The sequence below is a fragment of the Takifugu flavidus genome, chromosome 1, assembly GCF_003711565.1.
Source record: "Takifugu flavidus isolate HTHZ2018 chromosome 1, ASM371156v2, whole genome shotgun sequence".
Taxonomy (NCBI): Eukaryota; Metazoa; Chordata; class Actinopteri; order Tetraodontiformes; family Tetraodontidae; genus Takifugu; species Takifugu flavidus.
The window spans coordinates 19,280,915-19,350,468 of record NC_079520.1 but is presented as its reverse complement, the minus strand read 5'-3'; the positions used below and the strand labels follow the sequence as shown (position 1 = coordinate 19,350,468).

Here is a 69,554-nt window from a genome sequence, read left to right as displayed (position 1 = left end):
AACACCTGAAGGCAGTTGAGTAGCTTTGAACATCTAGAGGAGCGTGACTTGAGGGAGAGCTCCAACAGTACTGGTGCATTTTAATGTTTCCCCAGGGATCAGGACTCGGGAGAGAGCTTCATTCGGAACAACTGAGAACTAACACTTGGTGTAACAGAACTCTTTTGATAACATCATGTAACCTGTGCATTACCCCTTAATACAGCCTTTCCCAAGGTGGTCATGGAGCCGGGCTTTATGAGGAGCCAAGACCTTATGGATTCATGATTAAGCTCATTGTCTGTTCTTCCCTCACTTTTCTAAAACTCTATTTGCCCAAAGGCATCAGATCAGTGACAAAGATTAAATTAATAGTCACATTTCTTTTTATGCAAGCTGCTTTTCTCATTACTAGTGATGCTAATGCTAGCAATAATGCAACGCAAGAGGTTCTCATTGCTGGTTTTAAAGCCTCAAATAGGCACTTTAAGTGCAGAAAGCAATGTTCCACTGCTAGTTTGGTTGCAAACCTATCCAAATATCCAAAATATGATTAGAAAAGAGACGCTCAAGATGCCAACAGAAATGTGCCTGCAATGAAAGACAGAATATGCTAATTTGTGGGAAAGACAGGAAAAGAACAGGAGAATTATCAGAGACATAGAGTGTCGCTGTGCTGCGCTTCTATTCATCACTGTTCTTTTATAATCCAACAAATGAGAGCAGTGGCTCACAGAGAGGATCTTTCTGTCGCCTGCTCACATCTGTGTCCTGATGTTTACAGCGCTGACTAGTTGGGCCAAAAGAAAAGAACCACAGCGCGGCCTGAAAAGTCTGTAGGAAAAAAGAAATCGTTTGTTTGGATGTTTCCATTTAAAAGTGGCAGTTAAAGGAAGACATTTACAAGAATCATCATCAGTGAGAGTTAAACTGTCTTAAAGAGTGACCAAACTTTTAGCCAGTCTCGATAATGTCGATAGATATCTTTTAAAAACAATTTTATTTTCCGCAACATTGCAGTGAAAAAAGCTGTTAAAACAGTTTAAGTACAGCAAAGAAATCCAGTCGTGTCTTTTCTTGCCAACTTAATTATGTACACAAGTTTTGACATTTTTGAGACGTGTCAAGTCAACCGCAGAGCAGAGTTTGAACACACCGAAATCATTGTGGCAATGTCATCATACACTTCTGATCTGAATGCAATAAAATGGACTTTCATTCCAGGCCGCTTTTGTTTCACGGACTGGGATGAAGGTAAATGGCGAATTCTTGATTTCAGGTCTTAGAGGAGCGCAATAACGGAGTTATAGTTAATTAGCTGGTGTCAATTCAACATGAACATAGCGTGAAGGCAGCTAATTAGACGGCTGGGGAAGATCACATTGCTTAATGTGGGTGGGTGAAACGTGTGTGGTCTTCTGTTTTTTACAGGTCTGAACCCTGTTATTAGTGTCTATGTAGTGACGTGAAACATCCGATAAGTGTTGCCTAACAGAAAGAGTGATGTCAGAAAGTTTTTATTCATTAGGCAACAGTTTTTTTTAGTTTTGTTTTGTTACCGCTCGTGATGGTCAGTCATGCAGATTTCACAGGCATTGGCTGCATTTCTTGGGCTTTTCGTATTTGCAAATGCAAGTTGATAAAAAAATTCTCTGACAGAACCCTGGAGAAAGCAGAGCAGCTGAACGATTCCTGAAAACAAGCATTTTAAATAAGTTTACTCTAAGGAAGGTAAATTAGTGTTGGGTCATTAGTTTAAAGCAAAAAAGAATACAAAATTAGACTTTTGCACATGTTTGTCCATTCTGGGCTACTGTAGAGACAAGGTGGATTACATTCTATCCTCACGCCGGGGGACCCACTTAAATACTAAAAAAAAACCACTACTAAGACGCTAATTAGTATTGATGCTGCTGTAAAATAAGTGTGTGTGTATTGAATCAAGTTTCTCACAGAGGTTTATGGTCATATACTATATAAATATATTGTGGACGTATAGAGGTACAAAACAATAAAAAATCGTCACCGACTTATTTATCATTTAAAAACCACAAAATGCGTGATGAGACTTACATTTAAAGTGGTTATTTCATTATTTTGTTATGCAGTTTATCATTTTTCCTCCAGTAAAAGTCCAGGTTGACAGGATTCCCCCTTCATTTACCTCCCACACGTGGCTCTGTTTAAGCCCCAGGGAGGGATCAGCCTTCAGGGAGGCCACGAGGAAGACTCCAGAGTTCACGTTTCTCGTCTCTCCTTCTTTTCCCGTGCAGTGCATGTTGTCCCAGCCGCCGAGGCCAAAGACAGCCTGTGGAGCCTGTTTGAAGGTGAGCGCTCCTATTTTTAGTGTGCTGAGTGTGTGTGGTGGAGGCAAAATATAGCCCATTCCAAACAACGTAGTAGAGTCGGTGAAAGGGAAGGGGACAGGACGGCGGGGGTTCGTGTGGGTGTGATGAGGTTTCATATTTGTTCTGGTGTGTTTCTGTGTTTCAGATGTTTACCTGTGTGCGGTGCTCATCTGCTCAGTGGGTCTGCTCTGCATGTGCCTGTTCACAGTGACAGTAACCTGCCAATACGTACAGAGGAAGCAGAGGTTAAAAGGTCAGCTATCACACTAAAACAGCACCATTTTGACCCGTTCTTAATTTATCACACATTTATATTCCCTGTGTTCAGTCTATAATGTTCTCTAGCAGTTCTATAAGGTCCTCCGACATTAGCCGTTAGCATAACGAACATCTGATGTTTCTAAATACATGTTTCCCATTAGATAATTACCACCTGGTTAAAAGTCCACAGAACAGGTAAGATTAGAATTACAGTGAGGTTTATTTTTAAATAAAAGCCAAGCTGATGCTGCCAACTGCACTGAACCTCTGATAATCTGTTCTGGATTTAGCTCAGGCGAGACGGTCACCAGTTTGGTCAGTGTGTCTCCAGCTCTGCCCAAAAAGGAGAGGAGATACAGGAAGAAAAGGAGCAGAGAGAACCAGGAGGAGGTGCCCCCAGAGATACCAGTGAAAGGTACACGAGAGCTTCTGGTCTCACGCTCACATCAGCCGTTTTCAATCTTTTGGGCTTTGATTTCTTCACTTGTGTCCAGTCACATTGTTAGCCACATCCAAGCATCGTTCCAAACTGAGGGTTTCTCTTTCCCTGGTCCTCCTGGTGCAGGGTCGCCTGTGGAATGTTTCTTTTTCTTCTTTTTTTTCCCACAGACAGAAAAAAAACACGAGTTATTTTTGGTGCAGGTTTTAATGCTCGCTGTGTTGCGGCAGGCCACAAATCCCTGCATTTACTCCACGACTGAGACGATACTAACATTAAAATGGAAATTGTGTTTCAGATTCTCTTTGTGTTGAGTTTGATGGCGTCCATGAAGAAAGAGGCAAATAGATGACAGTGTTGGCATCGGCGTGAACTGAGCTTTAAGAAACACAAGACATATGAAATTGGGGTTTTAGTAGTATTTCAAGAGTTCCTGTATTAGAGTATGTTGTGAAGTTGCCATTGGTTTTATTAAGGTTGGCATATCGATTTATCCAGATTGTTTTTTGTCTTTGCTGTTAAGCCAGAGCATTTTTTGTTACCTTATCTTAGATCTCTGTGCATTCCTTTACGTCTGCTCTGCCTTGCAGCTCCCAAAGCTCAGAAACCCAAACTTTTAAAACCGCAGCCAAGAAAAGTTATGTTGGTGAGTATCTCAACTGTCCTTTTAATATATGTGTATTTAATTTATTATCACAGATTCAATAAATGAAGGTGAATTTTATTGGTCTAGCCAAATGATGACATCATTGCCTTTATGTATTCTGTCTTCATCTGCAGCCAAAGATAGTGGAAGAGAATTTAACCTATGCAGAGCTGGACTTGGTGAAGCCCATTCCTGACGCCGCGGCAAAGCACAGCGGCACCGTCTATGCTCAGATACTATTTGAGGAGCAGCAGCTATGAGACCAGACCTATCTTCTCTGTTATGTTAAAAAGAAAAAAGACACAAAGCAAGAAACCATATTTATGGTTTGTATTGTCATATATGCAGAGGATTGGAAAAGGGGTGGTGGGAGGTGCGATTCTAACAGCATTAGCACTAACCTTCCTCCATGGCTACAGATGAGGAGTCCTCTGTGCTCCAGGCAGTTGTTGCTGGAAGGCAAACAGCCAAAACCTTGATCCATGAGCTGGTCTTTGGTCGAGGACGCCGTCTCAAAGCTCATATAACTTGTTTTTTAATCCTAGCGTTTTAGTTTTAGCTCTTTAAATTCCTTTGGCACTTATTTGACGTGTGTTTGTGTTGACTGTGCAGACAGAAGTGAATATTTTTGTATTCCACCTTGTTTCTACCTCTCTGGCATATGCATTTCAACTTCCTGGACGGCTACATCAGTCAGTTTGTGGCTATTACTCTCCATATCCGTATTTGTGAGTGCAAGTATGTAAGTACTGAATATGAGTAACTGTGAGTCAAATTAAAGATTGTTGTTGTGTTTTGTATAGCACGCGTGTCTAATTACAACATTTTAAAAATACCAAAAAAGTCTAAATTGCCCTGATTTTGACCTTGGTTAGATGATTTAATGTGCTTATTGTTGTTCGATGGGCTAAAATTTTTATCGTATTCTAAACCTGGTCTTTACAATTAGCCCATATATTCTTTTCATTTGCCATCATGTCACTTTTTAAATTATTTATGGACAAAACACATTTGACACAGTATAGAAATTAGAATACTGTCTGTTGTGGTGTTCTTGCTGATTGATCTGAATTCAGGAAGTTAAAGGCAGAGAGAGCCCCGATCCTTTCTGCAAACACTGAGAAAGAAAATTGAACTGCCGTGTGCTCCCAGCATGCATTGCAACGCCTTCGTTCACTCACTGTGTGTTTGCCGTGACTCTCCGCAGCAGACGATGCAGAAGAGATTAGGCCTCCCCTAAACCAGCAGGCAGTTGTGGGAGAGCCCGGAGCCCCTTTCATCTGGTTCCAACATCAACTTTACAAGGGTGGAGTTAATGTCGGTCCTGCACCCGTCTACATTCACACACTCGTCCTTTAAGAGCCCAGATACTTGCAAACGACCTGTCATCTGCTCTACTGGGCCCGACCTGGACTGGATTGTTCCCATTTTTGTTTTGTTTGAGACGAGAGAAGCCGTATCAGCGTTCTCGTGCTTCCTGTGTGCTTCAGCCTGGTTTTCCATACAGTAATTCTCTGGATTCAGGCATGGAAAGGCAAACAAAGGTTTTATTTAAGCTGAAACCCAGACACAAATTCTCCCCAGCTCCCCCCACTGACCTCCAGTGTCTTTACTCATCCCTGAGGAGTGAGGAGGACTCCCAGATATCACTGGACATTCTACAAACCCAACAACAGCCAATTCGGATATTGATCAGACCTCTATTTAGACGGAGATAAAAGGGAAATGTTTATTTTCCACCATACCTAAAGCACACCTGATATCTAGACCTTTTTTTTTCTTATAATGGTTTGTTTTAGAATTTTTACTTAAAATTCCACTTAAAAAACTTTTAAACCTTTATTATTGAGGAAAAATATATTATTTATTGCCATCCTCACAGCAGAATGAGGGCTGTGGATGTTTAGAAAGCATATTATACAAATTCCAGTTGACCTCGATCTGGTAAGATGGCAGCATGTGTGTTTTGCCGGCGTGACACGACTAAATGTGGTGGACAGAGTGTGAAAAATGCCATTTAACTGTGAAAAGTAAAGTTTGTTCCAAACCCCCTTCATGGGATTCTGCTAACTAAAAGCACATGTGTGAATCAGTCTCTCTGCTCTCTCTTTACCCAACTCTGACCTCTGCATGCTTGAACATTGTGGCCGTCTTTTTGTGATTCAGAAGACGTAAAAACAGCTGAACGGATCTATCATCTGCGAGGTTTAAAAACAAAAAGATGGAATTCTCCATCGGCGACAATAACGGGAGGGAGAGATTACATTTGAGGATTTAATGGCAACCTTCAAATAATAAGGAAAACAGACATTGTAGATCTGAAGGGAAGCTGTACCAGAGCAAGCAAATCTGATCATTTGGTTAAACAAAACTAAAGAAGGTGGGATTATTGGATAGGGAAAGGGACTATAGAGCAAAAACAAGGCTGTTTATAGTAGAGGACCTAAAGGAATGTGTGTGGGAAGTGCTGAACTTGGAGGTGACAGCCAGACTGGTTTCCTGCCTGAGCGACGCACAGCAGCTTCTGCGGATGCTCTCTCAAAAAAGAACCAGATATTATCACCAGTCAAACCATTCAAAACCAACCTATTGTTAAAGATGACCTCCCCACACCCCCACCCCACCTCACGCCGCCCTCATCTGGAGCATCGGCGCTCGCCCTGCCCCGCGCACGCCATCGTGTCCCACCACAGAAGCACAATGCATAGTAAACACGGCGCGTAACCCACACGTCCACTGTGGTTATCAAAATGTGCAGCTCCACTGGCCCGGAGGCAAAAAGGTTCATAATGAAAGACTTTAGCAAGCAGACTTGGTCGGCAGCGGGGAAGAGATGAAGCCCAAAGAGCGGTTGTCCTGTAAGCAACTCAGCTTTTTTCAGCACCAGAACAGTGAGTGTGCGATCGTAGCGTGACCTCATCCGTGGTTCGCAGCTGTAGGCTTCAGCAAATAAATCACCAAAGGGTGAAACGCTGAGGTCAAGGCAGGCTGTCATCGACTCCGGCAAATATAACAAAAAGAACAACTAAAAGGACAATTTGCCACAGCTTTATTGTTAGCAGATCATCCCGACTGTTCTTGAAGGCTGGGAGGCTCCGTTTTTGTTGAGTCCAGCGGGTTTTACTTTTGTTTTTCGTGTTTGACTCCCGACTGGATTCGGTTTCTGATGAGGTATTTTGTGGCGCTGTTAATGGTTCGGCAGCGCAGGCGACTGTCAGTCTCCGTCAGCGCTGAGAGAAAGCGATGTTGCTGTTGTTGTTCAGAGCAGCCGGCCAAGCGGGACTGATGAGAAACAGCTTGTCTCAGACTCAGCGGCTGCCTGACTCCCCTCGCCCCCACCACCACCATCACCACCACCACTCTGTAAAGGATGACATCATACAAAGAGGAAAGGATGTTGGTCAGACGCCAACGCCTGACTGCATACAGCATTAAAATGTTGCAATAACACTGATGCAAATATTGTATTGCAACCCTTGTATTTTTTAATACATGAACGCACATAAAGTTGATTGGGCGTCCACACATAAGCAGCAAAGTTCTGTTTTCGGATGCCTAAAAAGGCATCATAACATCGCATAATAAATAGGTACCAGATTGATGTCGACACACCTGTTTTCTACTTTCTTAATAAATTTCAAATATTCACTGGCCGTTTGATTCTTAACATATTTAGAAATTAGCATCATAGTTAGCCCCATGCACACCGCAAAGGATGATGGGATATATTGTTTGGTGACGGTCGGTCGTCCATTACTTTTCACAATGCATCATTGGATACATTGGATGCACCGTATAGGCTATGGGGGTGATTTTGGACACTGCTTTATCTAGGTCTAAAAGTCAGGTCTGGGATCTCATGTTATTAAAATGATCTACCAGTGTGGAGCATAACGTGTTATTCCTAAAGCTGCCTAAACATGAGCTCTAACAAAATGCTAAATTAAATTTCAGTTATACCGTTGATATGATGCTAGAAATGATTATAGTCATGGTAGGTCCTTTGCTTTGATCTTGTTTGTAAGGAACTCATTTGCACTCCGGACAAAATATGCTTTGCTTTGATCTTCTTTGCGAAAGAGCTTAGAGAAACATTTTTACATTTTTGTGTCTAGTTTTAATGCCTGAGAACATCAAATCTGCCAGGCCGTTCTTTCACAAACATGTTTGTCTAAAGCTTAAAACAAAATATAGTTACAAATATAACAGAACACAGTGTTAGTTTTAATATAAATTGGTAAAACACTTAAGAAATGCAGAGAAATAGGAGAAAAACTGCATGTTGCATTAGTTCTGTACTATTTAGAGCTAGGAGATATAGATGGAAAATGCAGTTTAAATTTTTAGATAGGAGTTTGCCATTATTTATTCAGATTTAAAAGCAGGTTGATGATTAAAGCGAGACCAAAGCCAAAGATTAAGCTATTAAACAAAGGGGAACTAAACTTGTAAGTAATTAGTTTTTCTCAGTAACATCACATTTGCTTAAAGGAGAAAAAAATGACCAGCTACTGCAGTTATGAGGTAGGTTTAACACAATTCAATAGTGCTGACGCTCGACATCTGAGCAGCAAGCTAACAGTAAAGAGAGGAAAACACAGCGAACAGCATGGCAAAGCTTGGATCGTTCACTTTAGAATGCAGAATCATGAAAGCCCCCCCACCACCGCTATTACCTTGCACACATACACGTGCACGCACACGCACACACACACACGCAGCTCATGTTTCTAATCACCAGATGTAATCTGAACTGCTGTCTGCATCACCAGTCGCAGGTCAGCGCAGTTTCCGTCCATTTGACCTGCATAATATCCTGACCTATATTTCATAGTGGAGGGATTCGACGGGATAAGAGGCCACGGCATATCCTTGTTTACTGATGGTGAAGTTTTAAAAAAAGGTCTTTGTGAAAGACATAAGCAACAGGAAGGACCTAAATTTGGCCATTTTGTGGCTACTTTTTCCACATTCCACAGTCCTGTGGTGGTTTCAACATCAGACTTAGTGTGGACTCTTGAAGCACATTTTTTGTGTGCATGTAGGGTCTTTTACCCCCCCCCCTCCCAGTCGTTGCACACCATGAATAGTTTATTTTGTGCAAAAATTCAAACCATTGAGGTGCTATGATACAATTTTTTCTACTTGAAACTTGACTTATATCAGCTGCTGATGGAGTCATGGTGAAGAACAGATTAGCTTGATCGACTTATAGCAAAATGGTTCAGTTTACTTGTCCAGGGGGGTTCCTGTTTCTCACATAGTGACTGCTGATCCTGATTAGTAATTAACTGTGGATTACAGAAGATGGATGGATGAATGGATGGATGGGTGGGTGGGCGCACAGGCAGGCAGGCAGACGGATGGATGGATGGATTATTTTATGTAGAAAAAAGTTTATTTGATAAAATAAATTATCTCAAAGCAAAGAGCTTTTCTGTTTTGTTTTTTAAACCTTGGAGCAAATTGGAGTTCAGTGTTGGCGGCGGCGCATTTTCATTTGTTCAAACGCAGCGTCATCTATTGGCCAAAGCCGGTACTGCGTAGAGCTATTCAGATGGCTGAGTTCAAATACAGTGCAGGAGGTGGAGTTCATTGCTTCCAACCATCTTTTTTTTTCTTTTTTTTCCCCATTTGGGGCTTAATGGCACTGTAAGGAAATAATATCTAGTTTTCACTGCTAAAAAAAAGACAATGTTAAAGTACCTTTAAAGTTTGTTTCACCAGCACGCGCCAGAGACTTCTGTCCTAGAGCCTGCAGAGAGCAAACAACTGTTGCTGGGGAACAGAACAAAACAAATCCCATGTGCAGACAAGTGAACCCAGCGGCTGGATGAGAAACACTCATTTCATCCATCTTTCTACTTTGTTTTGTACTGTGTATTGATATTTTTGATGGAGATGCACTAATCCTGGTAATTAATGGCGAGGTAAGCCTACGACAGAAATTTGATGTGAACACAAGTAAAATTTGTCTATTTCAGCAGATTTAACGCATCGAGTTATATTCCTCTGTCTCGATTGTGCATTTGTAGATATCCTGTCACTCACCCTTTTGCATCTCTCTTCCACAGCAGTTTGACCAAACCAAAGAAAAAGAAGGCGATGACCTTGAAAGGGGTTCAAAACTGCCTGCAAGTGACTTTGGAAAAGAAACGGTTCCTTGACCTGAGTCGCAAACAACTCTCAGTGGTGCCAAAGTGCTTGCAGAAGTTGTGCGACATTGATGAATTGAACCTGAGCGTGAACGAGATCAAAGTTATCCCTAACTTTATTATTGAATTCAAATCCATCAGTGTTTTGGATCTGCACAGCAACTATGTGAGTATCACTGAACAGCTGCTTTTGTATGTTTAGAACATCATTCTGTCCCTGTTTGAGTCCACAGAGGCAAACAATTCATTGACAGAGGGATATTTAACTCCATCTGGTGACCTCCAACCCAATTAGTATTGGGCCCAAACACTCATTGTTACCTAGCAAAATGGTTGGTTGTAGATTTGTGAAAGTAGGCTGCCACTACCTGACCACCCCCTCCTCAACTTTATTTACATAGCGCCTAACAATCAAGGCTGTCCCGGGGCTTTTCACAACCCCAGAGCCTGAGCCCTGAACAATTCCCACTTCCAGACTATTGTGTGTCAGAAACAATGTTTGGGACTGTGTGTGTTGTAATCTATTTTGTGCTCTTCTCCCAGCTTACACAGCTCCCTCCTGTCATCTGCCAGCTGAAAAACCTACAAGTATTGAACCTGTGTAACAATCGCCTGACCAGCCTCCCCGCAGAGTTTGGCATGTTGGCCAAACTCCACACACTCAGCCTGGCTGTCAACCAAATAGAATTTCTTCCCCACTCCTTCACTTCCCTGAGATCGCTCCGGAAAATCAGCCTCGCTGACAACCGCTTCAGCCGCTATCCTGGCTGTCTCAACAAGTTAAAGACCCTCAAGAGCATCAACGTGGAGCGGAACCCCTTTGATAGCAAAGCCCCAGTTTACGAGCCACCTGCGAGAGTGGAGCAGTTCCACATGGTCAGAAAGAGTCGTCTGTGTCGCAACTGCCAGAGTAACTACGAGATGCAGCAGAACAAGTTGAATGATGTGTCATGGAGGCCGCCAATGATACCGCAAAGGACCAAATTTCTTTAGCCTCACTTTTGAGACAAGTACTCGAAAGTCAGGTGTGTCTAAGAGCTGCCGAAGCAGAGCCCAGACACTGCTGAGCACATCTGCAAGACTCGTTGATGAAACAGAACCGTCCACCCATGCTTCTTCTCGCCATACCTCCCTTGCTGCATCATGGTGGGAGGGGGCAAGAGAGGGGATAACCATGAATGAGTCTCCAGCTCATCGCAGGGCCAACAGAGAATGACAGACATTCACAGCTTAGTTGGTTCTTTTAGCTTCCTTTGGACTGTGGGAGACAGACGGAGCGGCCCAAGAGAACCAGCACACAAACGCCACGCGGAAATTCAATTTCACTTCACACAATCCCAGGGCCTGGACAAGCCACCGGGACAAAGAAACACTTCCTCGGAACTGGGAGGAACCTTGAGTAGGACCAGGTAGAGCGGTTTGTGCGCAGAGACTTTGTCAGACAAAACTTGCGAGACATCGCAAGAAAGAAAACAGAAGGGAGCGAAGGCAACGTCGGAATACCGAACATGGAATCGGCCTTGAAGCTGATTTTAGTGTGGCAACAACACGCCGGGGGTGTGCTCGTTGCTGACGCAATGCATGTGTATAATATACGAAACAATCGTGTGTAAATAATAAATACATTCTCTATTCCATGATTTTAAAATCTACATTATTTTTATCAACTGTAATCATCATTTCAATCCCGTGTCAGCAGTTTGGACGAACCCCCTCCTCATTTGCATGCTACAAAGGCTCTGTAATCTTCATGTTCCTCATGTACAGCAAATTGCTACATTATATTGTCTTTGCATTTTAAATCCAGTGTTACAAACAATAAATAAATAAACTTTTTGTACATAATGTCTCCACCTAGTGGTGACTAGTTTTAGTTTCTCCCTCTTGCCCCAGGGCAACAAGGGAAGTTTGCCAAGTTGTCTGCAAAATGTCCCAGAATTCCTTTCTTTCACCCATGCTTCCATCCAGGCAGCGTTATCACCAGTGCACTATGACAACAGCCGCCCTTATTTCAGTAGAATGACATTTAATCTTGTCTTGTCCGATCTTCCCTTTAATCTGTTATATTCTATTTTAAGGTTGAGGGACATTTTAATGTTTAGGTGTTGTGATTTTCAACTGGAGAGATGAAGAACACAACAAGGAAAAAACGTGTATGCAACATGAAATCCCGAAGCAGCCGATCATGTTTAAGAAAGCACGGAACAACTGCGCCTCTCACATGGAAATCATCTGTTTGAGCTTTGAGCTAAGGGCTGCGAGTCTAAAGGATTACCTGAAAGACAGAGATTAACCCAGGTCTCCCCACATCACACAGCCTCTTCCCAAAAGAAGGGCAATGAAATTATTCCCGCAGCTCTTGAAGCCGCTCCTGTCACAACTGTGGCCCAGCAGCCACTGTGAGGGAAGTTGGCTGATCCTGATCAGATTCTTCACTTTAGGACCCCAGGAGTAATGGTTAAAATTCCTTTTAATGAGGCCATAGATTAAGTCTGCAGTGTTGGGGTGTGACAGCTGTTACGGAGCCCTCTTTCAACGTGGGACTAATGAATATGGAGCGCTGAGAGCCATTTCAGGCTCACTGCCTCAGAGACAGCAGAACAGGCTCTTTAGACTTTAGACAGGCTGAAGAGAGAAAACCACTCCGATCAAAACACTAAAGGCACTTTCTTTTTTACATTCCTTCTGGGAATGTTTGCTTCACAAATGATTAAAATAATGACTTTAGCGAAAGGAAGGTCTTTTGATTTATGATCTGTCTTTAGCTAGACCCGGTATGACGGATGAATCAAGCATCCATCGGTACGAGCTGAACCCAGGATCAATAACTGGCTGATTAGGTTGTCCAGTTCCAAAGATAACCAAGTGCAACATCAGGAGCTGCCACCTGGCTTGGATATAGTGTTTAGCATCACAAAAGCTGCAATGTTGACTCATCTTTCTTGTTCTCCTGCTTTGTTGAGACTCCTGGTCTGAACTACTCCACACGTGCTGCCATCCAACCTCTTCTGAAGGTTTGAGCATCTTGCCAGCTGCTTTGCCGCTAGCGCATGTCCAGTAGGATAAAACCTGCAGCCTGTGTATGAAATTACAGGCAAGGAAGCAGACAGGCAGACAGTTTCCATCCATAATCCATGTGCACAGTCTGATATCTTGTCAGCTCCTCTCATAAGCATTAGCGGGTGAAGTCATAGCTCCGTGATAATTGCCAGTGACAGAGAAGCACCAGAGGGGGCAATACAGGCAGAACAGCAGGAGTAGAAAAGCCTTATGGGAAATGGAATCTCTTCATTTGCTCTCTCTAATTAAAATGTGGAAGATTACTGAGTTAGTACATTTGTATACCTTCATTCAGATATATGTTAATATAGCTGGAAAACTGGATCACACAAAGACACATTGGTATTATAATCTCCGACTTGAGTGTTTCAATAGCATCGTTTACAGCTGCTGACAGCAGCCATAGCAGTGTTGGGGGGTGGCTGATCAATAAGTGATGCTCAGTCAACAGTCACACCTTCCGCGACCACCCACACCTCCCAATATCAAAAATTAATCATCCTCCATATCAATATTTAACAAGGTTTTCTAAACACCGCGGAGCCTGTCGGCATTTGGAGCACAGTTCTTCCTCTGCGCTGACGGAGGATAAACACAAGCACTCACAAGAGGAACATCGATCGCTTTGTTTTTACGCCCGTCTGGAGGTTGATAGCGCTTAGCTCCTTCATGATGTGGATTTTGCACTTTTGATCTCATGTGAGCCACAACATGTCAAATTTAAAGTGTCTGTTGGATCCCAATGTGAAAAACAGAAAAACTGAATTCTTTAAGAAATGTAGCCGTCCTGAAGCTCAGCTAGCATGGTAGCATGTTTTATGGGACCCTTGTGGGTCAATAACTTGTCTAATGATCAGTCAATATTTCAGACAAATGTTTTGTTAAATGGTACCGACACAAATGGGAGAAAATGCAATAACACACTTATTAGACATTTGATACTCTGCCCCACGAGTCCTTACTGGTCATCGTTTCCACTGCATTATCTCCACTGTTTTTTTTTAAAAAAACTTTCTGTATATCTTTAATCTTTAGGTATTATTTAGCTCTGGCTGCTTTACATTGTGTTTTAGTAATAGAGATTAGGGTCTGAGGGGTCCTGTCTCAGCGCCGGACTTATGGCCAAATACAGCAACGCTACCTTTTAGTGGTGCTGTTGTTTCCTCGCAAACATTTGATCCTCCGTGTCTTTTTATGTTTTGCGTTGTTTTTATTTTATTATCTTTTCACCCAACATCACTGTCTGCGATAAAGGATCCAGTCTGGGAGGGCCACACCCTCCTGGGGCGACCTCGCTTCCATGCTGCCCAGGTCACAAAGCAAAGGCGGGGATCTTTTTACTGCTGGCCTGATTTTGTTTGTCAGTGTGTGTGTCTGTGTGTGTTTTGTGTATGTATGAAGTAAGCTTTTTTTTTCATTTGATGCTTAATTTTGACCGTTTGTTCCTCAGATGAAGACAGTCCCTGTGTCTCCCTGCATCTTTACTCTGTAATAAGAGCAGCTGTGGTTGACATGAGGCCAGCCCTGATTCAATTGCATTGCCAGGCTGAAGGCTATTATCCTCTGATACACAGAGGAGGAGGAGGAGGAAGAGGAGGAGGAGGGAGGCCCGACTCCTGTGGCACAGCTGCTAACAGCTACAAAGAATCAGCCCTGGAAATCCGCTTAGGCTGCAATTAACCCGAATAAGACTTCGCAGAAGTTTCTGTCAGCCGCTCCAAACTCTTGTTACAGCCAGCACAACGGCAGAGTTTGGTAATAATCAGCACCATAAATAAAGATGAGACAACAAAAGAGGCGGAAACATAACGAGTTTAGGCTCTGCCATCTTGTATTGGTGATGCAATTTGTTGTCAGAAGCAGGACCACAGTATAAAACAGATGAGATTAACCGGTGGCACCAGCTAAAGGGTTAACAGTCGATCCCAGGCTGTGATTTGCAGATTTGACACGTGGATCGTCGTGGACACGGCCAACAAGCCCCCGGGCTTTAAATTCAGCGCCAACCACATTCCTACGCTCGGTGTGTCTGGAGGCAACATGGAATTGTCTGTTAGCAAGGTTGGCGTATTGTTTTCCCTCCTCCAGATTGTCTGTGTTTGCACCGCTGGAATGCCTGTAGCATGTAATTACGACCCCCTGACACGAGCGGGGAACTTCCCACAGGGGACAAGAGTCGCTGTCGGACTCGAGCGGCAAAGAAAAGCAGCGTAATGTGGCAGATTTAACAAAAAGAGTGAGGTGGAGGTATGGCGAGAGGTGGGTGGAGGTCAGCGGCGGTCCATCCAGAAAGCAGCGTGGCAAAAGAATTATTAAGGAGGGGCTCTGTGGCTTAAATTAGATGTGGATGGAGGAGACACCTGTCAGATGAAGACCACCCCCCCCCCCCCTCCCTTTTTCACGCTCCCTATACAACATAATGACACATCAGACGTCTGTTGGCGGTCAGGCACAAAGCAGGACCTCTGACTTGAATGTCTTTATTCTGGGCCGCGGTCTCCAGCTTAGGGTTCAGTTTGTACATTTCTGGTGAACATATATACAAAAACACATCTCGGCTCTTGATGATTTTAAATACTGTAATCAAAATATGATCTCAGTTTCCTGTTTTCACTGAAAACAAAAAAACACATCGTAATTAAGAGTCTTGCATCATGGGACATTTATGCTCTACCTCAGGCAGACACACCTCTATAAATGATGTAAAGGGCCACTGTGGCTGTGTGTGTGTGTGTGTGTGTGTGTGTGTGTGTGTGTGTGTGTGTGTGTGTGTGGGTGCACGCAGAAAAAAAGGGGGTAGTTCCTCCTCCTCCACCTCCTCCCCCCGCTCTTCCTATTCTCCTCCCATCCCCTGCTCACCCAACCCCCTAGCTACCCGGCTGCACTGCAGAAGGTCAGAGCGAGAAAAAGAGGAGGAAGAGGAGAAAAGGGAGGCAGAGGGAGAGACAGGGGTGGGGCGGCTGGATGCGCACGAACATGCCGAGAGGTGAGCGTGTGGCCGAGCGATGACAGCCATGCTGAGCCCAAAGATCAGACAGACCCGGAGAGGTAAGCCCACCGTTTGTTCGTCCTCCTCATCTACCTGCTGTGGTCCATCAGGGTCCCTCCGATCCGAGAGTCCGTTTCTCTGAGTGTTAAGATTGGGATTTTACACACAGAAAAGAACACTTTACTTTACTCTGTGTTTCAGAGTTTTTGTGAATAAAGGGGCCAGGGTGCCCAGGCTGCATGTGTACATTAGCGTTCTACTACAGCTGGCAGCAGCCGCCGCCGCTGTGAATTCTATTGGGGGAATCGAGCAGCATCTCTGGTTTCATCACTGCAGCGCTCAGCGCTATCAGGCTGCTGTCAGCTGCTGCTGCTTCTGTGTGTGTGTGTGTGTGTGTGTGTGTGTGTGTGTGTGTGTGTGTGTGTGTGTGTGTGGATATATTAATGTGCCTGTGTGTTTGCACATATGTGCATGTATGTGTGTGTCCCTCCTTCCCTCTTTCCTTGGCACTAACCTGCAGGACTGTAATTATACAGCTGGGTCTGATTGAGGTAGAATGAATAGTTCCCAAGAATGAAATGTCTGAATCACGCACAGGAGCAGCCCGACACCGGCAGAAGAGCGGATTAAGTCTCTGGCCGTACTTTAGGCTGCATTCCCAACAGGATTCACTCTATTGTAGAAACACTATTCCATCAATCATTCTGATTACAGCATCACGCCAACGTGAACGGATATGAGAACAGGTGTGTGAGTAACGTTTTACACGCTTGCACGTGATTGTAATGTGGTTAAATCAAAAGTTGGGGGGGTGGGGGGGTGTTGCAACATACCACCAGATGGTGCTCTGAAGTGTTTCAATCACCAACTGACTTCTAAAATGACTCAAAGATGAAAAAAAATATGAAAAAAGTCCATGAAGGATCAGTACAACCGTTCCAGGTTAAGGTTGCCATAGCAACAATGCATACATTCAGATTAGGTGACTGCGATGATGCCGCTGTAAGTAATTGCTAAACACTTGTGGTTTGAGCTTCAACTGAGAAATAAAGCCTGATTTTAAGCAGATCTTTGCTGCATTTGTGTTGGCTTGGAGAGGATTCAAGTTTCTAGGATGAAGCCGTCTCTTCCCTCTGCACATTCACGCCCACTTCACAACCCATTTGTTGCGTGAAAAAGCCATGAATAAACGGGTATGTGACAGATGTGGCGAAGCACCACAAGTCAGCGGAGGTTAAAGCGGGTCAAAAAAAGGACACAGAGCTAGCGGGCTAGCTTTTAGATGATAGGTTCAGATTCTGAATGAGAAGCCGGAAGATGACAAACTAGAAATGGACCTTATTCACGTTATCGACTGTTTTATTGATCAGTGAGATTCATGACTTATGTGAGGCTAGAACTCAGGAGATAAGCAGGACAGTGTAGTAACAATGCTAGTTTTTTGAAAAAGCTTAGCAACCACTGTTCCTGCTGTGCAACAGTCCTTTCTAACCATCTAATGGGGTTTTATTTATATGTACTGTAGTTCTGCCAGTCACCACAAACCAGCAGAAACACATTTAATTGCCCACATATCTGCCTTTTTCCCCCATGTCTTCATGGCGTTATAATCAAAATCCATATGCAGAAGCACCCTGTGACATTCTGCGTTAACGAGCCCAAAACAGTCAGTAAAGGAGCCTGGAGAGATAAGCTCACACACTGCTACGCTCAGAAATGAGTATTGGGAATGAACGGATATTCTGCACAGCCACTGTAGATCGGTTCTGCTCCACTGCAGCTTTAACGATCAGCCTATATGTTATTGAACACACCCCATTTCGTGTCATGCATACACACAAGTGTGTGTGAAATGGATAAGACATTAATCAACTGTAATAACTGGAAGTTGTGCACTGGTGCACCTGTAACTGTCATTTGTTACCCACCATAAATCAGCACTGAGGGACCAAATTAATGAAACTGAATTTAAGTGCGTGTGTGTGTGTGTGTGTGTGTGTGTGTGTGTGTGTGTGTGTGTGTGTGTGTGTTGTGTGTGTGTGTGTGTGTGTGTGTGGTGGCGGGGGGGATTTGGCATCTCTCCTGCTAATGGAAGGGTCATCTTTCCACTTCCTGCTGATGGTTAATATACATCATGACTCAAACATGCAGCCAATGATATCATGCACAGCCTGCATGGATCATCATCCTCCCTCCAAACTTATGATACCTACATTTAACAGCGTGACCATCAGGCTTTAGCTAGTAAATTAGCCAGTTAGTCATTTCTAATACATTAAATCCAAACCACACACCCGACCATATCCCTCATTTTCATTTTAAATTTAAGTTTAAATTACTGTTCTGGAGAAATAACAAACAGCGACTGAGCCTACAAGCTACTGTATAAACCTGCAGCAGGTTACAGGTTAAAATTGGAGCAATTCACTCCATTAGCACAGTTAGCATTACTGTTGGGGGGATGTCACACTTGTTAATTTCACCATGTCAGAGAGCGAATCCACCTCATCACTGGATCTCTGATGGCAGGAGGTGTGAAAACAAGTCAGACTGAAAGTGTGACCAGGAGTATTTCCTGAACAGCAAAGCAGCAAAACAGCAATGATTGTTATCAGGTTATGCTTGAACTTTTATAGTACAATATGCCACAGTGGTCATATCTCATATGACTTTCACATTTCTGGGACCTCAAATAATAAAATAAGGAACATGTGAAAACACCAATTTACACTGGCAGAATACCAATGATGACTTGGAGATGATAATGTAAATATGCTCATAAACAAGTTGAGATGGATTTATTTGGGTGCAAATAGAGTCCAGAACCCACTGTGGTGACAAAGATGACTCTCAATACGATTACATCTGAGTCAAACTGCACATTTGTTATTTTTAGAGGCCCTGCTTCCTGATCCAGGGACTCCCAGGGTAGCTACTATTATTGTAGCTACGCCTCTGTTCCCCGGCAAATAAAAATAATCAAAATCTGCTCGTGCGTCATGTAGGAGCTAATTAATGAGGAGAAAATCCATTTGTTTTTCCCGGCTATTTAATGCCAGACCCACAGCAATTCATCCGTGACACAAAACCAATTTGCATACAGTAATTATAACGGGGATGTTGGGGGGGCACATCATGATAAACAACACGTGCGTGCTGCTCGTCAGCCATGATGATGAGCAGGATTATCATAATAACTTCTTTCTGCATGAGCTGCAGTTACATGTTCTGTTTCGGTGAACTGTTGCGACTGTGAGGAGAAAAGTTCTGACTGTGTTCAGCGCTGGAGCTGATAGAGCCCACAGAGGGGCTCCACCCATAGACAAGGAAGTTCTGAATCACCCTGAGCAGAAGGTCCAAACTGGCGCAGTGGAACTTGGCGGGTACACACACGCAGCCACACGCTGTGACTCAGGCATGAATCATCGGTCAGTCTGTGTTCCACTCTGTCAGTGATCCAGACAGCTGATGCGTTAAACGGTGCCGTTCGTTCACACCGACACCGAGTAGGATGGAAAGAACCGGACCTTACGCTGTGAGGAAAGACGGAGGGGTGAAGGAGAACCGGCACGGTGCGTGTCAAGACTTAGATGCTCGATTTGTGTTTCACACCAACAAAGAATGGAATACTGAGCTTGATACGCAACCAAACTGATGCTTTTACGGCCTCTCCAGAATGTTCTGACACAGAAGAAAAACGGCCTGTTCTATAAGCCTCATGGACAAGTGACTCAATATAAAAGAATAAACATTGATTTTTCAGCCCCCTCCTCATTCATCCGTCTCCTTTTGGGTGTCTCCAGCAGAGCGGACGTCTGCACAATTGATTCCTATAAATTATACATGATCATCAAATAGCATTGCCCCATTTGCCTGAAGAGCATGTAGCCCCCAGCAGGGATCCAGGGGAGCAGAACGGACGGTAAAGCAAGATTTCCTTGGTAACATGATAACCTATAATAATCAGCTGAACATGACAAAGTAATTAAAAGGCTTCACACGAGCAGTCGAGACGTTAAAGACAAAAATCCAAATGAGTTCTGTCAAAATCAGATGAATTCATGAAAGACACAACCCAGTCAGACAAATCTAGATTAAAACCAAATATTTTTTTGAGTGCAATTATATGCAAATTTAGCACAGCTTCGATTTAGTAACATAGAAGCGGGTTTGGCTTGAGGCTCCTTCCCAGGTAATGGTCTGCCTAGAAATTACAGGGAATGAATATCAGGCCCCCAGAGCCCGCAGGAGGTTGCTGGGGAGGTGGTGGGATTGAGCTCTGAAGCACGGAGCAGCAGACTAGCGCAGAGCAGAAATAATAGCGAAGGCGGCAGAAGGCAGAGCAGCATGAGCAGCATGCACCAAGCGCAGTAGCAGCATGGAGCGATCAGGAGTCGCCAGGTAAAAGGGGGATTAAACACCAGTCCTAATCAGGAATCGTACGCAGCAAGTTGTCTGCCTGAACTAGCCCCACAGGCTCTGCATCATTTCTTTTAACTGGGACATAAACCAGCGTGTCGCCAGCCTATAAACACCACTGGTTGTTGTGGTGAATGCCCAGGAAAATAATGAAAAATGTCTTAAGAGTGAAGACACAATGGTGTCTCTCACATCCAGTCTCCATGCTCACCTCACAGGTTAAAACCTGGACATGAGGCTGGGAAATCATACAGGTGACACGCGAGGACAGCGGGACCTGCTGAAGGGTAACAGACCTGGCGTCACCCAGAGACACAGCTGGAAAGCTTCAAACTGCTTTTTTGGAAACCTGTCCTTGACTGAGCTCCAGTTACACACATGTGATTCAGGCAGTCAGCCAGCCAGTCCCATGTGGTCTTATTAACTCAAAAGCCTCTGCCATCGGGTTACTGCTGCGCACATCGCTTCCAAGGGCCGCATAGAGAGCCGGAGATCCCTGTGGCCTGAGGCTGTGTGTGTGTGTGTGCGTGTGTGTGTGTGTGTGTTGTGTGTGTGTGTGTGTGTTGTGTGTGTGTGTGTGTGTGTGCACCCTTTATGAGGTCTGTTTTATCTGCTTTCTGTGTTATCAGTGGCTGCTGCCTCGCTGTAGTCCCACTCCCCTTCATCTCTTCATATTCAGAGAAGAAGGTCGTGTGTGTTCATGATGGCAATGTCCAACAGAGAGTGTGTGTGTGTGTGTGTGTGTGCAGCATACACAATGAGGGATAAAACACACTTCTATTAGTGAGCAAATCGAGCTAAAGATATTCAAACAATAAAACAGCCCCAGCAATTTATTCTAATCCCATTTAATCCACCAGCCCCTCATGTGCTGCTTCTGTAAGTGCGGTATAGAAAAATAGAAAAAAGGAGAAGAAAATAAAGCTTTGTGTGTTTTCTGGGTGTTTGCAGCCAGATCCAAGAGCATGGTGATGGGTGAGGTGTCGCGGGGGTCATGCCGCCCAGTGTCACCCAGCCTCCAGGAGGGGGCGCTGAAGGCTGGCTGGCTGAAGAAGCAACGCAGCATCATGAAGAACTGGCAGCTGCGCTGGTTTGTGCTGCGCTCAGACCAGCTGTTCTTTTACAAAGATGAGGAAGAAACCAAACCACAGGTGAGGATGCTCTGAACGCCCTCAGATATGTTGTCTTACCCTCACATTTGATGAAATCTGGCCTGGGATTACACACACACACACACACACACACACACACACAGTCTTCAGAGTGCAATAATCATCTCTTCATGTTCTTCACTTAAATCTGGAGCCATTTATTGATTCCTTCCTTCTTCGCTCTGCATGACAGCTTTTCATTTAAAAAAAAAAAAGCAGCTGTCTGCCTTCATTGTCCGTGTGTGTGTGTGTGTGAGTGATGCACACACACACACACACGTACAGTAGCAGACACAGGAGAAGCACAGGATGACGTCTTCCCTCTCCTCTGTCTCCGCTCTGGGAGGAACAGCTGACTGAACACATTGATTCACTTTAATCAGAGTGTTGCCAATATCCTTCCAGCAAACATTGATTTGTGGCATCAAATTCAAGCCAGACACACACGCACGCACACACACACATACACACACACACACACAAAGACAAAGATGTGTGACAAGGTGTCAATTTAGCCCCGTTTTGGTCTATTGCTCATCTTCTAATCAATAGGAAATTTGAGGCTGTGAGTGGTGGTGGTGTTGGGGGGGGGTTACTGGGAGGAGTTTTTTCTAGGTGAATTACTGCAAGGCCACCCCCCACCCCCTACAGATGAAAGGATGTGATAATTGGTTGAAAATAAGGTACCATTGTTGCACCAGCTTTAACTCGGGTCTAGTTTTTCATCTCTTCATGTGCTGACAATTGGAAAAATGCCTTAATTACACATTATACAAGCACTGAAAATGTAAGGATAGTTCCCCCGTCCTCCCCATTCTGAATTCTCATGGAATTTCTGTCTTCCTTTGGACACACAGTAAAGACAGTAAACATACACGAAAGGAGGCCGGATTGGAGAACAGCATCACAACATGGTCAGTGTTTCTGGTGTTAAGGAAAAACACCAAAAGAATCCCACCATCCCTATTTTCTGGAGCCTCCCATTGGTTACCCCAAACAATCGTACAAATTGTATCCCAAAGAATGCTCAGAATCATGTTTTCTCATTCCGCCTCCCATTTGCTCTCTCCGATGACGTGTTGCTTCTATTCACCCTCCCTTGAACCAGCCACTAGCTACTCATGTTATTCCATGCACATAGCACCCTTGGGACTCCCCCATCTCTGGGTTCTTGCCCTTCCCCTGTGCTCCATCCATCCATCCACGGCTCCCACCTCTTCCATTTGTTACCATGGTGACTAATGTTGGCGACAGCCTGGCCCTCTGGTTGAAGCTCTCCAGCAGACTTCCTCTCGCAGCTGATGGGGGGTGCCAGTGTGCAGATTAACGTGGGCCGGCCCGCAGATGCTGGCATCTCTTCACAGCTTGCTTGGCCTCAGTTCTTTGGACTAAGTGCGTATTGATCTGGATAATGTATTCTGATAATCTGCGTTCGGTCTCAAGAGGAGCTGCTTAAAATTTTAGAGTGGGGCCGAAGAATGAAGGGGAGAGGGAGGGGCCGGGGGGGCAAAAAGATGGATTATTGCTCTCATTGCTTGACGTGAAATAAATAACTTCTACTCATAGAACTATGAACCAAACCAAGGGATGGTGTGGAGGTGCAATGCTGAGGATGGTTCTGGGTTCAAATCCCAGAGTGGGCCCTTCCTGTGTGGAGCGTCCATCTTTTTTTTTTCCATCAGTTTTGTCTTCCACAGTTCAAGGACTATCCTTTGGGATACATTCCAGCACCTCCTGTGGAATAAGTGGTGGCAAACAGTAGCTAGATAAAAGAATACACCCATCTGTAGAAAGTCATGGAACTGAATTTGGATAAAAGAAAATCATTAAAAATTATTAAAATCAAAAGAAGATCAGGCTTGAAGCAAGACATGAAGATACTAACTACATCTGTGTGTCTGTTTCAGGGATGTATACCTTTGCAGGGTTGCCAAGTCAACGAACTCGTAGCCAATCCAGATGAACCAGGGAGACACCTTTTTGAGATTGTACCAGGTGAGGTTCCCTCTAAAACTCCCTCGCTTGTTTTACCTGCAGACTTTTCATAAGCCAATATTAGCATACATGTCTGCATTGCTGTGACTGTGGTGTTTGCCTAAATATTAATATTTATTTGGCTTGAGAATATAATTCAAATGGTACTTGCCTAAAAAAGAACATAATTCTAGCGCGGCTATTCTTTACATAGACCATAGAGGGCGCTGCTGGACAGTGATTAATCCCTCTGGGTTCCTGTAGGGTCGAACTCATATTTTATAACCTCACTGTTGTTGACATGTCCGGCATATTAATGGCTCCATAAATAAAACAAACAGAAAGAAAATGGTCAGCCCATCATCTAAACCACCTTCGGCTGACTCATGCTTAATGATGCATGTTCGAAACCACACAGAGTCCGCCTGTGGCTGACCAGCTTTTTCAATTCTGCATTCATTAAGTACCTCACTTAGTCGAGGTTGTGAGAACCTGCTGAATCTTTAACCATATAAAAACTATTTACCCACCTTGGTGGAAAAGTGAAAGCTGCCGTGCAGCTGCTGAGCTCAGTATTGGTAGCAGCCGTCCCTCCATATATCGCTCCCGCTGTCATCCTGGGAGTATTTGCTCTGGGGTCTCTCCTTGTGTTTAGAAGGGCTCACACACTTGTGAGTGTCTGTGTGTTTTGTTTATGGCCGGTCAACATCACAGAGGGGTGAGAAACCAGGCCAGTTCCTACAGAGGGGGCTTCAGGCCAGCAGCCGGCGGGGCAGAGAGAGAGTCTGTGCTTTTTCCTGCAGATAACTACTGAAACATAACCCTGACCCCCCGACCCAGTGCAGCATGTAAAAGGTTTGGGTTGTGTTGGACCAACACCTCCAACAAAGTTCACATCAGCCAAAAAGTTTGGATTTCCTCGAAATGAAAACAAAAACTGTTTCTATCTGTACATTGAGCAGATCTTATGTTTTTTCTAAACACTCTGGTCCTCTTTTCTCGGTTCAATTGCAAGTAGTGGCTGCATGATGGTGTCCTGCTGGTTTGGTCGCCTTTTAAAAATGCATTGGGACATAAAGGGAACCAAATGGAGGTGTAAAAGCCTCTGACCTCTGCTCACTCGCAGCTCTCCTTTAACATTGGCTGCTGGGCTTTGTTTGTGTGTGTGTGTGTGTGTGTATGTGTGTGTGTGTGTGTGTGTGTGTGTGTGTGTGTGTGTGTGTGTGTGTGTGTGTGTTGTGTGTGTGTGTGTGTGTGTAAAGCCACCTGATATGGTGCAGTTTCAAGCAGAAGAGACAAACCTGTGAGCCCCCAGCACATGTTGAGTTAGCATAAAACTCTTTTACATCCAGCTGAATAAAGACAGAAAGCATCCTAAATAGCTCTGAAGGAGGGAGGGAGGAATTTCTATGCATGAAGCAGACAGTGATCCGAACTGCTCCCGTTCCTGACTATTGCTGAGTGGACCCGGAAACATGACAGCTCACTGTGCTGCTCTTGGTGATTTCCTCTTGGCTTGCACATGAAAGACCAGCAGCAGTCTAGCATGTCAGCAATTAAAAACTGAACACCCACCGTGCTTTATTTTTTCTTATCTTATGCACTCCAGACAGAGCGAGCAGTGCTCCCAAACAAAGCCGATTCAGCAGTCATGTGGCCGGGCCTGAATGGAGCCCCGTTAAAGCCCGCCGGCGTGACGGAAATGGGCAAATAATTAGCCTTTCAAAATATTCTTTGTGTTCAACAGCTGCCTCGGGGCTGCGGCCCTCTGTGGTGGCGCAATGAAAAGTATCTTTTGAGCATTATGTCAATTCTCCGAATCTGGATATTATTGTTTTTTTCAGTGAAAACATGTTTGGTGGGTGAAAAAGGGGTGATTTTCTTTCCTTTTTTACACACACGCATCGGTCAGATTTACTCTCGATGTTTCCGTCTTCTTCAGTGGATGGCGTACCGACTGATGTTCGGGATTTCAGCACAAAATCACGGATCCATCACTGCTTTTACTTTTTACTCACGGTTCAATGGCAATTTTGGAAAATTTGTGGTCAAGAAAGAGAGACAGCTTCACGCCAAATATGCAGGGAACCATTGACTGTGGGGCTGCTGTGAGGACCCTTAGGTACAGACTTTACACCATAAATATGTATTAATGGGGCCTTACACACACCGTACACAAAATAGAGCCCATTCAGGGAATGTTATCCAGATTTCGGCTGTGGTTACACCAAACCAATCACCTCAGGATAGTCATCTTTGTTTCACAGTTTGAATGAGGGAAGGTCCTCCACTATTCTAAGGTTCATCCCTGGACACAGAAGTCAACTGAGAACCTTAGCATGGCATCTTTTGAGCACTTGCAGCCACAGTGGAAGCGAGAGTCTTCATATTCTCCGCTTCCTCTCGTAAAAAACACCAACGCTTGCTCAGTTTTGGCAGAATCCTCCCAGTGGCAGGGCAGCTCTCTGAGAAAGAATCTGTATCTCCCAGAGATTGATTAGCGCTGTCTGCCTTCCTTTAATGTGTACACAAGTGTGTTTGGTAAAGACAGCCCATCTCCTTTCTACTGCACACACAGAAGGAGAGACGGGGCCTTGTTACACTCCTCCTCGGGGATTTGCTTCTCCCCGGGGTGCTGAGGGAACAGACCTGCTGCCCACACTGCTGAATGAGACAGGCCGGGATGAAAGGAGGGGAGTGAGTGCGCTGAATAAATGAGCGAAGGGCGAGTGGTGGGACCGGTCTGATGGGGTTTTGTTCGGGCTGGCACCGAGCATGCCTCACTGGCAGGTTGCGTCTTTCGGTTCTACCTGCGCACTGATCCGCTTCCAAGGGGACACGGTCGGGACGGAGAAGCCGTTTCATGCTGCCGCTGTAGGCCAGTCCCAGCCCAGGCAGACATGGGGCCCGTTTGCTGCAAGCCCGACAGCCTGAAGAAGCAACATCTCCAAGGTAACGGGAGACGGATGATGGAGCTTTATTTGATAACAGCAGCGCAGAGTGACTGGTGGAAGCTGGGAGATTACTTAGGTTTGGTTTTGCTGGTTGCTGATTTTCCTGGGGCAGGGGCATGATGGAGGGAATACAAGGTCGGAGCAGGAAGCATCTGTAGGAGCACTGGCGTGTATTAGGGTGACCACTTCTAATATCACCTTTTAAATAAATTGGAAGTTTAAAGAGCATAGCTAGTAATTCATAGCTGTGCTCTGATCAGCTCCTCACGGCACAACTTGGTTGTTATGGCAACATTGTGGGGAAATTGCTGCAACTTGCAACGTCCATGGGTCAATCTCAACATCGCCATGGTTTGGGGTTTTTTGCAGCGTTTTTTAAAATATATATTTGTTGCAACAGGTGTGAACAATCATGAAACATTATTATTATTATTATTTAAATTATTTTCTTTTCCTTTGACGTTGTGCTTTTTTTCCTTTTAAAAAAAGAGGAATAATGCAATCTTTTGCCATAAATGTGAGTTTTTACCCCTAAAATGAGATCAGTTCAAAGAAACCTCGTTTCCCAGCTGAACCGGTGCAAGTTTAAAGGTGCATGAAGCAAATCTCAAGCTGTGTCTCTTTAATACGCTGTCACCATGACATCAGAAAGGATTTGGTGCTGTAAAGTTTCTTTTGCTTTTCTTTTTTGTAGCCATTCTGGCATTTAAGTTAAAACCATGAAGAATTACGGCTTCACTTCTTAAATGTCACCCAGAGGTTTGGGGGTTTTTGTGGAGGCTCACATGTGCAATCACCCCTGACACAGAAAAGTGTTGATAAATCATCCTGGAGAGTTTGGCTGTCTGTGGGCATATTAAAATCAGCTTGGGCACATCTTTACATGTGAGGTAGGCCGGGGTGGGCTGTTTATCATGACTGTGTGAATTTGCAAAGCTGGGCGACAACGGCCGCTTCACTTTACGACACCGCTGTTTATATTTGGATTCCTTCCTCCCAGCTAAATGCCTGTGACAACAATGACACTGATGGTTCATGCTAATAAGGACTAGAGCATTTTTCCTCATTTCTGCATGCAGGACAGTGAAAGCTGCATATTAACCAACAGATGAAAATATATATACATTCATGTGTGGACTGTAGATTGTATTGTTTCTGATAGTTCAGATATATAAGAAAGAAACAACAATGTTCTTATTTCATTCTTTTCATGCTAATGGGTTTAATGCATTTGATACATTTAGGAATAAAGTAATGAACTGGTCTAATATCTGTTTGAAATAATCTAATTGCAAGAGGTTTAGAGGGAAATCTTTTCTTCTACATTCATAATATGGCAATTCTGCCACCTGGTGGCAAATATTAACATTGTCGCTTAGAATCTATGACATTTTGCGGTTTAACGTTCCGTTTTAATGTTATTTTTTTTATGAACGCTGTGAATTTTATGACTTAACCCATAAATGAGGTTTGCAAGACCTATTTTAACCCAATATTCAGTACAATATTACGTAATGAGCTTCCCTATCTGAAGTTGTCCCAAAAATTCTAAAAATGTGTAAATTCTGTTGTAATGAGCTGTTTCTCTGGCTATCATCTGTCTGTAAAGGAGGAACTGGAGAAAAAGAGCGCGCACCAATCAGCCATGAGTCCTTCCTGCTCATGGCCAACTCCCAGACAGACATGGACGACTGGGTCAAGGCCATAAGGCGGGTCATCTGGGCGCCGTTTGGAGGAGGTGAGCTGAAACATGAGTTGCTTTCACACCTGCTGCGTGTGGCTCAACACAGAAATGGGAGAGGTACGGTTGGGCTGGCAAAAAAAGAATAATCAAGCATCAAAATGTTCTTAACCCACCAGCATCAATCCGTCGACGCACCAGTTTAACAAACTGGGAGTAAGAACAGACGCTCATCTGACAAAGGTGGAGGAACAGTGACATGGTTCATCCAAGCAAGCGGAAACGATTGATGTGCAAAATGAAGACGCTTGTTTTGTGTTCACAGTCAGTCAGCATTGTGGTTCATTCTCACCCTAGCAGCTCTGGTCTGTGTCTCTAACTGGTGCACTTGACAGGAGGTCAGAAACATAACTGGGGCTGTGGGTGTGAACTGGAGCAGCTGAATCCGGGTGTCAGCTTTCAAAAGAGGCGTTTATTAATAGCAGATAAATGTAGAATAGCACACACTTGATAAAGTGTTGGACATGACTGCTCCGGGTTTAGAAATAGCCTTGAAAAGCACAAACTTCCTCCTGGAATTCCAGGAAAAGTGTATAGTTTATGCCCTTTGTGTAGTTTTTATCTGACCAAGTAAAAAAAGAAAGGAGATTGTGAAGCATCGCAAAACATAATTTATTAAAACACTTTGCAAATCCGTGGGGAGGGTTCTAAATCTGTTACACCCGTGTTCAAGCAGTTATTCAGAGGAGGAGAACATCAGCAATTTCAGCAGAATTCTGCCAGACCAGGATGATGTAAGGCATTACCTCACACTGGCACATCCTGCCTCCCTCTCGGGTTCAGTGGTCTGGGGGTGTCCGTCTGGCACTTCTCAGTCCAGAATAGATCTGTCGCCAACTCACAGACCCTGTCGTTAACGGCCCGGCGCGGTCGCAGCACGCTGACCTCCATCGGCTGCTGGTTGTCGGAGCTCCTTCAACGGTCGCTGTGGTTCATCGGTGCCGCGAGAGCAGGACTGATCCCGTGGTGGCGTCAAATGCCAGAATCGGAATGGATGGACTTGGTGAAATGTGGGTTTGGGATGTATGAGAGTCTGTGCAGTTCCTGCTCGGTGAACTACTATGATTACCACGAGCTCTCCTCCAGCTGCAACTGCTGCAGCCAGTCAGCAGGTATCAGTCAGAAGGGGCTTAAAAGACACTGGATCTACTGAGAGTCTGGCTTTTCTCTTTAAAACAGATCTTCACAGGTGGATGAATTCTTCAAATAATGCTTGCTCCATCCGTTCGCAGGGATTTTTGGTCAGCGTTTGGAGGATACCGTCCAGTTTGAGAAGAAGTTCGGCCCCCGGTTGGCCCCCCTGCTAGTGGAGCAGTGTGTGGACTTCATCAGGGAGAGGGGTTTGGACGAAGAGGGTCTCTTCCGGATGCCAGGACAGGCCAACTTGGTCAAGGAGCTGCAGGAGTCTTTCGATTGCGGCGACAAGCCTCTGTTTGACAGGTAGCCACAGGAGCGCACACGAACGCCGTCATAATCCAGCCAGTCCTAATTTTTCTCCTTTGCAGTAATACAGACGTCCACACTGTGGCGTCCTTGCTGAAACTTTACCTCCGGGAGTTGCCTGAACCAGTCATCCCCTTCTCTAAATATGAAGACTTCCTCACATGTGCACAGCTTTTGGCCAAAGATGAAGAGGAGGTATACGAGGCATAGCCAGGAGAGTGTTCAGGTGCATTTATGGGTCTAACTACTGCAACATCTGTCTTTATCAGGGGACCCAGGAGCTAGGAAGGCAAGTTAACACTCTACCTCTACCTAACTTCAATCTCCTCAAGTACATATGCAAGTAAGTCCTTTGCTGGTTTTGCGTCATCGGATCTTAAAGGTTGCGAAGCTTTGATTTCTAGCGTTGATGACTTTCTCTAGGTTCCTAGATGAGGTCCAGTCTCACTGCAATGAAAACAAGATGAGTGTCCAGAACCTCGCCACTGTGTTTGGACCAAATATCCTTCGACCCAAGATGGAGGACCCGGTCACCATCATGGAAGGTTCGCAGAGTCAATGGTAGCTTTGGTCATTGTGCAAAATTTAGAAATAAGCAAAAGTAACAACATTTACAGAGCAATTATGAAATCTATGATCTAATGATCACGCTGGAGGGTAAAAGCCCCGAATGTAATCGTGTCCCCCTTGACTGACCCAAAGGCACGTCTCTGGTCCAGCACCTGATGACCATCCTTATTAGGGAGCACATCCGCTTGTACTCAGGGAGGGAGCACGAGGGACCCCAAACAGAGCTCCCCGTCCAGGGGCATCAGCCTCAGCATCGCAGTCTGGGCGCATGGATCTCTGAAGAAGACCTCCAGAACTGTCCGGTCTCCAACCCCGAGCAGGAGCTTCACAGCAGCGCCTCGTCTCTGGATGCCAAACTCTGTGCGGCCGTCACTCCCACCCAGACCCCAAACGTGAGCTCTGGACCAAAATTGGGATCTTCGGCTGGGAAGGGAGAGACGCTGGTCAGCCCGAGTAAACAAGGCAAGACTGTGCCCTCCTGGAAATACTCGTTCAAGAGTTCCTCTGCTCCTCGGTCCCAGGCTCAGACCAAACAAAGCAGCAGCGGCAGCTCTGCGGCTGATGTCACCAGTGTGTCCTCTGGAGGTGGAGGTAATTGGCTCATGAACGGCTTGTCGTCCCTAAGGGGACACCGGCGCACTTCATCGGGCGAGCGGTCCACTCGAGACCGGGACTCCACCGGCTCCTCGCAGAGACTCTCCACTTACGACAACGTCACCTCTTCCTCGAGTATGGGGAGTGTTCTGAGTGTGGCGAGCACCCCCTGGTCCACCTCCTCCTGCGAAATCTCTGTCCCTGACTTGGGAAGCGAGCCGTCGGCAAGGGACAGCAGTGGGCTTGGGGGTGACGGAGGGGAGAAAAGGGACAGCCAGGCAGAAAGTGATGGGACGCGGGATGGAGCCATAACAACAGATCCCAGCTCTGAGCAGGACAGCTGCGAGGCCATGGAGCTGTGCAGCAGCAGCGCGGCCTGCAGCGAGAACGGAAATGTGGCCCCGCCCACCGGAGTGCCGTCCATCATCACGTCCGAGGACGGAGACGGGACCAATCTCACGCTCGGTAGTTTGGTGGAAGATTTCAAGGAGGATTTGAGGAAACAGAAGATTTCCTACGAGGCCAGAATCCAAAAGTAAGTCCTTTCAAAGGCTCGGTAGATGTGTGATATTTTTAATCCTGACTGTGCTGCGCTGCCCTCTACAGGCTGGAGGAGTCCAGTGCTGCTCTGCGCACACAGATGGAGCGTTTGGAGCAGGAGATGGAGCAGGAAAGGAAGAAGCAGCGCATGCTGGAGATCAAACTGCGAAACTCTGAACGGGCACGGGAGGATGCAGAGAACCGCAACCGACTTCTGGAGAAGGAGATGGAGGAGTTCTTTTCCACACTGGGGGACCTGGCTTTGGGTGCGAGGACTAGCGACATTTGACCCGACCGTGGTCTGAACTGCTACTGGTTTTATTGCGAAGACGTGCGTCTTAACATTCCTTCAAAAAGAGGAGCGAGAAAATAAAGGAACCAAAGGGGGGATTTGAAGATAACGGGAAATTCTGAGGGGTCTGGGTTGATGTTTCCAGATTACGCATGCTCGAAATGACGTGGTGGCGCTGTTATGATTACTCTCCGTCCGTCCAGGGCTTGTGTTGTATAGATAGTTCATGATCAGTGGACTCTGACAGTCTCAGTACTAGAAAGCACTGACTTCACCAATCACTGATTTAAAAGAACAAAATGGGAGGGGGGAATCCTAAAATGCAAAAAAAAAAAAAAAAAGAAAGAATTAAAATGGTACATTTAGGAAGTTCTTCACACTTGCCAAGGATTACAAAAGAGTTTTCCAGTTTCAGTCTCTATGCATATCAACAAATAGTTCTGACTTTATCTGGCTTTAGTGTTTTTCTAAAGAATCATGCTAGGCTAAGGCCGTTTTCCACCCGGGAATACAGCTCAGCTCAGATTGGTATGTGCATTAGACAAATGTTGGGAACGGAACCAAAATAGCTTCACCACTACCCCATGGGGCACTCCTCTGTTGGGGTGCCACACAGTGAGAGGCTAGTTCAACTAGCATTCCTTTCAATGTTGCTGTTCATGTCCCATGCTTGAAAAGAAACACTGAAGAATCAAGGTAGGAATAGTGTACAATTTCAGTTAGTTCCTGTTCTACTTTTTTGGGGGGGTTAAATTATTAGCTAACTTGGCTAACTGCAGCGTGGCACTGTTACGATGCTCTGCTAATAATATAGCTGGTGTGGCTATTGTTATCTAGACCACGTGCTAAGATGAACTTATCGTCTTAGAAGAAGAAAATGCATCTTTATCTATTTTGAAAGTGTCTGGTTAATATCAACAGAGTGTGTCTGTACAAATCCAGGTTCTCGCCATGTGTTAGCTGGGCTAAACAGCAGGTCAGTGTAGTCTCACATTTCTCATTTAAATCTCAGGATAAAAGCAGACTAATGTAATTAACAAATTTAACTGTTGGGCTAGTTAAAATCCTATTTTGTAACCTGTATAATGCATTTCTAAATATTGGTGGGTGGTCATTCTAATTCTTTTCATGTGATCAAGAAAGAAAAAGCTTGGTTGTGGATTAGCATAGCTTCAAACGGTAAATGTGAAAATCGGTGGGTTGTTTTTCTTTAGGATGGTTCAAGTTGCAGAGACAGTAGATAACCCGGCTTTTATCGTCCTTTACTGTAGTTGCTCAGCAGATATTTTCCCCCAAACAACTACAATACGCAACAAAAATATCAAACATATATCATCACAAATACAGATTGTCAGGAAATAGCAACCTTTGCAATATCTCCCCGCGAGCCATCTTCTTCTCAGGCCCGTCCAGTGCCTCTTTCACCATCACCGTTATTTCCATGTGCTGTTAACGTTAAAACAGTCAGTGTTTCACTCCAAACCTCAATGATGTCCACACCCCTTTAATAATGCACCCGTAGAACAAAAGGGACGGCTCAAAACAAGCATTTGAAACCAGCACATGCTGCCAAGGATGCAGGAAACGTTGCTGGGGTACAGACAGCGTGGGTTTTTCTGGAGCGCCTCAGCTGGTGGCCCAGTGACGTTCGGAACGGCCCGTCCGGAAGCCGTGTTGATTTTGGCTCACAGAGCTGAACACTGCCCTCAAAGAAACAATGGAGTTTCCTGGTTGTGCCTTCCAATAGGAAAAATGGAGCGTTACTGGCACGTCCTGTATGATATTGCAACTATTCCCGCATCCTCCACAGAGAGGTGGCATTCTTGTTAGCAAAAACAGCAAGGAAAACCCTGATGACCAATGATCGAGCGCCCCTCGAGGCGCCGATTCTTAAGAGTGATATTGAGAATGTAGCCCTGCAGTGAATGTAAAGTGTTGCTGATGGTGGGAAATATCATCAGTGGGGGGGGCGTGCATTAAGGGTAGGCCGCTTATTGGCACGTAGCAGACAGCTCCTGTTGTGGTCGAGTTGCTAAATATTGGCAACGTGTTGCCAATCACAACATCGAAAGGTGGTTCAAGTGGCAAATGAGTACAAGCAGTATCATTACATGTGAAAATGTGCTTTGTTTAGACAATGTCTGTATCTTATTTTATATTGTATAGAAACACATTCAACACAGGTTTACTTGGGGATTCATAGGACTTGGTACTAATACAAGCTGGTATTGAAACGGAGACAGTGTTATAGAGGGTCGGGACACCTTTCATTCCTGTTAGACGAGGCTAAATGTGTCTTATTGCTCTGCTGATGATTGATGGTGCTTATTTATTATGGATTACCACTATTGTAATGAAGGACGTGTATGAGAATAAAGGAAACAAGGATGCAAGAAGGAGAATAAATCTCAATATCATCAGGTTCTCATTTTTCCTGATATCAACAGGTCAGACGTCAGTAGCCTTTAATCCTCAACCGTAATCCTTTGTGCGTTTGTTACTGTCGGGAAATCTGACGACGGATTCTGCCGCTTTGTTGCGGCGACGCGAGCGTTCTCACGCCAGATCAAAGCCACATTTCAGGGAATTCAAACAGCGGAACGTTGACGACTTTGGGGCGACCCAAGTGGACGCACAGCCAACGGCAGAAAAACGAGGCGACACCCTTCCGTCAAAGTGTATTTTGTTTATTTGCAGTACATGTTTTATTTCTTTTCGTCAGAGGTGGCATCGTCCGATCCCAGTGCTTTCATCTAGTAGTGCACTTTTTTGATGGTTGCGGCTTTTGAGACGCGCAGATCCAGAAATTCTTAAAACTACTTGCATGGCTGGATTCACTAGCAAACATTACAAACCAGCACCATACATACACTGATTTCCCAAAGATATTTATGGGGTTTTTTGTGGTTTTTTTTCCTGTATTAACATTATTACTGTTGCCACGCTCCAAACCAAAAATCTGCCGGCGATGTCGGAACATTTGCCGTCAGATCTGTTCGGAGGGTAAAACAGTTTACATGAGATCATGACTATAAACAAGTCACGGAAATAAAAATGCATCTTATCTTTAAAAAAAAAGGAAACATGGATTGACAGTACCAAACATCTCGTTTACCTTCAGAAGACAGTTAATAAAGGCTAGGCCCATCACATACTACTAGTACAGTTTGCTGAAGGTATTGCACATTTAGTTTAAAAAGACATAAAATGAAAAAAAAAAAACATAATTCTCTCACTTCTAGTTGAAGTATCCATAATGTACAAAACTAGAAGTCTGTTGAAACCAACAAATAGTACAATTTCAAATAAATAAATAATGGAATCTGTTATTCACACGTCTTTAATAGCGATTTCTGCAGGCGACCGAGTAGAATGCAAGAACTGGCAGAAATTCAGCGTGAGGTAGTTCATCAAAGCCAACTCAAATCATAATGACATTGGTTTAATACATACGCGTGGATGCACACATATATATTTATATAAAAACAACTCTAATGAGGACAAACAAGCGGAATACTCCAATTAAAAGCACTCCAGACAGCAAAAGGGTTTTCTGATTGGTGATTTTAGCTAATGGGACAAATAGATCTGAGATCTGATTCCTGTCAGCACTTGCCTGCTCATCTGAACACGACTGCCACATTTAGTCTTGTGTTGCGACCTGCTGCTAACCTGCAGTGGCTCCTACAAACCAACGCTAGTCTGAACCAAACTACCGTGGGTTTTTTTTTAAGTGGAGACGGGGACGAGGCACCAGCTTTTCATAAATGGAGGCGTTTAAAACTTCGGCGTCATGAAGTTTAAACGGTTTGCACCTTTCAGGTTCTCATAATATTTACAACTGAAAGAAAGATGACCGTCTCTTGCTATGTAAACGCACGGTTCAGTGGTTCAACCATTTTTCACATCAGCGAACACTAAACAGCCAAAAATCCGACTTCCACACGAATGACCTTGTTAGCTATTACGTCATAAAAAACACACTAGTCATAATGTTCTTTAAAGATAGAATCATGGAGAAAATATATTATTTCCCTTTTCTGTTGAGGACTCCAAACACCCTAAAAGACTGGGCGTGGCCAATGCACACACTTATTTACTAAAATAATCAGTTATCACAGGTAGCTTTGAGCTAGCGCTGTCTTCTTCCGATATTAGGATTGATATGGCTGACAACAACAGGATTAACGTGTTATCATATTAAATAAGCGTAAAGCTAACTGTCAGATCAACATAGGCTCAAACGTTACAACAAAGTTAATGATTTCCAAAGCTAATGCTCATTAATAGTCCAAAGGCAAAACTTTATAAAACGCCAGTCAGAATAGTTAAACCGAATATAATAAGATAGAAAACAAACACTAATGCAAAAGATATTTAACATTGTGAGAGACCGCTCAAATTGACGCGTATTCCTGTTAGTTTAGATGCTATGAGGAGACATTCAGTAGGGAAACAACAGGGCAACACAATTGATTTCATTCACAGTTCGAAACTAGCAAGTTGTCAGGACAAACTCAAAGACAACCAACTGCGGCGACTTTATGAACAGCTGGTGCAGCTGCAGAGAGGGTGAAGCACACAGACGTCACTGGACGCTAACAAGTCCAGGTCAAGCGCAGTGGGAAGCTACACTAGCTGGTGGATCGGCCCCACGGTTAGCACAAATGCTGCTGCAGCGTCAGTCTGGAACCTGAAAGCAACAAAATACTGAAAAAAAACGATGCAATCAGAGAGAACCCTCCCTCTACGGCCATTACTTCCAAACAACAGAGGGCTCAAACTGGACTACAAACTGAATAAAAAACACTTTACTTTGATGAAAGACCTTGGTAAAACTGCCTTTTCCCCTGAACACGCGCAGAAGCGTGCCAACATCATCGCCTTCGTACGCCGCGAGACTCCAAGTCTCCAGCCGGAGGGCTACAACCAAAACATGTAGAAAAATATAGCACATTTGTTAGAACTACAATGACATCATGCACTAAGGAAACCACTGTTGTCCAGATCCCTTTACACACTTCCTCACCGTTCCTTAGGAATGAATGACAAACAGGCACTTTTCCTTTCAACGTTAAATCCTGAAGGGGGCGCTATTATTGCATATCGCGCTAATCCTCCTATTCTTTTGACATTTGCACTGTTGTGAAACGGTTTATTTGGCCGACGTTCTGAAAACGCTTTTCACACTGGCAAAGATACATTACTAATAACAGGATATAGTAGTGGGAGAGGTCACCACCACGCTAGAATCCCTAGAAAAGCCTGCCGTCGACACCTTCAAACGCGTTCTCGATGATCATACACCCTACTTGACTGAAGCACATTCTACTCACAACAATCACTGATTTCACAATCTCGCACAGCTTCTAAAAACCCCACAAACCACCGTGACAAGAGCAACATTCTCGATTCAACTCTTAAATGACCATCATTGGAAGCCATCTCAACGTGTAGGATCTCTCACATCTAGTCCACTGAAGCAATAAGACCTGCTACCTATAGGATGTGGCTCCATAAACACATGATACAGCTAAAATAAAACCCCCCACCTTCTCTAGCAGGACCTAGCTATCCTCTTAGCAAACCCTAGCTTAAATGTTTCCCTGTAGGAAGCAGCTGCAAAACAACACAGGAAATCCAGGTGATTACAGCTCTGGAAAGTGAATACATCGCATAAATCTTAAAGATGAGAGCTTCGAGCCCGTATGTCATGCCAATTATATTCCAATGGCTCTCTGCAAACGTATACGGTGGATGGAAATCTGTACAAACTCATTCTACACATACATGACGAGTGGTGGAAGCCTACAGGTGAAACGAACAACGGTCAGTAGATTATGTTGAAAGACTTTCCTTTTTTTTATTTTAATCGCTATCTGTCAGTCAAAAGAAATGTGAAATATGTTATCTTAGGTTTCTGAAAAATAAAATTACGACTAGAAGGCAGGTAAAAGAAATCCTCTTTTTAAAAAAAAAAAAAAAAAAGGCTGTAGGTGTAATAAAAAAGTTAAAAGATACGTCCTGTTAGAAATCAAAACATTTCTCCAGCTAACTAGCTAATCGCTAAACTACTGACAACACGCACGGACGCGATGTGGGAAAGGGGACTAAGCTGGAGGGGGAGGGGCCAGTGTCAGGTGCAGTCTTTAATAAGACTGGGTGGGGGGTGGGGGGGCTCAGCACAGGACCGGAGAGACATGGAAATGATAGTCATCTGCAGGAGCCCAGGGAGGCGTTGGCAGCGGTGGCCTCCAGGCTGCTGTCTGTGTCAGTCAGGGTCGGCTCAGTGGACATGGAGGAGACGTCGTTGGTGGGAGAGGACGTGGACCCGTGGTGCTGGGGGCTGCTGCTCACTGCTGCACCTGTGCTATGAGGAACAGGAAGAGAGCCGTGGTCAACGCGACTGCGGAGGGGACTCTTGGATGAACCAGGAGCGACAGTCATTAAGAGCGAGGGAAGACAACCTGGAAATGTCACCGTTTCTAGTCAAAATGTCAAATTTAAAGAGTCTTTTCTAGACCCACGCTGCTGCGTGAGGTCCAGAAGCTTCCTGTTCAGAGGGTTCAGCAGTTATGGCTGAAAGTATCCTTCTTAAAGAGGAAACCACTTAAACCGGAACCAGAGAAAGTTGCACGGTGAAGTTGTGGCTGGAGCCAAACCGTTTGCTTTCTGTCTGCCACCCATAGCTAACCAGAGCTACGAGGAAGTGGACAGAAATGTCCCGTGGATAAATTCAATTTCATCTGATTACCTAGCAGGATAATCTCATTGGCTGAACGTGAACAGGGTCGTGTCCCACATGAACGTTTCTACTGGAACAGTCCAAACACTCCATCTTCTCCACCATTGAAACTCACAGCACGGCGATACGGCTCTTATTGGTCCACTAACCTATGGATGCTGGCTGTCCCTTGATGACGCCGTTCTTCGTCCTTTCTTCCCAGTCCAACACCTCTTTGTATATCAACTCTGCAATCAGACATGGAGTCTCAGGAGGTGAGCAACTGGAACCCCTGGTACCCCTGGTGCTTCAGAATAAATGTGCTACAGGCAGAACAACGCTGACCAAACAACAATCAACAGGGCGACTGAGGTCAATCCGACTGCTAATGAAAAGGCCCGGAGAAAAGCGGAGATGGTTCCCACCTTTCCACTCCTCCACTGTGTGCTCTCTCTCATCCAGCTGCTTGTCTGTGATGGCAGGTGGTGGCTGAAGGACGAAGAACATTTCTAGTTCAGGTTAAATGGGAAGAAGATGGAGGCTGATCAAAACAAACAAAGCCATGGAACAAGTGGAGTGCAGGAAATCCACAGTGAGTCCAATCAGTGAGGACGTGTGTGTGTGGGGGGGGGGGGGGTGTGAGGGACAGAAATGAGTCCATAATCGCTCTCTGTCTTCTGAACTCTGCCTGTTGTTGTGTGAAGGAGCTCGTGTCCATCACAGGGATAAACAACATGTAAGCCTAGAGTGGACACATGTAAGGCTAAAGACAGTGTAGTTTGTTTACCAGCATCTTGGCATTTGTGTCTCTATAGTGTTTGTATGCGGTGTGAAACAAGAACTGTATTATTTAAGTAGAAACTGCAGCGTTACTTAAATAAAATATATAAAATGCTGCTTCAGAATCAGCCACTGAAACCTTCCAACTGTTCCTGGTATTTACGACACAATCGAAAGGTTAGAACTCTGAGGAACCTCCTGATTATTTTACTGAGCTCAGAACAGATCTACAGAAAGGAGAACAACCATAAATGATGAGGACTCACCGCCTCAACTTCAGTTGGATCATACCACACGTTGATATAAGGGTGCTGAAGAGCTTCGTCCACCGAGATCCGCTTCGATGCGTCTATAACCAGCATCTTGGATAGTAAGTCTCGGGCTTGGCTCGCTGGGAAATCAGATAAAATAAGAAAGTGAGAGAAGCTTCCTGTGACCATCGGGAGCAAACGCAGGTTCAGAGGAACAGTTTCAGCGAACGTCTCCTGATGGGGCGGGTTCTATTGTGCCTGAAAGCCTCGTCGGCCCGCGTTAGCAAAGCTCTCGACTCAAATGTGAACGTTCAGCACATGCAGGCGGAGAGAAGCACTTCAGGGGGAAACGCAATTGTCACGAGGCCCTGCCTGAGTCATCTGATGAGCCCAGGAAAAAGCTGAGCGCGGTCTTTCTCTGGATGCGTTCGCGGCGACTCATTTGCACGCAAACTCGCGTCAAGTTCAAAGCCTTTCGCCGCAAAACGAGTCAGCGCCTTCGCTGAAGCCGCCCCTGAAGAGTGATCTACAGCCCACGCTTTAATGTCGGCAGATGTTCGGGAAGGCTGCGGACACAAACTGATGCACCTCGACGCAGCTGCCACACTCACAAGATCACCGTGGATCCATTAAAAGCCGCTTCCTTTCCCGATACTGAAGCATTTAAAGGTGAGCTACGTGCAAGCGTAGCGTAATAAACTAGCCGAATGTGACACGCCGGTGGGGTGACGGGAGGCGGGGGCAGCTTTACCTTTCAGTTTGTTGTGTTCAGAGTCCGCGTGGAACAGCACGTCAGGGAACAGCTTCTCGAAGGTGTAGCCCGCATATCGCGGCCTGTTCTCCACGTACGTCCTCACCGACTGGTTCAGCTTCATCAGGAACTCCTGCGACGGCGTCCCCAGCTGCTCAATCACCTTGTTCCACTGGTCGATATCTGATGGTTCATTGTCAGGAAAAGCACCGGGCTGGGACTGTGAGGCATTTCACACCTGCAGTGTCGCAGCACGTGGCCGTGCACCATTATGTCAGACCGCTCTCATATAACGGCAACCGAGATAAATTGAACACTTTTAAATGAACAAGGAGGGAAAAAAAGAAAATCTAAAGTTCAAAAACCTCACAAATAAACAACTGAGCCAATAAAAACTATTTATTTGAAGGCCAAATTCACTTGTATTAGCAGAGAAGGCTCAGCTTAATTAGTTCCAAAGTTTCTGAGGAAGCTATTTTCAGTAAGCCCTTTGCTAATTCCATAATATCCATTATTATAAGTGTGATAAATAACCCCGATTTTAAGCTCTCTTGCTTATTTGCACACAGCATTTTCACTCCAACATCACCCATTCCATGAACGCCACATGGGATGTGAAGAGGCTGGACGTCAACAGTATACAAAGCAACATCAGCAGTCCCAGGACAGGTACAGGGTGAACTCCACTGTGCGTGAACACGATGGCTAAAAATAAGATGAGACAGGATGGTGTTTTGGAAGTGGGGGGGGGGGGGGGGGTTGGACTGATGTTGAACTCAAGGATACGATCAGTGCCTGGAAACAACACACTACCCCGGACCATTTCAGCCATGATGCAGCCAACAGACCAGACATCAACTGAAAAAATGAAATGACAACCACCCAATTAGCATGCAGGGCTGGAGAAAACAAATGAAACTGATGCAGACTACAACTGGACACACCATCAAATGACAGAAAAAGTAAAAAAAAGGAATCATGTGGCGATGTGTGCGACACAAATGAATAGCATGCAAATGGCATTTCGTGGCTTGCAAAGTTTCTGCGCAGCTGCAATAATAAAATGTCTCATTTTTGGCTACAGGAAGAAATCTAATGAGATTCAGCCTTTGGGTGATGATCGGAGCAACAGTTCTGCTGTTTAGGTGAGCGAGTTGTGTGAGTTTTATGCACCTGGAGGAAAAAGCAGGTGTGTGGCTGCAAGATGAGGTATCAGACAAATAGCAAGAAACAGGAGGATGTGAAGCGAGCTGATGGAGGAACCGTTTCGAAGCTTGAGTGCCGTGTTCCGTTTCATAACAAGAGCCAGACACAGCTGCAAACAGCTCAAGGATACAATCCCTTCCTGGAAAAAGGATTTTGTGGCGAACCATTTCTGCCATAATGCAGCCCACAGCCCAAATATCCACTACATGTGTGAAGCATAAAAGGGAGGAAAAGAGAATAGGAAAAAGAATGCAACAAATCAGCAGGACAAATTAAAGTTCAAGGTTTTGATCAAGGAAGTAAAGGTACATGTACATAAGCATACATTCAGGACAGGGTCCACCTTGCTAAAATGACATTAATTAACCATTATCTAGTTTAACCAATTAAAAGGGAAAAATGAAACTAAAAGATGCAGCAGTGTAGCGAAATGAAAGCTAAAAGTCTCCCTGGATATTTAAATCTAAAACTGTGCAGATGTGTTGGTTTTGATGTTGAAAAGAACTAGTCAAACATGTATTATAGTGATTAACCCCTAAAATGACCCATCAGCCTTAATCTGCTCATATCAAGGTCACAAATTGAAATCGGTATGATGTTGTCTCAGGAAATGAATCCCAGGTTTTCACGACTTCCTGGACTTCCTGATAATTCCCAGATGGACTTGGTGAATTAAAGGCTGCAGACTGTAACTGGACCCATGAGCAAGGCTTAGAGCTAATGTATTGCTGACAACAGGAGCCTGATGACTGACATCAGTGCTGGACTGATGAGGTTAGCCAGAGATTAACCATGAAAGTTTGACACTTAGTTTGAAATAGTTGGATTAATCACAACAGCGCCGAAAGATAAGAACCAAACCAAGAATACAGTGTATAATGTATTAATTGTCAGCACAGTGGATTTGTTGCTATGCCCACAATGTTAAGCCCTTAAACATTAAAACAGTCCCCAATATGCAGAGGGATGCCAGCATTACATAGCTTTAAGCTAACTTTATGCTAAAATAAATAATTTCTCTCATTCCATATAAACATATTTCCAAAAATGTTAGTTTTCCTTCGAGGGCATCTTGAAAAACCAGCTGTAAATTCCAAAATGTAGTCCTGAGTGAATTAGCTGAAGCCTGCTCAAGTGTCATTCATCCTGGCTCTTTTACTTCTGCAAAGCTGTGAAGAACTCTGGATAGTCACCCTCTTAATAAAACATCAAACACATGCTACAGCACAGCTGGGACCTGGAGTCTCCACAGATGGGAAGATCCCCACAAAGCACTGATGATCAACTTGCAAACCTCCCCTCTGAGTCTTAACCTTTACTCTGTGCATGTGTGTGTGTGTGTGTGTGTGTGAGAGGATTCTATTTGTGCGAAGTGTGTGTTCAGAGGCACTGTCAAACAAAAGCCTCCCAAGGGTCAGGCCAATGCAGCAGCTCAGCAGCCCCCAGGTGGCTCGGCAGCAACTGCCCCGGCCCTTCACCACTCACCATTGGCCTGGTACCCCATGCCCAGGATGACCTCTGGGGCACGGTAGTAGCGGGTGACCACGTAGGGCGTCATGAGGAGGCCGGTGGCAGCAGTTCTGGCCAGGCCAAAGTCCAGAATCTTCAAGGTGCAGTCAGACTTTACCACAATGTTGCTGGGCTTCAGGTCCTGTCCAGAAAAACAACACAAGCCTGATTTAGAGGAGGAGGGGGCACAACATGATGCTTTATATGAGGAATATGCCAGACATTCATAAAAATCCATCCCAGACTGCAAACATATCTCCATATTTCTACAGAAGCTACAAAAACTCCATTACCAGATTTCTTAACTTTCAATTCAACATGTTAAGTGATTTCTCTGCATTCAAGTTAATCTGATGCAAAATGATTGACAGGTGGTGTCCTGTCATGGAGAAGACTCCGCCTTCTCTGCCAGGGTATTTAATGACCCTGGATGTAAGTACTTTCCATTAAGCCTCATTTGCATATCAACAATTTGGACCCTTTCCCCGTCATTGCAATCACTTCTGTCTTAGTTGGGACGACTTCCTGTTTAAAGAATCACATTTGTTGGCAAAACATAAATAAAATAGCTTCATTCAGAAAAGTGCCGCAGGTAGAAATATTCATCAATGCCCACAAAGCTTCTTGGAAATCAAACCATTAGACTGCAAAGCTGAAAGCGCCAGTGATTACATTGGACTGGAGTGTGTTCTCGGGCTCTTGGCAACTTCCCGCATGTTTAAAGAGGGCTTGAGAACTTTGGTCACAAAAACAAAGCCCCAAAGAACAAGGGAATCTGTGTTTATCCATGACTCATTGCATCTGTTCACTTTATGAAAGCTTTGCGTGACGAGTTACGCTGATGTGCGCGGCGCTGCTCGGCTCGGCCTGTGGCTCAATTAGTTCTGGTTGGCGGAGCAAGAGGAGCTCCGCTAATCTACTGCTGTGTCTTTCACCGAGCGTGATTGACAGTGAGCCATCGCTCTGCGTGCATGCGTGCGTGTGTGTATGTGTGTGTCTACAACAAAGGCTCTGTCTGCTGCTGACGCACCAGGGCGGCTGTGAGCGTGCGTGTGACATGTGTTTGACTGCGGCCTGCATGGCCTCTCCTCCATATTACATCTACTCGTGTTTGGCTTCAGTAGCGAATCCCCTGAGGTGCGTTTAACGACTAATAAAGGGAAAGAATAGTGGAAACTGTAAGGATCAAAGATTTCAATTCACAGGATGCACTACATTGACCTTTGACCCTTGGAGTGTTTGCCCAACACGTGAAATAGCTAGCTGGGGCTAACTGCATGGCAGCGTTCTGATGCTGGCCCTTGGCGTGCATGTGTATCTCACCCTGTGAATGATGCCAGCCGCATGCAGGTGTTTGATCCCACACAGCATCTGGTAGAGCAGGTAAGAAAGCCTCTCGTGGTCCAGCTCCATCTGAATCACCTGGCACAGGTTGGCGTCCATCAGCTCCATCACCAGATACCTGCGTGGAAACGCAGACATCCTCTAACGGCTCGTCCTCATCTCTCTCACAGTGGACACTTAACAACCCACAGGGTAAATGTGTTGCGTGGACAAACGCTGAGCTTCCTTCCTGAGCTCTTTTTTTACATGGCATTTAGGAAGTGTTCATATTTTCAACACAGATGATGTTTCATTATTTGGCAGCTGTTGTGTAATTAGTCTCGACAATCCTCCTCCACACAGTACAGACCTCCTTTAGACTCATCGTTTATGCATAAAGAAGGTTTTACTGATACAAGAGCATGTTAACAAGCTAAGTAGACTTGTCTGGAGGATCTCCCTTTATGCTGCATGCTTTAAAACAAAGAGTTGCAAACTGAATAGAGATTGTACTCCAAAGTGTGTGGACAGTGTCTGCTACGCTTAATCCACTCAGATACATGATCACATGGGCAGAATTCACCCTCCATTATTTCTGTTTTTTGCCCGAAAGCCCCCTAGCTGTGATTTCTCCCCCAGTTTCCTTTTTAGCTCCAATCAAGCAGAGACACAGACACACACACTTTCCAGAGGATGGGATTAATCATGATGCATGCTGAAACAAACCTCTGAGTTCTGTATTCCACAGTAAATTTCGGCATCCTGTCAGGCTCCAAACACACTCAGGGCACTGGTTTCTCCACTCTCAGCTCTAATGTTCATTTGTTTAGATTTTCTCCCCAACAGGTATGAGGTCGATGTGTTTCACCGACTGGATGTAATTCTTTACAACATCCTAAAACATGTCCACTCACTCTATTTACATATACTGTACTTCAGTTTTATGAATTCCTAGAAGATAAAACACAAACTCCAAGCCTCTAAAAGTCAAAAAAGACCCTCTGAGCTGCAGGCATACTCTGTCCTGTATTGATTTTACAAGCAGGCGTTGAGCAGATGATATCTTGCTCAGTAATACTCACACATCTTGGAACTCTTCCAATGTCTTCTGTGGCGTGAACACATTTAACAGGCCGATTATCTGGGAAAAGTGTGATAGATCGTCACAACCTCTGCAGCCAAATGCGTAACATGACAAGTTTACATTATTAATCATCGCCTGCCAATCATACAGGATGGGCAGACGCTAACACAAGTGTCAGCCCACCATCTTTATGTACGATTCCCTGTGGAAGTACCTACAGAAATGGAATGAAAAGAGAAAGCTTACATTTTTGTGGTTGACACATTTCATTAGCACCAGTTCCCTGTAGGCCCGTTTGGCGTGGGTTTGATTCTGAAAAGGCCGGCTCAGTTTCTTGATGGCGACATTTCTTTCCAAGTTGTGGTCGTACGCTGAACTAGAGTTTGAAGAGAAAATAATAAAAACATCAACAGCTCTGTACCAGTAGCAATCCCTCGACTAAGGACGTGACGGCTTAATCCATGAATGATGTGGAAGATTATTGGACTGCTTCTGTGAGGAATTCTATAGTGAATATCGTGACTGCTGCAGCATGTGTGCTCAGAAATAATGTTGACTTTCACATTTCATACCATATTAATCATTATGAATCAGGAGTTCCCAAAAAAAAGTCCAATATAAATAGAAGAACCAACACTGTCGACTGGACGATTACCAGTTACAGCAAGTTACTGTTTACTTTTCACCATTTTACACAGCCTTTGTACACAGAACCCGTTAAAAGAGGCACACACTCACCAGACAATCCCCTGTGCGCCAGATCCAATGGGTCGGAGGTTTTGGTAGCGTTTTAAAACTGTGAAGGTTGAATCGCCCACATCTATACTATAATACTCTTTTTCACGCTTGTTCCGGTTCATGGTGAAGCCTTAGACGAGCACTCCAGCAGGGCATCCAAGTCAAGACCTGCGCACACACATTAAAAGAGTTTTTCTTAAGTCAAAGCTCACACACTCAAAGGCCAAAATTTTTGTAACATGAATGACAGAAGCACAAAAAAGAATAGCAGTAAGGCTCATAATATTAAGGTGATTAAATGTTAATGGAGTGCTTGTGCTGTAGGTCTGATTGTCCATTAAAAGCTTTCCCAAGAGTTGACGACAAGGCTAATTGTCCCCCACACAACTCTAGAGGACATTGCTGCTCTTGGTACTGATGACAAGCTTTATGTATTCCCAAAAGGATGTCCCAATCAAGCACGGTCATCCAGTAGTCAGGATGATGCAATGCAAGTCAAAAAACTATTTTTGCACAAGCCGTGCACACAATCTTGCACCAGGGAGGGGGGTATCAACTGTAATGACCGCTGTATGAAATTCATGTGATGATGGAAGCAGAGAGGCAGAAAACAGGGATGAATACAAGGAATCATTAATGGGATTTAGAACATCGGGCTGAGGGGGTCAGCTCTGCCACAATAGCTGCACGTTCCACGAGCCACGAGCTGACCTCTGGATTTCTCTTAGCTCGGTAAACACACCCCTAAGCCCCAGAGGGTTCCCTCATGGAGATGATATTATTGCACCAAAGCCACTGATCATCATTCTGTCTTCATTTGGCAGGAGTGCAATCACATAGGTGAGATTAGGAAAAGCAAAAGCAAAATCAAAACAAGTTAACTGTAAGAAATTGATATAGCGTGTTTTGGGCTTTAACAGACATGGCCAAAATAAAAAAGAATAAAGCAAGGTTTTATATTAAGATATAAATGTGGGATTTATATTGTCCCCCCTTCCAATCTCGATGCTTTTCTGATTCCTTTTTATCTTCATCTCTCCTTTGGCTAACATAATCATCTCGGCTCTCCTGCAGGGGAACCTCGGCTACGGTCTCACGTTGAGCAACAGGGACAGATATAAAAGATCAGACTTTCATTTTATCTCACAGCAAGAGACATTCTTTCCAAACATCAGACCCAAACGTCAAAAGTGTAACCAGTCACAAGTACAGAAACACAAACACAGATATTTTTTCTGATGAATTCAACGTTGCTTTTCATCGATATACTGTGAGTTAATGTCTTCAAAAAACACTACTGACATAATATAAACACAACCAAAAAGAGGCCATAGACAGGTTGTCCTGGTAAACAAGGTGACAGAATAATTGCTGATGGCTTAAAACCTAAGATGTTGCCTTTAGATGCATCATAAGACAGATTTGGTGACATAAGTACCTTTTTTTCTATCTCAGCTTTTATTTACGTGCATCACCACACTTTGAAGAGCTCCCCAGTGTCCTGAGTGAGCAGTTCAACTTGGCCAAAAGACATTTGCTTCAAGGGTTTACTGGAAATCAAACTGCCTGCACCTCTTTGAATACATTAAATTGTTCCCTCGCAGATTGTATAGTTGGAAAGGTAGGTTCAGATAGGAAGAGGATTTGTATTCATGGCAAATCTGTCTCTGGAATTTATTATCCAGCAATGTGGCAGTGGTCTGTCCAGCAGTCTGCCCCTCTTTGCCCTCATAAATGCCGATGCCCAGTGGTTGAACTGGCGTTATTAGTTCGGATTTGCCAACTTGTTGCTGTTTTTTCTTGTAACTCCCAGGCACAGGACACCTCCCTTCATTGCAACACTGGGTTTAAAAGCAATCTTAAACTTTAGGTACAACCAGATTGACCCAGTTGTTGCATTGATATTGTGAGTTTTAAATCAGCAGGGACAATGCAGTAAAAACTGTGAGTGACTCAAATCAATTGAATGTCTGAGACCTCCTGCGGCAGCATACGGCGTACTACAGATTTCTGACCAGCTAGACATGATATGTTGACGGCATGTGAAGAGAACCCTGTCAGAAAGTTTGATTCTTCCCTACAGCTGGTCGTCACAATCATCTTCTTGATGAGATGTTCTCAACCCGAGTTAGACTCCTTAAAGAGCATCACCTAACTGTGAAATAAGTCAAAATCCCACCGATCCCATTTAAATGAATCATCATCTAATAAAAAAGGCATGTGCACCAACTCCAAACACCCCGACCCTGTACAGCAGTCGACATGAGAAACTCTCCTAGAGAAAATCTAATATTAATGTGTGAGCCACACTTCCTACTTTTTTAATTAAAGGATTTTATTGGGAAGACATAGCCGTTCCTGATGTGTGAGCTCCAAACAGAGCTGCAGGAAAACAAAACTCAAATAATGGAATTTAAACATGACAAGACACGGGAAAATGCAGCCGTGCGTGGCAGCTTTAATTCTGGTATGCCGCTGTGGTATCTGCAACCTGGCAATCAGGTTCGTACAGGCAACAGTTACACATTTTTGAATTCACCCAAACTAATGAGTCAAAAGATATTTTTACAGGTAATTCATTTCCAAAATAAAAGAAAATCACTTAGACGCACCTTTGCAACTTTATGATAACTAAAGATTTCTCTGTAATACCAGAAAAATGTTAAATGTCTATGAACACGAATTTACCAATATCCTATCTTCATCTATATTTTTGCTGTTTTTTTCCTGATGTTCCAAGTAGTTAATATTTCCCACGGCCTGCGGAAAGCTGCCGAAGCTCAGTATCAACCCATAAAATGATAGTTTAAGGTAAAGCAATGGCAGCCTGATCAGACAAGTCACAAAAGACAAGTCACTGTTGTGCAAATTCTAACAGGACCTCTTGTATTTACTGCTCATTTCAACAGTGATTATACAACTGATATTATCCAACACATCTAAAAAATGACATAATCAGACGCTGCACATATAGACAAATGTGAATAAGTAAGTTGTTTAGAGCTGGGGTGAAAATAACAGACATGCGTATGCAAAATATAGCGCCGTGATTTACGTTTCAATGTATACATCGATCGTACTGTGTTATCGCGATAAAATATTGTGTATCGGCGAGGACACATTACACAGGTTGTATTCAAGGGCACAAATGGGGGATGACGGTTTCCGTGGTGTTACCGTGTTTAGGAAAATACAGAATGGAGGTCACGGCGCCATACATGAACGTTTCTCTCCGGAACACCACCCAGATTGCAGTTTAAACGAGGAGCTGAGCCAAAGTGTGTGTGTGCGTGTGCGTGGTTGTGTGTGCTGCTGACATAGATGCGTTAGAGACGTGTGCTGGCCAGTGTAGCTACACAGTCCGGTTGCCCATTTCCCCCCAGTTAGGCCAGACCTGTCCTGCCTGCTGTGGTCACCGTTCGCGTTGAAAATAGTATCAGGGAGAGGCGACAGTCTACTGAAGACACATCATTTGGTTCCCGTTCCCCAAACCTTGTTAATAAAACATCGGAATTGTGTGGGAGGAATAAAAACGGCCATATGTGGCACTCACCCCCTCCGTTTAATTCCAACAGAATCGACCCGCAGTCGCTGCTCGCTGCCTATTGGAGACACAACCCGGTCGTTTGTTTTTTGGGGGAAAAAATAAGTCCTAATCCCTTTTCCCTCTAGACACTCTCCCGCTTCCGCTCACGCTAGCAGGTCGCAGACATGATGGAGTAAGTATCGAGTTCCAATGTTACTGAATCCCTGCGCTTCCGTGACAGAGGCAGTTTCTGCCATTTCATACCAACGTCGTCGAAAGCTTGCGACGTTTCCTCGGCTGCACAATGAGGAACAGGGGGACGTTCAAGACCGCCAACGCGTTCCCGGCTCCGACGCGTTTCGTCAAAGCGGAAACGACGGTTTGCAACCAACAGGAAGAGACAAACCTTGTGTACGTTTCAGTAATGTTTATATTTCTCACAGTATTTTAAAGAATACCGAAACACCTATTCTACACTCAAAAACCCGCATTAAATAATGTTTTGTTTTTTTTTACTAAAGAGGGAGTGTAAAAAAATATCTCCCAGTTGCTTTTTTTCTACGTCCTGTTTACATTTACATTACAGGAAGTGTTGATGTGTACATTTGTCATGTTGCGGGGCAAACAACTATTTGCATTTTCTTTTAACACAGGAAAGGTTGACTGCAGTAGATTACCTTAGATACACATGTTAGATACACATCTCACTTGGAGCAGCTAAAACTTAAACAAGCATGCATCATATTCTAATTTTATGAGGTTTGAGTTTCAAAATGAAATATACATGATGGAATTTCACAAGCTGAAGTGCAGTTCAAATGTATTATTGAGCACAATTTTCCTTCTTTATTCCCACATAAAGTAATTGACATCCCCTGTCTTCTAAGAAATAAACTGAAATTATTGACTTTCTGTATAAAATAAGCAGTGTGCTATGAGCTTTTTCTATATATTTGATTCTTAAACTTCATGCTACAGGTCAGACACAGGTGTCAGCTCAATTTGTCTGAGGAAGTTAATCCTGAGAGGATCGCATGATTTATTTTCCCCTGTAGGTCCTCTCTTTAGTTAAAGTTAAGTCATCTGAATCTTTCACAAACATTGGTTGAATGTATTTTCAATTTTATTAAAATGGAACAGTGGACCCTATTTCACAATGACTAATAGTTTAATTTATCTTTTTAGGATTTTGGAATGAAGCCAGGTCTTTCAATAAACATTAAAATGATGTTACACATGCTGGTCCAAAGAGGATATAGATAAATCATAACCTTGTAGAAATTGGGACAATTTATGTGTCACTTGTGCTTAAAACATCAGATTAACACAGTGCTGCCGACAATGGCTTGGTCCTTTGCTGCCCCATCCGCTATTAGCTAGCCCTGCAAATCCAATTAAGGTCTTATGCTCCTTCTGCTAAAAATAGTCAAAAATGAAGGAAAACACAGCAGCAACCCGTCATTAGTTGGGCGCAAACTATGCTACGGAGCTGTGTTGCTGCTGTAGTATCGTGAGGAAATGAGGTGCTGTGTTCCGAGCAGGGTGAGGTGGGCTGAGTATGGCAGGAATGCATAAGAGGAGGAAGGATTAGTGTCCCGAGTAGTGGATGTCTGAAGGAACTTAACAGGATTCTCTTCAGACATCAGGTGAGATAAGGTAAGTATCATAACATCTTTCAATAAACCTGTCTATTGTATTTGCAAGTAAACATATTAGAATGATTGATGTGTTTGCTAAAAGGATATGGAATCAGCAGTCTGACTTAAAAGTTGCTCTGACCTCTGTGGTTAAAATGTTTTTAAAATGACAAAAGTAAACAGAATATGCTGTGTCATATGAAACCAGCATCTTTTTATCTGTATCAGTTTTCCTGGCATGGAAAAATGACATATTGGCTGCCACCAGAGAAAGGTCTGCACTTTACTTTGCCAGCCAACCCAAGCTATCTCACTTTAAAGAGTCCAGAGTATGTCTGCATTTTGTCAGTGTTATCAATTCTGGTTTTCTGTGTCGGCAGAGCTCGCACAGCAGCCCGCCTCTCTAGAACTCTAGACAAAAGGCAGGCAGGCAGACATTTAACAAGAACATTCAATTAATCAGTTGAAGAATGACAGTCCACAGTCCACCTCTAATCCTCTAATGTAACAGGGAATATCACATCCGGCTGCTGACCAATGAAGATTCTGCTAACTGGGGACATAAATGTCGCTAAAGGTCGTTACAAACTGTATATTTTACTTTTACTTCTTGGTGAAACACAAAGAAATGGGTTGTAAAAACTTGAATATATATTATATGCATATATATCATATATTATATTCCATATATCTCTTTCACAAGATGTCCACATACACGAAGTGTATGAGGGTCCACCCTGCTTGTGTCAATTAGATATAATTCCACTAAACCCTGAGCTTGTTTTTCTCAGACTTTGACCTTTGACTTGCTCTGAGTACGGTGGGATTCTAGTTCACACACTAAGAAGTTCTGGGAAAAATCTTCTCGAAACTCTTCCGGTTAACCCCTGCTGTGACCAAGTTGCAATGTAATGCAGCAGCTTAATGTCTAGCAACCATTCCTGTTTAGTCTTAACTTGTTGTCTTGATTAAATTTTTAAACATTAATTAAATGTACAGATAGAAAAACATTTAGAGAGTACACACCTTCACCACTTCACACTGTGTGTGTGTGTGTGTGTGTGTGTGTGTGTGTGTGTGTGTGTATGTGCGCGTGTGTGTGTATACAAAGCTACATAACATCAGAACATTGGCCCATTATAAACATTTACTGAAAATTACATTAAAATCTGTTCATAACTATTCAAGTTAACTTGCTAACAATCCCTGCTCTCACATAGCCTCCTCCCTTGGTGGAGTTAAATATATGTGGTGACCTGGATGGCAAATTATATAATCTCATCAAAAAATCAAATTCATGCTTGTAGTTCTCTTAGGAAAAATGTTATTGTTGTTATCTGGTTAGTCGATTTCATCTTTTTTTACACCCCCATGAAATAAAAGTCACCCAATGTCGTTTCCTTATATTCCTTGTATAAAATATTGAAGATGAAACAAATACAATTATCTTCTTGATTAAACAACAAATTCATTTTTTCAGTTCAAAACCCCTTCCAAAATAGAAAACATGCCTGGAATATCTGAATGCAGCATCAATCTCTGTCTTGATTAATACGTTTGTTTGATCTTTGAAATGCTGTAAATGAGTTCAAATCTTAACAGTTGTCTCTTTAATCACCTCCACTTATTATTTCACATCTTAAAGATTAATGGAGAAAAAAAGTAAGCAGAGCCCTAATCCATAAAACTATTAAAATTGAATTTAGAAAATCCAAATTATATCCTTATTCTCCAATATCCTATTATTGGATTATTATGATTAATGTTGGTTGTTGTGTTGCATGCAGGATGGGTACGTTTGTGACCCTGGCAGAGGTGTTGGAGGCCCGGGGTTCACCACTGGATGAGGATGAGGTCTGGTGTCTGCTGCTCGCCACCACTGAGGCCTTACTGGATATTTCCAAAAAAGGTCAATCCTCCATTCGTTCTTTTGGCCTTGTTGTGCGTCATCTGGGCAGCCTAAAAGTACAATTAGAAGGAAACCCTAAACACTGTGCCTCTTGTCTGTTTAGGTTCAGGCAACATATGTAATGTGCTGAGCCCAGGCTCCACGCTATTGTCTGCAAATGGGAGTTTGGCCTTTAAGAGCTGTGCCCGATATGAAGACGTGGCCTCCTACAAAGCTCCAGAGGTCCAACAAGGCCACCCTGCTTCCAGTAGGACTGCAGCCGAGAAGGTTGGAAAGCTCTGACTAAAGACAGAAAACAGTAAAAACATACATTTGGCACAATCAGTTTACAATCAGTTTGTCAAGGATTTTCACAAAAAGTTTAATGGCTGCAATACGTACATAACCCATATTGTATCTCCATCTATATCTATTATAAAGATATGAGCCTGCAGCACTATGGAAAAGAAATTCCATAGTTCTCCAAATTATTCATGCAATGTCTTGAAAATTATTCCAGTGTTAAAGTGAAGTAAACTCAAAGTTAAAACCACACAAAAGAATGTAGCATTTCAAAGTAAGATAAAGATAGACAGGATAGTACTGAATGTTGCAAATTTGTAAAATTCACATTTTCAGATTTTAGGTCTTTTTATTAAATACACCATATATAATGATAATGAATGATTTTGCAAGTACCCAAGTACCATACACACACTTTTAATCGATGGCTTTAACGAACGTCCTGTTCATGTATCCCCAGATGGTTGTGTACTCGTTGGGTATGACTTTTTATTGGTGTGTTGATTATCGCCTACCTCAAAATCAGGTACTTTCTACCTTCTAGTGCCTCTTCCTAGTACTCATTGTCACACAATAATGACACAATGTCCACCCTGCTGTTCCCCCACAGCCAGTCCATCTGAGTTCAGAGCTGGAGGGTTTGCTGCTGAGCATGTGCGAGGATGTGGCAGCCCGCCGGACTGACCTGCTATCAGTGCTTGAAGCCTGTGAGCTCCATCACAGAACAACCATGCTGCTTCCTGCTGAGCGGCTCATCAGACAGCTGGTGGAGGAGGTCTACAGAAACTCAGTGAGCATTGGTTTATTTTCAGTGTGGTCTCTAAGGTCATGTTTGGTTCTACAACCATTTCTCTGTTGGCGTCTCTGGGCTCAACACCGTCTCGATCTCTTTGCAGGCTGATCACACGCCTGTGGCTGAAAATGGATCCGAGCTGACAGATCGCAGTCAAATGATCAGGCACAGATTACACAGTAAGATCTAATATTTGTCACATTGTTCTCAATTGGATATGAAATGCCCCCTCCCTGGAGTAAGATAGTTCTTGGTCATATCCCTTCATACCCTGTATTAAAAATAATTGACTGTGTGACTGCCATCAACATAAGGGCCGAAAGCATAAACTAAATAACACCAACATATATTTCCTGTAGAGCAGGCTACAACCTTGCTATTTGCAACCTTCCCTTTTTTGCGCGCAGTGACCAGCTGGCTTTTTTTCTTTGCAACTTTCAGAAAGTGTCAGTTTTGTGAGATCTAGAATCCTTTTTCAGGTGGTTCTTTTAGCAATTCCACATGGGAACTGAAGAAGAAGATTTCTAGAACATTCTCTGGATCATGCGAGCCCACAGGGTATGAGTGCAATTTTAAATAAACAGTAATAGATGATTATGAATATGCACATAATACCACAAAAGAACACTTGTTGTAAATTAAAACCAAACTTTATTTAGAAAAAACACAAAATCCTTTTGTTTAAACCAGTGTCATGATGAGTGGCAGCTGTACCCAAACAGAAAACACATTTTTCCAGGATTCCTCCTGCAAGCCAGCAAAGGGATAGTTACAGCAGCTGGCAGCAGCTGAATCGCAGCCCCTGCAGCCCGTACATGGACAGCAATCAAAACACAACCTCTAGATCCCTCACCCAGTTTGAGTCCACGAACAGTCTGAATGACAAAAAAGTGAAGGTGAGCCCGGATATCAACAGTGGTATTAATCATTAAAATTAGTAGGTTTTTTAAGGTGTTTTTTTTTGCCTTACAATGTCTTCTTCTGCAGGAAATGTGTCCCGAGTTTATTCGGATGTTAGATGAGCCCCAGGTTGTCTTAGAGCTGCCTTCATCCATCGTGGTGAGTTAAAAGTGAAGCGGCAACATCAGTTGTCTTTAATTTTACTTTCAATTACCTCTGTTTGTTTTTTTTAACTTACTTTCAGTCAAAAAAGGGAAAATCTCCAAGCAATCAGAGAGAGCTGAGTGTGCTGATGCCAAATGGTCAGAGCATTCTGGTCAAGTGTGAGGTGAAATCCAGAGGAGGAGATGTCTTTGACATGATTGTTGCTCACTCTAACCTGATGGAACATTTCTATTTTGGCCTTGCCTACATTGATGGTAAATAAGTTTAAAGAGAGAAAAAGTGGACACATAGTTTTCAAATGCTTTCAGTCTTTCTCTGTTTTGTCTTCAGATAATGAGTTTTTTTTTGTGGACAACGACACAAAGATTTCCAAAGTTGCCCCAGATAGTTGGAAGAAAGTGCCTACAACCACATTTGTCCTTTACTTCCGGGTCAAATTCTTTGTCAGTGACATTTCTCTTCTTTTGTAAGTATCAACAATCCTATCCTCATAGAGAAAGCAATCTCTCCTTTAATATAGGCAGAATTTTAATACGTACTGTTTTCTCTGACAGGCACAAACAGACCCACCACCAGTATTACCTCCAGCTGAGACGAGACCTTTTGGAGGACCGGCTGTGCTGCCATGAGGATACAGCTCTGTATTTGGGAGCCCTGGCCCTGCAGAGGGAGTGTGGTGACTGCATGCCTGAGGTTTTTGCACCAAACATTTAAAACCGGGACATAACAAAAGCACGCTCTAGCTATCAAATCCTAATACAGTACAAAAGTTAAGTCTCTTGGCATATGTTAGGCTGTAATACAATTAGAGATGTTAGTGTGATCTTTCCCATTAAAAATCAGCTTTTGTCTCTCAATGTTCCCCAAATTTTACCCAAAATATGATTTTGATTTAATCTCAAATACATAACGTTGTTTGTAAAATAAAAAGGTATTGTGTTGTGTTCAGGTGTATGGGAGAAACTACTACCGCCCTGACCAGTACGTGCCCAAGAGCGTCATGGAGAAACGTGCCTTGCCTTATATTCAGGGGGAGCTAACCCGGCTTCATGCCAACAATGCCCAAATGCCTGCTGACGAGTCTGAGCTTGAGTTCCTTAAGGTAACACGATCAGTAGTTTTGACTGTCCTGCAGTACTGTCATCTAAGCTTTTCTTAGAAGGTTTTTCCATGCATGATTTGGGATCCTTAGGGTTGCCAGCAATTGCCCGAATATGGTGTAATGTTTCACCAAGTCGTGCGTGAGAAAAAACCTCAAGAAGGAGAGATCATCCTTGGAGTTTGTGCCAAAGGAGTTATCATCTATGAGATTAAAGACGGCTGCCGATCTACCAGCCAAAATTTCCTCTGGAGGGAGACTTCAACAATTTCCTCAAGCGTGAGTAGAATAGTGTCAGTACGTCATGTGTTTGGCAGAGAGAGTATTTGCGGGCTAAATATTCCCTCCATATTTCATCAGCGCCGTAAATTTATAGTGGAAAGCCGGCTGAGCAAGAAGAGGTACACCTTCATCACAGAGAGATCCAAGATAGCCAAATATCTCTGTAACCTCTGTTCCGCCCAGCACAAGTTCAACAATGAAATGAACTCCCGTCAGCTCACCCAGAGCCTGGTCTCAGGTCAGTAGTTTTCAACTCCTGCACAGCTGCTTAGCTAAATGAAAATACTGATGATGATTCCATTTGTTTTCCTCTAGAGGAGAATATGTCACCATATCCAGCAGTGTGTCACACCCAGAGCAGATGCCTCAAGACATTCTCCTGCTCAGAGACACCACAGGATGACAGCGGCCTGACCACGCCTCGAGACGACACCCTCACCAAGTTGTGCAATGATGTCACGGCTAGGATTGAAACCCGAATCAAACAGCAGCGCCAGAATCTCAGTGAGCACAGGTACTTATGTCAGCCCAGATACACCTTTGTCTACATCCTGACAGGCAGTCGGGTTAGCCAAAAGGGGACACAGCTTCAAGCTACTCTGACCATGTCCTTACCTCCTTATATTTTATTTGATTATATAAATTGTGATTGGCTTGTTCTGCAGCACTTGGTCCAGCAGTCCGCACAGCAGCACCAGTATACGATCCCCAGCCTTGTCTCAGAGGAGTGGATCTGAAGCCCCATCTGGCTCACCAGCAGCCAGAGGTATACCTACTACTATTTTGTAGACCTCCATATGAATAAATCAAGGATTAAATGTAGCGGGTTTGGGTCTAACCCTAATCCTAACCATATGTTAAGAGTGGGACATGTGATGGCATCTAATTAGTTGCGTTTTCTATGTGGTTCTTTTCATTCTCTATTCCATATTTTCCACAGATTAATGTGTAAATATGTTAAAGTCTGTGCGGTTTCCCTACATTTTGCAGATACCCCAACAAAGCTGGGCACCTCATCAGAGAGAGAGGTTTTATGTGTTTCTTTAAGGAAAGACCCAAAGCTTGGCCTGGGTAAGCTAAGGAATGGAGCTATGCTTTATGTCCTTTTTTCAAAGTTTTGGCCCTGATTTACCAAGATGTCCAACAAGGAGCACTAAATTTCATGACTTTGCGTGCTGCCTCTTTTCCATTATGGGTTAGGATTGGATTTTGAATTTCAAAGAAATGATATTCGATTCAACAGAGCTGGAGGTGCTTGTAGAGGAGGCATATAAACACCCAAATGATCTCCAAAGGAGAAATATAAACATCACACAAAGAAATCTAATATTGGAGCAACATCTGTTGTTGCTGGCAGGACAATAAAATCATTCTGAAACCCTTGATCACAGGATATCATCCATTGCACAGGGAATGGCACACTTGGGCCATTGCTGCACCCACCAAACAGCTGGTTAGCACGATGTCTGGTGCTAGTCGACCACTGCGATTACTCTTGGGAAGCCAGAAACCACATAAAACCCGTGTTTGGTTCGTTAAGTGCTTCCAGTGTCGCTGGTACTTTTAAAGACCTGCCCATTCTGCATGGAGTCATTGGAGCATTGAATCATCTTATAGCAAACCTGAAAGCCGCTCAAAGATGGCTTGGCTCTTTGGCAATATGCCTCGATAGTTTTTTTCTTCTCCCATTGCAATATACTGATGCAAATGAAAAAAAAAACATTTTTCCTGTGTCTCCTCCCGGCAAAAATAATGGCAGCTATTGTGCATAAAGCAATTTGCCCCTGTCCTTCCAATGTGCTACATTTAGAGGTAATCACACCACTGCAGATATTTTCAGGATTAATAAATCAAATCAATCATTCTAAATGTGCTAACATTTCTAATCTGTATCTTGTGTTTGGGTATATGCAAACCTTTAGTAAATCAGGCCATTCGTGTGCAGTATCAACAGAAACAATGCAAGTGTCCTTTCAATGTCAAGATGTGTTTCATTTGTATCCACACAGGAATAGTGATAGTCGGAGAGGACGCTGTAGGCCATTTTGATTTGGGGATCTTTGTTGCTTCTATAGTGCCAAATGGACCTGCTGACAGGGACGGCCGCATCCGGGCAGGTAAGGAATGGTGATGGCCAACACGTCTTTGAATCAGACGTCTCTTTAATTTTCTCTCAAAGAGTTTAGGGTTGTGCCTAGGTTCTGAAATGAGCTCTGTCTTTGCGGAATATTCCAGCAGTATTCCACTGTGACATTTGTCTGCAGGTGGTCGCCTGATCTCCCTGAACAATATCAGCCTGGAAGGCGTCACCTTCAGTGAGGCAGCAGAGGTCATACATAACAGCTCCGAGGAAGTGCAGCTCATCATCTCACAGCCAAAAGGTGCCCTGTGTTTGTCCACTCTTTTCAGCTACAACACAAACTTTATATGCAATTGTACATTTGCCAATTCAGATGATCAACACTTTCAACCCTCTAGCTCTGTTTATGTTACTCAAATATAAACTCAGCACTAAGATCGAGAACATGCTTGTATTCTTTTTGAAAGCATATATCTACTTACTTTAATGTTTCCATTGGCCTATTTTACTATTTTTTACCATTACTAAGCCATAACATAGAAAAACACAACTGGTCTTATATTGGTTTGATACAGATTTACTGGAGCCAGTATTTTTAAGATGTGTGTCTGTCACTGTCCCCACAGTCCTACTCAGCCCCATGAGTCTTCACTCTTCTTCGTTCAGGAATTGTGAGTCACAGACTACGCTAATGACAGACAGACGCTCAGCCGATGATAGCTTGGATGACATTGTTTCGGTTCCGATGACGCCGAAGAACTGCAACAGGCTTCACATCCCACGAAAGGTCTTCGGTGCACAGGTGCACTCTCATTTAGACCTGTGCACAAATCATGTTGGCTTGACTTGTGAATCATGGTCCAACACCTAACACGACATAGCAGAGAGCCCACGGGAGTGTCTACACAGCCTATTTTCTACACGAAACTAAAGAAAGTGGGCTTGCCACTCTCTCCAGGAGCTTTGCTCTAGCAATCTGTAACTTCTTACATGTTTTGTGCTTTGTGTCCTTTAGGATGGCTCCTCTCTGAGTCCTCCGCTGAACTGTGTGAGGCCTCGGGAGATTACTCTGGAGCTCAGGAAGATATCAGGCAGTCTGGGACTCAGCATCACTGTGAGTTTATGACCTTGGCTGTTTGATGCAGTTGTGAACGGTAGAACCACAGGACACAGGGCAATAGATTCAAGGCATTACTGTTTCGCAATCTTCTTTTGAAACTCTTCATTAATGTATTACATTCAGGCTTGCGTGGGTAGTGGAAGAATCTACATAAGAAGCCTTGTTCCAGGAGGGGCTGCTGAGAGGGACGGGCGCTTACATGCAGGTAATGGAGCTAATGTGACCAGTTGTGGTGTTGCGCTAATTGAGGATGACCTTCTCTGACTAGCTCTCACAGTAATAAAGTATGGGTAATAGTAGCCATTACTATCGGTAAACTACACCTTTACAATTTATCTTTTAATTACTTTTTTTTTTTTTTCATTTAACCTTTATTTAACCAGATAAAACCCCACTGAGATTGGGACTGTTTACACAGAGGTGACCTGGCAAACAGGTCAGCAGCACATTCCATAAGAAAAGCTACAAGGACACAATAGTTTGGTGCAAAACATACAATGTTTAGGGTGAAATAGAGCTTTTCAATAAGAAATGCAGAAGCTGCAACCCAACTACAAACAAATTAAGATTTAAAACACCATTACTGTTCAGTGGTCTCACGCTGTTAGTCAGTCAGGATAGAACAGGTGGAAGAGCTGCAGAGAGCTTCAGTTTCACCAGGACAATATTCCATGCCAAAGGTGCAGCCAAGCTTTTTCCAAAATCAGTCCTTACCCAAGGAACAGATAACACAAATGTAGTGCACTAACACTAGGCATAGCGACTGCTTGTTTTTTTTGCAATAATGCACATAAATAAGAAGGAATCGAGCCTAAAAGAGCCTTATTAAGGTCAGCCAATTGAGTGCATTCAAAGAAAGAAAGTTTGATTTCCTATACAACTCAGAGAGAGGTGGGTGAGACGACTAAGCCAGTGACAAATTTCAACTGTAAAAAAATCATCCAAGGACTGGAGACATTTGGCAACAAGATCACTGTCACTGATTTCTTTCTGAGAGAAGCAGGTTCTATTTGTGGAAAAAGAACCAGAACTTCACCCCTACTTTAGTGACCAATATTTTTTTATATGGGCTTTTAATTACAGCTCCTGATCTAAACTAAAACCCAAGTACCTGTATTTTAATATGATTTAATTTATTAGCTGCTCCATCTGTTTTCCCTTGGATGTTACAACATTTGTATTGTCTGCGGTAGCACCTTCATGTGAGGATAATATATAGCAGCTTGCAAATTCCGTATTCAAAAGCCTGAATGAGTGAGTTTAAATAACAGTGTCATCTGCATAGAAATGACTCATTGCTGTCAAGCTGTCACAGAGATTTTGCATTTTATATAAATTGAGAATAGAATGTGTCCCAACACTGAGCTTTGGGGCATCCCTTTCGTAATGTCCACAAAGGAAGAGTTAGATTCAGCCACCAGAACACATTGTTGATCGTTGAATAGGTAGTTGGCCAACTAGGCAGCTGTATATTTATATAAGCCAATATGTGATTTCTACCGTGTCAAATGTTTTTGATGAATCATTAAAAAGTGCAACACAATATTTTGTGCTTCCCAGAGCTTCAGTTCAGTCATTAAGAACCTCCAGCGCAGCTGTAACAGTGCTGTGCTGTTTCTAGAACCAGATTGGAATGGAGAAAAAATATTATGTGATTCGAAAAAGAAAAAAGAAATCCTGTCGCTGGTCACTGAGGATCCGCTCACAAAATTGAGCTAAAACTCACAATTTAGAAATTAAGCTGCAGCTACATTTGTGGATTATGCCCCTTTTAACAGAGGAGTACAAAGGCCGACTTGCAGATCTTTGGAATTTTATTGCTGGGAAGACTCAGGTTAAAAATATGTGAGAGAGGCTCTGCAATAAAATCAGCAGCCAACTTTAAGAAAAAGGTTTCAGTTTGATCAGGCCCTGCTGCTTTACTTGTGTCCAGCCGTGTTAGTGCATTGTTTACCTCAGAGACAGATACAGAAATAAACTCAAATGGAGAAGCAATGCTTCCACTTACAGCCTGCGGTGTCAAGGGCTGGTTTACACTAGCCAGACCAGCATTTGTCAGCTCAGAGTTTAGCGACTCAAATGGGGATCTAGCAGAAATAAAATGATCATTAAAAGAATCTAGTAGAGGTGTCTTATCAGACAGGGTATCAGATTTCATAATGAAAGAACTTCGTCATTAGTTGTCACGCGATTTGAAGATTTTATGACTTGACTATGAATTTTTGTGTAATTTGTACTGTGAATGGATTCATTCAAATAAAATTCAGACTTAGCACTCTTGATAAGGGAGGTACATTTGTTTTTAAGCCAGTATACATCTGCCTTTGTTTTCCAAACCCCGGTCCCTGCTGTCCAGCAGTGTCGCTCTCTTTCAGAAGATTTTCAATTTCAGAGGAAAACCAAGGATCATTTTGGCCCTTTACCCTACATTTCTATTAACGCTACATCAGCAAATATGGAAACTCTACTCTACACTCAAAGGCAGCTAAGTCGTACTGTATATAAAAGTAGAGATAAAAAAGTTTTTAACGTTCCTTTTGGCCTCACTGACGTCATTAAGCACAGGTACATTTAGGTTTTGAATCATTGACGTCCTCACTGACCACTGATCACTGACGTTCAGCGACTGTTAGGACTTGGTGACAGCTATTAGAAGAGAAACAAAAACAGGACACAACAGGAACAACTGTTTTGAGTGTGTTGTTCTTTTTCTCCTGTAGGTGACCGATTGTTGGAGGTGGACGGCATAAGTTTCCGGGGGTTTTCCTACCACCAGGCTGTGGATTGTCTGAGCAAGACTGGCGAGGTAAACACTTGAATGTAGCCTGTGACAGACACCAGCTGTGAAAGGTGGATGTTTCCACAACACCAGAAAGGACACTGCTACATTCAGTAAAGGAACCATTGCATAGCATATAGGACTCTAGTTTACTCCCCACTACAAGAGGCGCGACCACGGTAACGGTAGTATCATGATAGAGGGATTCTGAGATTCACTATTTATCATAATAGAACTATGATATATCTGAAATATATGAACTCAGATGTATACATAACCGAAGGGAAGCATATTTTCCTGAGAGGTGCAATGCCGGGGCTCTCCTGGCTGAATCCAAGAGTGTATTCGTTTCTAAAGAACTTCAGGTACATGCTGGTGCAGGGAAAGGTGAAAGTGACACTAACCTGGAGCTTTGCCTTGACATTGTGCACATCCAAACGATTGCCTAAATGTCTAAACGCCTGTAGGACTGGTGGAGCTTGGTTGACTGAGCTCTGCGGTGGGTATTTGGTCATCTTGAGATGTAGCTTCTAGAAAAACCAACTTTAGGGAAGGGGTACCTGTGGCTCGTATGTTGCTTTTGTGTCCTGCTAGCCTGCCTGTAAAAGCACCTTTTCCTTGGGAACTAATGTCCACATCACACCGACAAAACAATCTATGTAAGTCATCCTTGCTGTGTTTGCTGATAAATGTGTGATTTTCTGGCCATTCAACATCTTTTTAGCATATTTACCCTCGATTAACATGATGCTACAATGCAGCTAGCGCATGTAGGCTTGTTGACATTGTCAACCAATGATATTTCAACCTAGAAAACTCACTTGGAGAACACCGATCTGTGCCAAGCAGCTCATTTCTCCACATTGTGGCTTACACCTGTATTATACTACTACTATACTTACATACTACAGATACACCTGTAGTATGTAAGCCACAATGCGAGGAACACCTGTAGTGTGTGCTATACTGTATAGTATATATGCAGTACAGGCAGAAGCAATGCAAGGTTACGTAACATAGTAGGTTGCTTTATGATCAAAGCCCTTTGGCCTCTTTTGGATAAAAGTTTAGTCACTCCAGAATCCAGAACATCACTAAAATTGAATCTGTTATTCCTTGACCAGCTGAAAAGTCAAAAGATTGAAAGAAGAAAGTCTTACAGCATTTGGCAATATGCTGCATAACATTCAAGTGAAACTTCAAAAGGGGGGCAGGGGATTTAAATTAGATAGTCCAGTCTAAATCCAGACATATGGCTGGAGCAAGCGCCCTTTTGACTTCATGATTTTGAGGTCAGACGATTTATCTTGTTTTCTTGCTCCAGGTGGTGATTTTGGTCGTGGAGAGGGATTCATTGAAGCTACCCAGGGTCTCTGTCAATGCAGACACCATCAGCAGCATAACCAATCACAGCGGCAGTTCCACAAGCAGTCCCCAAATGGTGAACAGCTGTTTGTCCACCAGGTCGCCAAAAACCACAAGCCGAGATGTTCCCAAAGAATACAGCTTCGTCACCAAGGGTAGGTAGTCGACAGCTTGATTTTAGTTGAATGGAAAACATTACAACTCCTCAAGTAGCTGGTGCATGTTCATCATACAGATTAGAGCTCCACTTCCTGGTCTCTGTTGCAGAGGTTTTGGGTCATTCATGACGCGGCAGCAGTAGGAGGCACATATAGCAGCAGCAGCTAGCAGGTTAGCTCAAGATGTGGATGTAAATTATGTGTAGGTAGCACCTCAAACCTAAGAAAACATTTGCAACACATGCAGATGCAGAAATGCATCTCAGCGTCACGCCCAATGAAATGATAAAGCTGGTTGTTAATCACAGACTGAAGCCGAGGCTTTCAATGACGGACTCTCCATCTTTCAGAAAATTGGGAAAATATCGGACAGAGGCGAAAGAAAACTTTCAGGTAACAACAATTATCATTACAAATGACCTTAATTCCACTGGTCATGTCACTCCTGTGTGAATGGAGCATTATCAGCTCTTTTGCAGACCCACATGCAGGTCTAAGGGGTTCCACATACCAGTTTACTGTAAAATGGCTCTTGTATGGCATTATAATGAAATGAGTAATAAATATTAACTGTCACGTTTTTTAAACGGGTAGAAAAATACTGTCTGTGTCAGAACCTATAGACTAAGCTGCCGTTTGGTTTGATAGTCGACCAGGACACAAAGGATCCTTCAAAGTGAACTTTTACACACTTCATCCTCATCCTCCTGATCTTCCTTGCTCGACTCTGACCTACCCCTTCTCATCCCTCCTTAGGCTAGGACGATCAGCCACTTGCTAAAGGCTGTGCTCGGAAGGAATATTTAGTAATATCCTAGTGTTTCACAACATGCTACTCATGGGTTTGTCTCATCATTAGTGATTGTATAATGACAAGACTCTGATTAGCGTGCTGCTCATGTGGCTGAAGCTATTCATCCTACACACCCAATGGAAATGCAAGCTGTGATCAGGACGTACCGTTCAAACTGACTGTGTTGTACTAGAGTTTAGCTGCGGCACTTTTACTGCAGCCACTCATTATGTAGCCACAGAGTCACACGGCTGCCCTCTTAGTGGATATAACGGACCATTTAGTCCAGATTTCTCTCAACGTTTGGATTTATTTATCGATTGATTTCCAGAAAACACCCAGGAAGTGACCCTGACTAAGAGCAGCAGCGGCCTCGGCTTCAGTTTCCTGATGTGCGAACTGGTTCCTCCCATGCGGGATTTTGGCACGTTGGTCCGAATAAAGAAGCTGTTCCCGGGGCAGCCAGCCCAGCAGAGCGGGAGGATCCAGGAGGGAGACGTCCTGTTAGCTATCAACGGACACTCACTTAAGAAACTCACTTATCCAGTACGTCCTCATCTCAAGTCACGCAAAAGCGGATTTGCTTGTGCGGCAGATTTGTACATTTGAACTTTAACATTTGTTATATGTGCATTGGCATTATGTGATTTCTTCATCTTGGGTGATGAACTTGTGTAGTTTGTTAGGAATAAACAATGTAAAATAGATCAGTAGAAATCCAAATCATTCACCCGCTGAGTGCTGGATTCAGAATCATACAATCTGCCTAAACCCAGCCTGAATTCGAATTTAAGACATCTCACAATGTGGCTCGGCATCGGCGCCTTCATCCTCCAGGAACCCGTGCCTGATGCCACCATACACATGTGCTCAGTGTGAATCTGTTCTACGTTGTCAAGACAACAGGTGGCGAATGTGCCAACTCTGGCATTCTCTGAGAAACGCCAATCGAGTTGCACAGTGATGTGAGCACAGGCCCCACTTGTGTGCATCAAGCTCTCCTGCCATCCTCATTGACTCTTTCTGTCAGTTTGGGCAGAAACATGCACACGAGTGACCTGGCAGAGGCCATATGGTAGAGCTCTGTACCATAGTACTGTGGAGCAGATAGCAGGTCTTCTACTGAGTTGATGCCCCCTTGGGGTTCCCTGGTCAGACCCTTGGAATCTTAGAGGGAGACACAGCAAGAGGAGCTTCTCTTCCTGAATGAAGCGTATATTCTGGACTGGAGATACCGTTTTACTGCCACAACTGATGAAGACTACAGAAAACAAGAAAATTGGCCAAGAACCAGACATTTTGTTTGTTTGTTTTTTATTTGGTTTTTGAGCACATCCACCCAAAGAAAGAAAGAAAGAAATTGTCTGAAAATCTGTTGGAATGTAAAACCAGCACCAATATTTTTGGAGGAAAACAAGGTACTTAGGATTGGGGTATTTGGCAACAGGAACTGGAAACTATTAACAAATGAGCTATAGCTAGCCGGACTGGCAGAGCTCCTCTGCATGTTTTTAGGTTTTCTATTCATGAAGCCACAGTGGGACAAAAAAAAACATATTTTTTGATCAGTTTGTTGCGTTCCTTCAGTTACGCAATGACCACATGTGGTGCACCCAACATTTCTGAAATAGTGAGAAGAAGCGAGTTTAGCGCTAACGTTTAAAGTTTAACGCTTTCCGTCTGCAGGCAGTTCTGAAGCTATTCAAGACGTCACCGCCTGAAGTCCGCCTGACTCTCTGTCGGCCTGCTCCAGGTGTGTACACACACACATACACACGTGCACAGGATCTGCCCCTAACTTCACACCTATGCCTATTTTCTGCAGGAGTTCTTCCATCTATCGAACAGCTTATTGGTACATAAGTGACGTCACCATTGTTAAACCAGCGCCAGCATCAGTGGATGTCCGTCAGCGACACCGAGCGTCCTGATTTTATCAGGATGTAGCAGCGGGAATGGAGGATGACTCAGAGAGGGTAGGGGACATTATGGGATGTGTAGTAACTACAGCTGAACCAAACAACTACATTTAACTCCCTATTCCATGTTCTATTCCATGATACATGAATTGTTTTACCTGTGTGACATCTAATGGCTTTATGTTTTATCTTTTTTATCCAGGCAGTGTCAGATGTGTGAGAAGAAAGAGGTGAAGGCTGGATAGGTAAAGAAACGTGAGTTTCTAATAAGTTAGAAGTGACAGATGGGAGCAAACATGCTTTAATTTCTTGTTCATGTTCTTACCACAAGGTGGCAGTATGGTTCTGAAAATGACAGTTGTCCTTTTCTAATCCCCAGTTCCATTTTGTGGAAAAGCTAATTTTACGATTCTTTTCTGCTCCACAGAAATCTAAAAAAGATGTTTGCTCACAAGAAACCGACGAATGAAACCAGACAAGTCTTCCTTTTGTTTTTTATTGGAAGTAGAACATTTACACCGATGTGCTCAATATGTTGTTTCAATGAGCGTCAAAGCAGTAATTGTTTCCACTTTTCATCATTAAAGTAAAATGCGACATTTTTGCACCACATGTTGGCTTCATTTGAGTTGAAAAATCCAAAGGAAAGCCCAATAATTTCTCCCCAAAACAAAAGCTGTTAAACCGGGTTTGACCTGAATATGGATGATCCATCCCTAAACACTTATTTAGGACTCAGGAGACAATGCACATACGCACGCACACACACATGCACACCTCTCTGGATGAGGAGCCAGTAATGGCCCCTCATAAATAACGGTTCCTGTATTTTTGGTGAAACCCAGTAGTGCATCTGGATCCCATCAGAGCCTGTGTTCCCTTTGCAAATGATCCCAAATGTTTCTAATTATGCCAGTGGAGTCGGCACGAGGCTGTGTGTAAGCGCTTGTGTATGTGTGTGTTTGAAGCGGCCTGATGGACATGCACACCCATAAGCTGGCCTCTGTTTATTCAAGAGCGGCGCAGTGGAGATGGACAGCGTGGTCGTGACCCGCGCGGCCGCTGTGGAGGTCGACACACGTGGCAGCGGCTGACGAGTGAGTGACGGAGGCGTGTTTTTCTACGCTAGGTTTGTCTTCTCTCTGCTGTTATGGATGATAAACAACAGTACGAGTCTCATCGGCCAAGAATTAGTGGTGTTTACAAAAGGTTTGCCAGACACCCACCAGGTAAGCCCCTGTTCCGTGTTCATAACAGTCCAAATATAAATTGATTTAGCATTCAGATCAAGTCGGGGCAACTGTTTCCACTTCTGCTGTGATGACCTGGACACCAGGGACAGTAAACATTTAAATGACTTTCTCTAACTGTTAGTATTCCAGTTCCTTTCTTTACCAATTCCTGATTAAGAATATTTCTAGCCTCTGGTGTTCCCAAGAAAGGGAACGTGCTCCTGCAATAAGAGCAGGGACTTTCTGCCCCAAAATAGACTCAAAACGTACCTGTTCTCCTCACCTTCTGTGCAATAAAATCAAAATCACATCTTTATTCTGTATTTTAATGCCAGAAAAGGGAGTGGAGATGTACGCTGGTCACTGTCAATCTGGTGATCTGGAAAACTCAGTTGCTGCAGACGAGGTGATTAATGTCTGGGAGTATTTCAAATGTGATGGTGGAACTGGAACTGTTCACCTACCAGACGTTCCTGGACTGGTTTTCCTCCGACAACTAACAATCACAACTCCCACCAGATTAAGGTTATTTTTGTTTGTTTATTTGTTTGTTTGTTGTTGAGCCAAGCTGGGGCGAGGTGTGTCAGAGGGATGGAAACAGAGCTGTAAGTAGCCACGTGAGCCTCTCTGTGTAGACAAAGGTTTCAACTAGGCGGCCATGTTAGTCATATGACCTTTAGCCAACGCCAGACATGACTGAGTAACCTATTAAAGCAACTTTAAGGTTGACCGATCATTTCTTCCCCCGGATCCACTTTGCTTTCAGACGCAAAAATGCAAAACACCGTGACTCCAGTCTGCACTTCTACGTCATGAAGCTTGAGGGTGCAACGATTTCCCACCCAGGTCATGTGTTGTATGCTAGTGTGCATTGTGTGGAATTACAAAGAACAGCATTATACTGGAGCTGGACGCCAAACAGCTGGCCTCGTCCTCACCTTGATGTAAGCAAGGAGAGCGTGACATGCGAGAGGCTGGCTCCTAACACCGTTAAAGTCATTGATTCTCTCCACCTCGCGGCTAAATGACGGCGCTCCCGGAGTCACAGGCGCTGGGCTCCGTCACCCCCTAAAGTCGCATGAAAACGCCACCCAGAAAAATGGGCACGGCGCTGCCGTCTGGCAGGCCTGAAACACGTCTCTCTGCGTGACAGGACACTGGAAACAATTCACATTTTCCACTTGACACAGAGGCAGCAAAGGATCCTGGGTGATTCCACGTGTTTGGCTGCTTGCCTCCGGCTTTTGATGTCGCCTTTCGGTCGAGCAATTGCCCCAATTAACATGATTGTGCGAGTGTGCAAAGTGGACGATTAAAAATAAGTCTTTTTGCTTTTTTAACACCCCTCCCTCCAAGCCATCGCCGCGACGACCGAGCAGAGGGGAATTCATCAAATGGGATTTAGCGGCGAGTGGAAAGGGAAATCCTCATTACGCCGCGATCCATATTTCAAAACTGGTAACTGTATTTTTAATGGAACCCTCAGCCAAAGAATTTCACCTTTGTGGGGGAGGGGAGCAGAGAGGTGAAGGAATGAAGAGAATTAAAGTTTCATATGATGAATGGATGAAGGCTGGATGAAGAATGATGGGGT

General features: G+C 43.8%; 5 protein-coding genes across 13 annotated transcripts in view; 4 read left to right on the top strand and 1 right to left on the bottom strand.

Moving 5' to 3' along the window:
* The window catches only part of vstm4b (V-set and transmembrane domain containing 4b), a 7,850-nt gene extending 3,375 nt beyond the window's left edge, over positions 1 to 4,475 (top strand). Inside the window, exons 3-9 of one of the 2 annotated variants that reach the window (XR_008952243.1) lie at positions 2,253 to 2,306; positions 2,473 to 2,580; positions 2,750 to 2,783; positions 2,879 to 3,003; positions 3,618 to 3,673; positions 3,808 to 3,999; positions 4,093 to 4,475. Coding sequence is in view for 1 of the 2 variants with exons in the window: in XM_057044173.1 (XP_056900153.1) it covers positions 2,253 to 2,306; positions 2,473 to 2,580; positions 2,750 to 2,783; positions 2,879 to 3,003; positions 3,618 to 3,673; positions 3,808 to 3,933 (503 nt within the window). In the remaining variant the exon portion in view is untranslated. Of the gene's footprint in view, positions 1 to 2,252; positions 2,307 to 2,472; positions 2,581 to 2,749; positions 2,784 to 2,878; positions 3,004 to 3,617; positions 3,674 to 3,807 lie in introns of both variants that reach the window. The other variant, XM_057044173.1, reaches the window with a different exon arrangement.
* A 4,927-nt stretch (positions 4,476 to 9,402) lies between these two features.
* lrrc18b (leucine rich repeat containing 18b) lies at positions 9,403 to 11,646 on the top strand. The gene is made up of 3 exons (XM_057040465.1): positions 9,403 to 9,603; positions 9,748 to 9,994; positions 10,372 to 11,646. The coding sequence occupies exons 1-3, from the start codon at positions 9,596 to 9,598 to the stop codon at positions 10,819 to 10,821; spliced, it is 705 nt and encodes a 234-aa protein (XP_056896445.1). The 5' UTR covers positions 9,403 to 9,595; the 3' UTR covers positions 10,822 to 11,646.
* A 4,089-nt stretch (positions 11,647 to 15,735) lies between these two features.
* Positions 15,736 to 33,961, top strand: si:dkey-191m6.4 (rho GTPase-activating protein 22). The gene is made up of 10 exons (XM_057030080.1): positions 15,736 to 15,936; positions 21,248 to 21,447; positions 23,355 to 23,442; positions 27,985 to 28,113; positions 29,349 to 29,556; positions 29,622 to 29,754; positions 29,829 to 29,902; positions 29,983 to 30,104; positions 30,262 to 31,258; positions 31,330 to 33,961. The coding sequence occupies exons 1-10, from the start codon at positions 15,894 to 15,896 to the stop codon at positions 31,550 to 31,552; spliced, it is 2,217 nt and encodes a 738-aa protein (XP_056886060.1). The 5' UTR covers positions 15,736 to 15,893; the 3' UTR covers positions 31,553 to 33,961.
* Positions 33,962 to 34,226: 265 nt separating this feature from the next.
* mapk8b (mitogen-activated protein kinase 8b) lies at positions 34,227 to 49,815 on the bottom strand. Of its 4 annotated transcripts, none has more exons than XM_057030115.1 (12): positions 49,712 to 49,815; positions 45,922 to 46,089; positions 45,430 to 45,559; positions 45,182 to 45,240; positions 44,100 to 44,238; positions 42,753 to 42,918; positions 40,848 to 40,919; positions 40,062 to 40,244; positions 39,326 to 39,450; positions 38,705 to 38,768; positions 38,450 to 38,527; positions 34,227 to 37,920 (listed from the first exon to the last, which is right to left on the bottom strand). In XM_057030115.1, the coding sequence occupies exons 2-12, from the start codon at positions 46,041 to 46,043 to the stop codon at positions 37,769 to 37,771; spliced, it is 1,290 nt and encodes a 429-aa protein (XP_056886095.1). In that variant the 5' UTR covers positions 46,044 to 46,089; positions 49,712 to 49,815; the 3' UTR covers positions 34,227 to 37,768. The 4 variants fall into 4 exon arrangements, with proteins under 4 accessions (XP_056886095.1, XP_056886086.1, XP_056886076.1 ...); XM_057030106.1 differs by lacking the exon at positions 40,848 to 40,919 and adding an exon at positions 41,398 to 41,469 and having other exon boundaries at positions 49,475 to 49,776; XM_057030096.1 differs by having other exon boundaries at positions 49,475 to 49,776.
* frmpd2 (FERM and PDZ domain containing 2) lies at positions 49,806 to 67,338 on the top strand. Of its 5 annotated transcripts, none has more exons than XM_057030038.1 (30): positions 49,806 to 51,103; positions 52,872 to 52,993; positions 53,097 to 53,260; positions 53,736 to 53,801; positions 53,886 to 54,065; positions 54,172 to 54,247; positions 54,548 to 54,626; positions 54,808 to 54,964; positions 55,056 to 55,127; positions 55,213 to 55,387; positions 55,464 to 55,599; positions 55,688 to 55,826; positions 56,083 to 56,235; positions 56,326 to 56,511; positions 56,593 to 56,752; positions 56,830 to 57,028; positions 57,180 to 57,280; positions 57,505 to 57,585; positions 58,524 to 58,631; positions 58,779 to 58,895; positions 59,221 to 59,396; positions 59,610 to 59,708; positions 59,838 to 59,919; positions 62,435 to 62,520; positions 63,818 to 64,013; positions 65,141 to 65,355; positions 66,496 to 66,562; positions 66,635 to 66,785; positions 66,931 to 66,973; positions 67,156 to 67,338. In XM_057030038.1, exons 2-28 carry the CDS (start codon positions 52,873 to 52,875, stop codon positions 66,670 to 66,672), a joined length of 3,429 nt encoding a protein of 1,142 aa, XP_056886018.1. In that variant the 5' UTR covers positions 49,806 to 51,103; position 52,872; the 3' UTR covers positions 66,673 to 66,785; positions 66,931 to 66,973; positions 67,156 to 67,338. The 5 variants fall into 5 exon arrangements, with proteins under 5 accessions (XP_056886018.1, XP_056886009.1, XP_056886025.1 ...); XM_057030029.1 differs by having other exon boundaries at positions 66,931 to 66,983; XM_057030045.1 differs by lacking the exons at positions 66,635 to 66,785; positions 66,931 to 66,973; positions 67,156 to 67,338 and adding an exon at positions 64,367 to 64,409 and having other exon boundaries at positions 66,496 to 66,543.
* Positions 67,339 to 69,554: the final 2,216 nt, after the last annotated feature.

Bases quoted from the DNA above. Each gene is read 5' to 3' on its own strand.
- lrrc18b (XM_057040465.1), top strand. The intron at 9,995-10,371 runs GTGAGTATCACT...CTCTTCTCCCAG, and splicing joins TGGATCTGCACAGCAACTAT to CTTACACAGCTCCCTCCTGT.
- si:dkey-191m6.4 (XM_057030080.1), top strand. From the start codon at position 15,894: ATGACAGCCATGCTGAGCCCAAAGATCAGACAGACCCGGAGAG. The intron at 23,443-27,984 runs GTGAGGTTCCCT...CTGTCTGTAAAG, and splicing joins CCTTTTTGAGATTGTACCAG to GAGGAACTGGAGAAAAAGAG. The intron at 30,105-30,261 runs GTTCGCAGAGTC...ACTGACCCAAAG, and splicing joins CCCGGTCACCATCATGGAAG to GCACGTCTCTGGTCCAGCAC.
- frmpd2 (XM_057030038.1), top strand. From the start codon at position 52,873: ATGGGTACGTTTGTGACCCTGGCAGAGGTGTTGGAGGCCCGGGGTTCA. The intron at 54,965-55,055 runs GTGAGCCCGGAT...CTTCTTCTGCAG, and splicing joins TGAATGACAAAAAAGTGAAG to GAAATGTGTCCCGAGTTTAT. The intron at 55,388-55,463 runs GTAAATAAGTTT...TTTTGTCTTCAG, and splicing joins TGGCCTTGCCTACATTGATG to ATAATGAGTTTTTTTTTGTG.
- mapk8b (XM_057030115.1), bottom strand. From the start codon at position 46,043: ATGAACCGGAACAAGCGTGAAAAAGAGTATTATAGTATAGATGTGGGC. The intron at 44,239-45,181 runs GTGAGTATTACT...GTTTCCACGCAG, and splicing joins TTGGAAGAGTTCCAAGATGT to GTATCTGGTGATGGAGCTGA. The intron at 39,451-40,061 runs GTAAAGCTGCCC...CTGATTTCCCAG, and splicing joins TGAACACAACAAACTGAAAG to CGAGCCAAGCCCGAGACTTA.